This window comes from Cyprinodon tularosa, unplaced genomic scaffold, assembly GCF_016077235.1.
Source record: "Cyprinodon tularosa strain WSP-4 unplaced genomic scaffold, ASM1607723v1 ctg19, whole genome shotgun sequence".
In the NCBI taxonomy this organism is placed as follows: Eukaryota; Metazoa; Chordata; class Actinopteri; order Cyprinodontiformes; family Cyprinodontidae; genus Cyprinodon; species Cyprinodon tularosa.
The window spans coordinates 3,346,965-3,401,348 of NW_024038678.1; the positions used below are offsets into that span (position 1 = coordinate 3,346,965).

General features: G+C 39.5%; 3 protein-coding genes across 7 annotated transcripts; 2 read left to right on the top strand and 1 right to left on the bottom strand.

The window, feature by feature from the left end:
- Positions 1-975: 975 nt before the first annotated feature.
- On the top strand, positions 976-15,357 carry tac3a (tachykinin precursor 3a). 3 transcript variants are annotated; one of them, XM_038283156.1, is made up of 7 exons: positions 976-1,171; positions 14,190-14,305; positions 14,387-14,483; positions 14,614-14,643; positions 14,724-14,777; positions 14,923-14,986; positions 15,102-15,357. In XM_038283156.1, the coding sequence occupies exons 2-7, from the start codon at positions 14,204-14,206 to the stop codon at positions 15,118-15,120; spliced, it is 366 nt and encodes a 121-aa protein (XP_038139084.1). In that variant the 5' UTR covers positions 976-1,171; positions 14,190-14,203; the 3' UTR covers positions 15,121-15,357. The 3 variants fall into 3 exon arrangements, with proteins under 3 accessions (XP_038139084.1, XP_038139083.1, XP_038139085.1); XM_038283155.1 differs by lacking the exon at positions 976-1,171 and adding an exon at positions 13,740-13,900; XM_038283157.1 differs by lacking the exon at positions 976-1,171 and adding an exon at positions 13,740-13,900 and having other exon boundaries at positions 14,617-14,643.
- On the bottom strand, positions 15,291-23,982 carry LOC119782263 (glycoprotein-N-acetylgalactosamine 3-beta-galactosyltransferase 1-B-like). Its single transcript, XM_038283154.1, has 4 exons — positions 23,764-23,982; positions 19,864-20,118; positions 16,950-17,614; positions 15,291-16,517 (listed from the first exon to the last, which is right to left on the bottom strand). The coding sequence occupies exons 2-4, from the start codon at positions 20,072-20,074 to the stop codon at positions 16,170-16,172; spliced, it is 1,224 nt and encodes a 407-aa protein (XP_038139082.1). The 5' UTR covers positions 20,075-20,118; positions 23,764-23,982; the 3' UTR covers positions 15,291-16,169.
- A 5,811-nt stretch (positions 23,983-29,793) lies between these two features.
- LOC119782168 (beta-1,4 N-acetylgalactosaminyltransferase 1-like) lies at positions 29,794-51,479 on the top strand. Of its 3 annotated transcripts, none has more exons than XM_038282991.1 (9): positions 29,794-29,922; positions 47,743-47,887; positions 48,044-48,226; positions 49,834-49,940; positions 50,088-50,125; positions 50,195-50,375; positions 50,864-50,956; positions 51,043-51,230; positions 51,315-51,479. In XM_038282991.1, exons 2-9 carry the CDS (start codon positions 47,772-47,774, stop codon positions 51,462-51,464), a joined length of 1,056 nt encoding a protein of 351 aa, XP_038138919.1. In that variant the 5' UTR covers positions 29,794-29,922; positions 47,743-47,771; the 3' UTR covers positions 51,465-51,479. The 3 variants fall into 3 exon arrangements, with proteins under 3 accessions (XP_038138919.1, XP_038138920.1, XP_038138918.1); XM_038282990.1 differs by having other exon boundaries at positions 29,795-29,922; positions 47,743-47,957; XM_038282992.1 differs by lacking the exon at positions 50,195-50,375 and having other exon boundaries at positions 47,743-47,957; positions 50,869-50,956.
- The last annotated feature ends 2,905 nt before the right edge of the window (positions 51,480-54,384 follow it).

Below are 54,384 nucleotides of genomic sequence, written 5' to 3' on the forward strand. Positions count from 1 at the left end.
AAGCAGGATGGCTTAGAAGAGAGTGACAAACTGTTTTTCTGTGATGGGGTTCACACTTTCCGGATACCCTTCGGAGTTATTGGCCAGAGATGCCGCACATTGTACAAAGCACCATATTGGATATGAACATAGCTAAACCTGCACTCTGTGATTTCTCACCTCTTCATTGTGTCTTCTCACCTTTACACATGCTTCTTGCTGCGTAGGTTTGCACAATGTCTTTGCATCTCCCCCATATAGGGGCTGGTGCGTCATCCTCCCCTTCAAAGTCTAGAGTGAAAGTTACTTCATCTTTTTACTCTTATGCCATTAAAGTCTGCACAAATGGATGACTGGCAGCTCAATCAGAAAGGCAGGAGAGGAATCACACTGTGGTGGTACTGCAGGCTCTATCTGCTGCTCTCAAACATCAAATCAGTTACACAAAGGCTTGAATGTTTGTTTCAGTGGTTGTGTTTGCAGTAAAGTACAATTAGTAACATAGTATTTTCTTTCAAAATATCTAAAACTGGCTGAGTACAAATGTGCACTGCATAAATCACCTTTGGATTTTTTTTTGAGACATTTTAAAAAGTTTTCTTTCCACCTACCCAGCAATTTTTTTATTATAGAATCCCATGAAACATAGTAATGTCAGGATCTTCACTGATAGCTCACCTTAATTACTCATGCCTTTCACCTGCTTAACTCTGTCCAGCTCCTAATCATCACTCATCTCATCCACCTGCCCATTTCCTTTATATTGGGCTCAGTTCTAGCTATCAGGGCCGTTCATTGTTTGATTATCATTGTTTGATTTCTGTTTGTTCCCTGTTTGCCTTCTGTTAGTGTCCTGTCTATCACTTTTAATATTTACCAGGTTCATGTCCTCATTTCCAGTAGGAGATCATTTTCCAGCCCATGTCTTCAGGCTAGTTTTAATCCTTAACCAGTGGTGAGAGCGTTTCAACTTTTCCTGAGTGGTTCTGTTTTCCTGATTCCATTCCCTCTCACCAACTGTCCCTGTGTGATCTGCTTGCCTGAACCTCTGTTGGACTCCTGCTGGATTTTGACTGTACTCCCCAGTGTGTTTCTGTCTGAGCCGAATGCTTGACGCACTGGACTCTGAACCTGCCTTCGCGCTCTGGATTCCTGGAAACTGGACCTGCTGTTCCTGAGTGGACTGTACCAGGTAAGCGACCCACTCTAATTATGATCTTCTGTTCAGATGATCGTGGTCACTTGCCTGTGTTTCTCTCTACAGAATCAGTGATGGGTTGCGCCCTGCACCTGCAATCACTGTGGTCGTAGTTCCAATAGCAGCGTGCTTCTGTTTCTGTTTTATTTTAATGCTTTGACATTTCCTGCTGGCTGTCTCACCTTGAATACTGGGTCCATCTGTCCCCTTTTATGACAAAGTTTATGTGACCTGGAAAAAAAAAAAAGAAAGCTTTAGGTGTGAGAAAAGATTTGCAAGCCAATACAAATCTAAACTGGTACAGAGCTTTAATCTTTCAGTGGTGTTCCGCTCAAGGTTTCTCACCGATTGTCCACTGACATTGACAAATTGTTGTCTACATGAAAAGTTATCAAGGTCATGCACACAGTAACTTTATAGGTATTGATACTAGAATAAAAAATTGTAGAAAGGTTTTTTCAAAATATTATTTTCAGAAAGCTCAATTAAGCTTTTTTTTAAGGGGTCTGTGCAATTTACAGACAGACGGAGGAGGTAATTAATTCATTTAAATCAGCTGGCATATGTCACCAGCATCACATAGGGCTATAAATTCACACAAGCTAAATAAACTGTAACAAAGTTACAATAACATTCTGCAAAAAGTGAATTACAAATAAACAATAAAAATCAAAGTGTGTTTCGCTTTAAAATCTAATTCCACTTGCATATCATTTTACATATCTATTGAAATCAAATGCAATCACATGATTAAAATTGTTCTTTGTTTTAGTAAACTTTTTGCAGTGTAAACACTCTTCAGGAACACTGAAAATTAATCGTTCAGTGCATTTTCTCTTTGTGGGATTTAAGGGACATTCAAAAGTCACAACTTTTTACGTATCAAGTACAGAGCATGCAATCTTAATATGTATTACAGAGACTTGAACCATGAAAAATTTTCACAACATTTAAGATCTTATCTAGTTAGCTGTATTTTTTTTAAAAAACAGGTCAATTTGTTTTTAATTTTCGTAAGTATTCTGCAAAGAAAAAACATCAAACCTTTAAAAATTCTTAGTAACTTCAATCCATAGATACCACAAATGTGTACTGATACTGGTTAGCATGGTATATCACAGGCTGACCAGATTTCTACCATAATTATGGGGACATTTTCAGCTTGCAGAAAAAGCAAATTGACTTAAACGTGATCAGGGTGAAATAAAGTTAATTGGACAGGTAACTTTCATTCATCTTTGTAAATGTATACATTAAAGTCCAAAGCCAGATTTATTCTCTACACAACGTTAGAATTTCTTAAAAGTGGTCAAACCAATAAACTAATATTTGTTGGGAACAAAAATTTGTTGGCAAATGATTTATTTTAATGTATGTGAGCATGCAAAGTTGTGTTTGAATGTATACACACCTATATTGCTGTTTATATATCAGATAAGCAAGCAAGTCTATGTGTGAGATTACCAAGGAATTCCACCTATAGGAGCTTATCTCTTGTACTACAAGGTCTCTCTCTCCCTCGCATTCTTGCATTGTCTTGCCTTTTTCTCATTCTGTGTCATGAAAAGAGGACAGATGGACCCAGTATTTAAGGAGAGACAGTCAGTAGGCAAGTTCAAAACGTTTATTAAATGAAGAGCAAAACTAAAAGGGGAGCTGCTAGGATCTGTTATTACAACTGCAGGTGGGGGGTGGGGCACTGCCCAAACTTGGACACTCTGTTTGTGGGAGAAACACAGGTAAGTGACCACAATCATCTGACAGAAGATGATTATCAGAATTGGTCACTTACCTGGTTTAACAGTCCAGTCCAAGAGTGTCCCCATTGCTGCAGTCCTAGAGGTTTTGCAGGAAGCCGATCCTGGTCAGGGATTCAAAACAGACAGAAACAGGCAGGATCCAGGCTTCCAGGGATCGTAGAGCACCCAGGCAGGTTCAGAGTCCAACAGGGTCCGGAAGCGTGAACAGGTAGTCACACACAGGAGCAGACAGGATCAGGTGCAGACGGGGAGGCTCAGCGGAAGAGGGTAGCAGAGACAGGACGTGGAACCAGAACTTGATGCAGGACCTTTGAACTGGTCTCTACCTTGGAGCCAGGCTTACTTGGATAAAAACTGATCCTCCCTGCGTACAGAGCCAAAAACCCAGAGGGCTCAGCAGGGGAGGAACAGTGGACGATTAGGAGACAAGACAGACACAAAAAACCCTTTCCACTGGCCACCAGGATCCAAAGCATGAACCATGAAATAAACAGAACAGACTAACAGAAAAACAAATAATGATCTGGCCCCGAATGCTCAGGCTGAACAGAATATAAACCAAAGGAAATAGGTGAGAGGAATAAATGATAATTGAGGCAGAGAGGGAAAATGACAGGTGAAAGAAATTACCAATTAAGGGAGAGCAAACAGGCCAGATCATGACATTCTGTTTGACTTGCTTTATTTTACTTCTCAGTCTTCATCTTTAGTTAATCAAAATACATACTAGCCCTGTTCTTTTTTATCAGGGATAATGTTGACAACACTATTGATATATACTGTGTGAACCTAACTTTAATCATGGCAAGGATCAGTCAAGTCCATTGTAAATGAATACATTCACACATACCATATCACAGGATAGGCTTCTGTAGGCGCAGACAAGCTCAGGCTTTGCTTTTCCATTTCAATTTATTTTCAAAGGCAGCCCATGAATTTCTTCTCCTACTGTCTGTGATATAAACTGTAGCAAAGCTTTTACCTGACTACTAAAATAAAGGTCCACACACATTTTGTTCTTATTCTCAAAACACTATTATTACGATACATATTTTTTAACATTAAAACTAGTCAGTGGCAGAACTTTAGATTCAATTCAATTAAATTCAGTTTCAGTTTATTTATATAGCGCCAATTCACAACACATGTCAATTTAAGACTTAGACTTCTTTATTTGTCATTTTGTATGCACAGGGTGCATACAGAACGAAATTGCGTTACATACAGCTTATGAACGTTGCATTGATATTTCACAATGGCACGAGTTATAGAAAAATACAAAAAGTGCAGCAGTGGTCAAAGTGTGAACAGTGCAGAGGATAAGAGACAGTGTGCAAGTTGCAGGGTTCAGTGCAAAATGGCATTTGTGCAAAAAATGCGTTATTGAAAAATACAATGAGATGAACAATTTAAAGGGCTAAAAGTTAAAAGTTCAGCAGCATTTGATGCCCGATAATGTGCAATAGGTGCAGAGTTCGGATTGTGGATCAAAGGTTCAACAGTCTGATGGCAGTGGGGAAGAAGCTGTTGCACAACCTGGTGGATCTGCAGCGGATGCTGCGGAACCTCTTTCCAGAGGGCAGCAGGGAGAACAGTCCATGGTGGGGGTGTGAGGGGTCTTTGATGATATTACGGGCTCGGGACACACAGCGCTGTGATGAAATGTCCTTAATGGAGGGAAGAGGAGCCCCAATGATTCCTTCCGCTGTCCTCACCACCCTCCTCACATTCTTCCAGTCAGAAGCTCTGCAGCCTCCACACCACAGAGAGAGACAGCTGGTCAGAACGCTCTCTATGGTGCTTCTGTAGAAGGTTGTGAGGATGGGCGGGGGCAGGCGGGCTCTCCTCATCCTCCGCAGAAAGTACAAGCGCTTCTGTGCCCTCTTCACTAGAGATGAAGTGTTTACAGTCCAGGTGAGGTTGTCCGTGATGTGCACCCCCAGGAACTTTGTGCTGCTGACCACCTCCACAGCTGAGCTGTTGATGAGCAGTGGAGCATGGTGGGGGCGGTTTTTCCTGAAGTCGACGATGATCTCCTTCGTCTTCTCCACGTTCAGGATCAGACTGTTTTCACTGCACCAGTCCACCAGCTGCTCCACCTCCTCTCTGTAGTCCCGGTCGTTGTCGTCCCTGATGAGGCCCACCACCGTGGTGTCGTCCGCAAACTTCACGATGTGATTGGTGGTGAACCTGGGGACGCAGTCATATGTCATCAGGGTGAACAGCAGGGGGCTCAGGACGCAGCCCTGAGGGGAGCCCGTGCTGAGGGTGATGACATCAGAGGTGTTCTGACCGACCCGGACTGACTGAGGTCTGTTGGTGAGGAAGTCCAGCAGCCAGTTTCGAAGGGGTGTGTTGAAGCCCAGATGTTCCAGCTTTCCCACCAGGTGCTGTGGGATGATGGTGTTAAACGCTGAACTGAAGTCCAGGAACAGCATCCGCACGTGGGTGTTCTTCTCCTCCAGGTGGGCCAGGCTCAGGTGAAGAGCAGAGGAGATGGCGTCCTCAGTGGAGCGGTTTCGCCGGTAGGCAAACTGGAACGGGTCGAGTGTTGGGGGGAGACTGGAGACGATGTGTTCCTTTACCAGCCTTTCAAAGCACTTCATCATGATGGGAGTCAGTGCGACGGGCCGGTAGTCGTTGTAGCAGGTGACTTGAGGTTTCTTTGGCACTGGGATGATGGAGGCAGACTTGAAGCATGCTGGCACTGTGGCTTGCTCCAGCGAGGTGTTAAAAATGTCCGTGAGGACACCAGCTAGCTGACCTGCACACTCCTTGAGCACCCGCCCAGGTATGTTGTCGGGACCTGGGGCCTTCCGCGGGTTGACCCTCCTCAGAGTCTTCCACACGTCGGCTGTGTCAAGGCAGAGAACCTCCTCTTCCTGATGTGGGACAGCCTTCACTGCTGGAGTGCGATTTAGTGCCTCAAACCTCCCAAAGAAGTTATTTAGTCCGTTTAGGAAGTCAGCATCAACTTCATCCACCGGGGCAGGGGGCGTGTTGTAGTCTGTGATCGCCCGTATGCCTTGCCACATGCTCCTGGTGTTGTTGGCGTCGTGGAACAGATGCTGGATTTTCTGGTTATGGTTCCGCTTTGCTAACCTGATGGCACGGTTCAGGGTGGCTCTAGCTGTCCTCAGTGCCTCCTTGTCACCAGACTTGAAGGCTGAGTTCCGTGCTTTTAGCGCGTGGCGGACCTCCTCAGTCATCCAGGGCCGTTGGTTGGCTCGGGTGGTGATGGTCTTTGTTGTGCTGACGTCCTCGATGCAGTGGTTGATGTAGGCTGAAACAGTCATGGCGTACTCATCAACATTGATCTTGTTGTCATATGTTGCTGCTGATTTGAACATGTCCCATTCAGAGCATTCAAAGCAGTCCTGGAGTGCATCCATGGCCCCCTCCGTCCAGACCCTCACCTGCTTCACTGTAGGTTTTGCTCTGATCAGCAGGGGTCTGTATGCAGGAATTAGCATCACAGAAAGGTGGTCTGAGGAGCCGATGTGGGGGCGGGGGGCTGCTCTGAATGCGTCTTTTATGTTTGTATAAACTAAGTCCAGAGTGTTCTCTCCACGAGTAGCAAAATCCACGTGTTGATAAAAATGAGGGAGAACAGTTTTCATATTCGCCTGATTAAAATCTCCAGCAATGATGAAAACGCCCTCTGTGTGTGTAGATTGCAGCTCAGAGACAGTCCGATAGAGAACACTCATGGCCTCCTTTGTATCAGCGCTGGGGGGGACATACACCGCTGTGATGGTAACAACAGTGAACTCTCTGGGCAGGTAAAAGGGTCTGCAGCTAACAGTCAGAAGCTCTATGTCCGGAGAGCAAAAACTTGAGACTATTCTAGCATTTTTACACCAGTTGTTATTGATGTAAACACAGAGTCCGCCTCCTCGGCTCTTACCGCTGAGTTCTTTGTTTCTGTCGGCGCGGAAAGTAGCTAGCCCCTCCAGGCTAATGGCGTTGTCCGGGGTTGATGATGTGAGCCACGTCTCTGTCAGAATGAGAGCGCAACAGTCCCTAAACTCCCTCTTTGCTGAGAGCTCGAGTTGAAGATGGTCAGTTTTGTTATCCAGTGAACGTACGTTGGAGAGCAGGATGGATGGAAGCGATGGTCTGTGGGGGTTAGCCTTTAGCTTGGCTGCTAAACCTCCGCGACAGCCGCGTTTCCTCGGCCGGCTGCACCGCTTTCGCTTGGCTCTCCTCCAGCGTGAGCCGCTCGACGGGTCCGCTGCATCGCAGGCCTCCGGGGCTTGATCCCGGAGCACTCCGGAGTCACGTAAACAGTCGAGCGTAGTGGTGGTTACAAGTCCAAATACACTGCATGATCGTAACTCCAGCAGGCGCTGGCGGTCCAGTGATGATCTGCTAGGTAGATAAGCAGTTTGCAGCGGGTTTGGCGGTATATTTTTATGAAAATCTCCGCAAGTTGGTCGGAGCTGTATGCCAGCCGCTGCCGCCAGGGGCGCCGCCATTTTGCGTCTTAAGGCACTTTACAGTTCACCAGATCGTTCAGTCAAATTGATTCAAAGTTTTCTTTCTAAGGAAAATCAGTTGATTGCATCGACTCATTGACACGAATGCAATCTCTCACACTAAGCATGCTTGTAGCGACAGTGGAGAGGAAAAACTCCATTATAACAGGAAGAAACCTCCAGCAGAACCAGGCTCAGTGTGAGCGGCCATGTGCCAAGACCGACTGGGGTTCAAGAAGAGACAAGCAGAGATACAAAAAGCAGCTGTATATTCCCTGTCCAGGAAACACAGCCAGGCAGACGAGCTTCGAGCCAGCCCCCATGTCAGAGGATGAAGAGAGCACATCCAGCAGGTCATAGTCAGAGAAACAGGGCTACACTGAAAAACAGGCCGATCTCCACCATCTATAAACAAGGGTGTTGATGGCAGCAGCACAGCTGATATTTCTCCCCAGGATGGTGTCACAGCCAAACAGGAACAGACAAGGCAAAGCTACTATGAGAAAAAGCAGAGAGAGCAGAACGTTAGAGATTGAACTACAGTAACAGATTCTGCAGAGTAGGAGAATATAGATAGAAAGAAGCAGAATTATTAAATAGGGGTCCCTATGTCCTCCAGAAGTCTAAGCCTATAGCAGCATAACTATAGAGATAGCTTTGAACATAATGTGCCCTAGTGACTTATCCTGTTTTGCATTTTTGAAATTTATTTCAACCACATTTCACTTGCAGTAAGACAAATCATCCAAATATAGACCACAGAACCCTTGGCCAAAAAAAAAGAAAAATCAGTACAATCTTTAAAGCCAATCAACAGGGTTACTTCCTATTATTCTTTCCTACTGATATATCATGACTGCTTTGAAAGTAGTAAAAATGACCTCCTGTTTCAAAAGAGTGCCTGTTGACTATCCTGCTGACCTGTCAAGGTGAGAGATTGCCCCACAACGTTAAAAGCTGTCTGGAACTCCGAAGGGAGTCCATGTGAGTGCAACAGATGTGAGTCAGGTACAAAGGAAAGACGATATCCAGGTAACATACGAGGAGATAATTCACGTCATAATGTTCAGACGTCCAGAGGCCAGGTGACAATATCTGTGATGTATTGCAGCACCTCTAGCCCTGTAGGAAATATAGTCAATTGTCTTTTGGTTAAATGAAAGGCTTCTTCTGCCTCAGTATGTTATGGATAAACAGCCGTTGGCACTCTTTCCCTTTGCGCTGTGTTCCAAGACTAGGGTTGCTTTGATTAGCAGGGGAGATAAGAAAAAGAAACATTCATCAATAATGTAAATATGCCATTAATGACTTCCCTATTTCCGTTAGATCTCCCCTTCCACACCCCTGCACGGCTTCAACCCTCAATCCCCACCCTTTGCAACATTACATGCAGAATAAAGATAAATATAGTAAAAGGAAGTGATTGATACAAAAGGTGGTAAAAGAAAAAAATAAAATGAATCATCTCATGCTAAATCTACAAATGTAGCAGCATCTATTATCTGCAGCATAATTCCAGCAGCCTGTTGACAAACTTTGCTTTATTCAAATATTTATGCTCATTTGCATTCCCAATGAGTGCGCACACATACACAAATACACACAATCATAGCTGTAATTGCAAGCATCATTGCAAAAAAGATGATTGGTGTGGTTTGATCTCTACATTTTTTGGGGGGGTTTTTAAGTGTATATTATGTCTGTTTTTATTTGTTTCTTTTTTGAAAACATGAAATGCCTTTTTGATATTTAAATGAGTACTAACTGTCCAAGCAATGCCAATTAAAACGAAAATGATGCCTTTACTGCAACGATGGAGCCAATCAGTTTCAAGTTGATGTGCAGAGAGACACACAATGGATGGTTTTACAAGTTACATGACGCACTTTTCCTTTCACACCAGTTGAAGGGGTTTTACTGGGACATAAACGGCTATGACATAAAATCATTATAACTGGACATTAAGCAGATCCCTCCGTCAAAATCCCTTTAAGGAATGATCATTTAAAATTGTCCAAATATTTTGCAGCAATAGTGACACAGATCAACATGAATGGATTATTTTAGAGGCCGTCCACAGAACAGCTTATAACCCCACACGAAGAGGCCTTTTTGTAACACAAGTCTGGTTAAGAAAATGTTGAACTCTGGAAATCAGTGTTAATTGTAAAACCTTATTTATCCCCTTTACTCAAATGGTAATTATTAAACAGGGCAATCAAACATTTTGTTAATGAACATAAGAATGTTTTATAAGTAGTCTTATGCTCCACGTTTCTGCATTTAGACCTTTGACAGCTTTCGTTTTTGACAACTATCTATCACTGTCAGTATTCAACATAGAATTAGTCTTATTCAAGCAATACATCAAATCGGTCAATATATTATAGTGTCAGGCTGATAGCTTTCCTGTTTTTAAGTCATATAATTGTTATGTTTTGCATAGATGATTTAACATGGAAATTAATATTAGTTTGGGTTTGGGGGTCCATGATAGCTGGAAGACCTCCAAGGCAACTCTCTATTGGCCCAAGACAGCCGTTTTTAGATTTGTATAAGCAGGTAAAGCTGAGTATTTTTGGAAAGTGGCTTCACTGTAATGTTTCTGTTCAAAGGATTTTTTTTTAATCATATATTCCACACTAAACTGTTCTTGATGCAGCAGAAACATAAACTCACTTTGATAATAAATGTTCCATGACCACATGTAAGTGGCGTAATATCAAAAATAGCAAATGGCCTATACAATACATAATCCACCAGTAACTCAGTGCAGATTCTCAGTCATTCACTAAATTAGAAGGCAACCTTTGTTTCTTAAAGTCACCTCTTGTCCAAAGGGGTTCTTCAGTTCTGAGCATCAGTTAGTAGAATTACAAGTAATAAGCCTGATGCATCCAAGCCTATAGACCGAAAAAGGAGAAACCCTTGGGATGGGAGGTTAAACTTAAAACCCAAAACAGTCTGCCTCTCTTTCAGGAGGGTGACCAGACTCCATTCTTACTTATTAGGGGTTTCACAATACATTACATTACATTACATTACAATACAATACAATACAATACAATACAATACAATACAATACAATACAATACAATACACCAAGAGGCTATTTCTTAAAGTTATCAGAGGCTATTTCTTAACGTTATCTAAAAAAAAATTCAGAGTCTCCATGTTCTGCATTCAAAACCTAAATTTCATGCTTCATTAATGCAGACCAATGTATCACATCCCGAATAGGTTGCCTGTTGATCAAATTTCACACTGCAGTGAAAGGTCCCGACAGAGATTAAAGGAATAGTACACCCAAAACATGATTAGCCTTCATTTTCTACTCTCCCCCATGCTGAACAACACTCTGGAGTACTTTTTTGATATCTCAAATGCATCTGGAGATCTGGGAGGCTTCTTGTTGTCTGCTGACATTCAAATAATGGAGGTCTATGGTGACCGAGGCAGAAAGGTCCATAAAAGTCCACAAAAAACGTGTCAATATTCCTCCATACTGCTCATCCAATGTATTCCAAGTGTCCTGAGTGGGTAGCATCCAGAATTGACTCGAAACGAAGTCATTTAGAATGTTTTTAGAGCATAAACAGTAGTGTATAGGATTTCCTGAAAGCGCGCGCGTGCGTGTTCATGACGCTACAGAAGCCGGCAGACCAAACCAGATGAAAGTGCGCATTCAGCGTCTGCTCTGCCGATAATGCAAGCGTAGAAGAAGAAATGTGCTGTTTACCTGTGCAAAGAAAGAAACAACGAAAGAAAAATGTCTGAGGGCTTCAGTGTTGAGGAAGAGCACGAGTTCTTTGCCGAGCTGAATGCGCACTTTCATCTGGTTTGGTCTGCCACGGTTTCCGTAGCGTCGTGAGCTCACTGGCGCGCGCTTTCAGGAAATCATATACACTACTGTTTATGCTCTAAAAACATTCTAAATGACTTTGTTTCGAGTAAATTCTGGATGCTACCCACTCAGGACACTTGGAATACATTGGACGAGCAGTATGGAGGAATATTGACACGTTTTTTGTGGACTTTTATGGACCTTTCTGTCTCGGTCACCATAGACCTCCATTATTTGAATATAAGCAGACAGCAAGAAGCCTCCCAGATCTCCAGATGCATTTGAGATATCAAAAAAGTACTCCAGAGTGTTGTTCAGCATGGGGGTGAGTAGAAAATGAAGGCTAATCATGTTTTGGGTGTACTATTCCTTTAAAACTATAAATGTATATTTGCAAAGCAAAAAGTCTTAATAAATTGTGCATTCAAACAGCCTTCATCTATTTATGAGGAATATGTCATAGAGTTGCTCATGCATTACAGGTGGCATCATCTGTTTAAATTTGAATACCACTTCCTGCATTTTCTGTGAGAACAGGCTTGAATAAATCAGACTGCATGCTGCATTTAGCAGGTAGGAGTTTAGACTGTAGCAAAGCTGAAATGAAAAGATATTTAGTTTAATTTCTTGGGACAGCAAATCATTATATGGAAGATAAGAGTCTGTTTGATTCTGTTCTATTTTTGTAACTGTTATGTTTTTATTGATGTTTTCAAAGATAGGTGGAAAGATATTTTAATCAATCCTGAAAAATCAAAGGCATTTTTCTCAGGAAACTCAAAATGTTTGTTCTGTCTCTGGTTAAAAAAAAAAGTAGATCCCCGTGGTCTTTACATGTTTTAGAAAGTCTTATAGTAGGCTAATCCTCTTCTACCTTTTTTTTTTTATGGAAATGTACTGTAACCATTGTTTCCAGCACAAACACCATATTAAAAAAAAATCTGTGGAAAGACCCTAAAATGAAAATCTCTCATAAAGTTAATAATAGATGATAGGATTCCATATCCAGAAACCCTAAAAGTCAATACAACATAGAATTAAAGATATACCAATCTGGTTTATTTCAAGGGTAGTTTTATTATTCTCTCATTTGTACATCATATGTCTTACTCAGTTACAAATCCAACATTGGCCCTATTTAGGCCAAGCCAAAATGTTAGGGCATGGGCTCTAATTGGGCTTCTTGTAAAGGATCCACTTTTATAACCCATGTTAGCAGAACCAGGTGATCACCCAGTGCAGGTGGGCATTGACTGGCTTTGATAATGCCTGGCTCATCTTATGGCTCATCTTCAAGTGTGACATGTCTTAAGGGGAGGAATGATCTTCCAAAAGAAAAAACACAACGTATTGCCTGACTTAGATTTCTATTTCCTACTTACTGATATATTCAATGGACATCAGTTGTGCATCCGGCCAACCCTCTTACTCTGCAACCCAATCTGTATAGAATGGACACACAATTAACCAACAGAAATCCTTAATGGTTAAAGAGGCATAACAGACTTACCTAATGATATTGGCAACTGTGGCCAAAACACAGAATTGCATCACTCTTCTGCTTGTTCTCATAGCTCAAGCTTGTACATGACAACTTATTTTTTATATATGTACTTCTTTCACCTTAAGTGGAGCTCCCATTGGTGTCTCAGTGGAGCTGGATGCCGGTCTTCTAAGTTTCCACAAAATCCATCTAGTACTGTATATAAAGCTTAGCTTGTTTGTTAGGTGGGGCCGATTTAACATGAAGGTGCTTGACGTCACATCCACAGAGCAGCGCAGGACATTCACACCTGAAGTAGATTCAGGGAAAATGTGCTACAGGCTTATAGATGCATCAGCACTGAACTACTGAGGTGTCAGTCTGCTCATGAAATAATATTTCAGTACTGAAAAAAATGAACTTTCTCTTTTTTCCCTAATGGCACCCGTAGGTCATGGCTTTCTGGGCAGAGGGTCACTGCCTCTCTGGAAAACAACTGGTGCACATATACCTTTTTTTGTAACCCAATGCAGGGTTTTTTTTTCAGTTTAAATACTCTGTTGTCATGGCATGTGCAATAGGGTAAATAATTATTACACTAAACCGATTACAGGTCATATTTTTGATGCACGGAACAAGAGGAGTAGAAAATAAATGTCAGACCTGACAAGTGGAAGTCTTGTTTTAAAACCTAATTCATCCCTAATTAGCTCTGAGGGCAAAGAAGAGATTAAAGAATAATCAAAACAGACAATTTTGCCTGATATTAGAAATGAGAACATTAGTCCTTAGTTGAAATGAGTCAAAATCATGTAGATAAATAAAAAGCATCTATTTTATCCATGTATAGTCTTTCCTTCCCCAGCATAAGGAGGTTCCCAAACCTGTGCTCCCGTTACGTTACCTTGGCTTTTTTTTTTATCATTATTTGACGTCCGGGGGTGTGGAAGGGTGGGGGTGCACTCAGCGGCATGACATAAGACCTGCTGCCCATCCTACGCTCCAGCTGCTGATTGGCTTTACGCAGGTTTCTGCCTAATATTTAACACCGCAAAGCTTGGAGGTCTCATTTATCTAGACCGGATCTTAGCGCAGCATCCATCAACAAGGCGCAAGCAGCTGACGCGCAATTCCAGTTATCTGCAAGGGATTAAACAGGTAAAAATAAATATATCAATGAATATCTGAAAGTTTTATGCTCACTTTAACCTTTCATTGATGATTTAGGTTTAAAACTCAAATTGTTGTTTATGCCGAATGTTTTAATATGCACGGAAAAAATACAACTTTAATTGAATCGCATCTATGATGGTTAAACCTTAAACGGCGCATCTTTGCGCGCAGTTTGCGCGCAGCGGATGCATGCATTTATTTCCTCCAAAAACCTATGTCATTTCTCTGTATTAATAAATAATGAATGACTGGAACTGTAAATGTTTACGGACAGGATCTGCTGAGAAAATGAGACGAAGCCTTCTCCTGGTGACTTTGTTCCTCATTATGAAACTTCGCTCCAGCCATTCCAGGTGCGAGGAAACCGGAGCGCGCAGATCCTCCTCAGACGTAGGTTTTTGCTGTATCGCTTAGATCAAGTAGTTTTTTATTTTAGGGCAACTGACTTTTATATTCATCCATCTTCCACAGACTACAAGACTGGAAGATATAAAGCGGAACATTCTGAGAAGATACACAGATTTGGATTATGACAGCTTTGTTGGATTGATGGGCAAAAGAAACGCGGGTTGGTCTAATTTTATATGTGCTTTATGTTCAACTATATTACCTAATGATAAAATGTCTAATTGCCTTTTTTTTCCTTTTGGGGATAATCGTTTGATTTTCCTGTTTCCGACAAAATATTACTCTTCCAGAAGAAGAGGACGTGGAATCCCAACAAAAAAGTGAGATATAATTATAATGTTTACAACTGTATCTGTTAAATTTGTTATAGGAAATATTAATTTGATTTTTTTATTATTAGGGGAAATGGATGACTTATTTGTTGGTCTTATGGGAAGAAGAAGCTCTGACTCTGGTGAGTGTTATAGATGAATGGGGGAAATAACTAGAGCACTGCTTGCTGTATCAGCTGTTCATGTTCCTCCCTTCAGTTCAGAAAGAAACAATATGGGACTTATAATTTCTGTTCCTGTAATGAGACTTTTTCTCTGCTCCCTTAGATAGTCCCTGGAGGAGAGAATATCCAGAGCGCAGAGGAATCCTTCTCAACAAATCCAGGCTGAGGTGAGTCCTCAGAAATAGATGGAGCTAGAAAGATTTTTTCCTCATACTATAATATCTTTAAAATATCTTTTGTTAAACAGAATTATATTATATATATATATAACTTATTTTTTAGGTTACTTCAGGGGCTGTAAACATTCAGCCAGACCTTTTTCCGTATGGCTTCATCAACAGAAATTCACAAAGGAGTAGGAACAGCCAACAAGTCTGAAGGAAAAGAAGTCGAGCAGCTGGTTCATGAAAGCCACCATAAACCAAGCAGATTGTAACTATTTTATCTGCAAGAAAGAATAATTAGAAATCATAATTTCAGTTTCTTTATTTTCTCTGTCCTCTGTTCAAAGTTGAAAATAAAAGTAACTTTTTGTATACATTGTCTTACTTTTATTCAATGTTGATGTATTCTTGCAAGCTTTTGGGATTACAAAACGACTCAACAAGTTGTACATCATTAGAAATGTGTGTTTATACCACTTATTAAATTGGTATAATATATTATATGTTTATTACCACTCTGAAACAGGTTGCATTTAAATGAGCTTTGCATCAGAGTTAAAAAACAAATTTCAGCACAGTTGTGGCTGTAACAACAACTGTGCTTTTAAAAACACATTAAATCATGAGCAGCAGATGAAAACAAATTAGTATCCTGACTAGAAAGATAAAGGTCTCCAAGTAATCAAAAATAATTTATGCAAAAAAAGCTTTAAAAAAAAGTGGAATTATAATTTAAAATCAAATGTAACACAAATGTCAAACGAAAGACTGAAACCAGCTTCATAATGGGATGTGTGTTGCATTTAATAGGAAAAATCGATGTTTTAAGTAAAAATGTTTCTGCATCACTAGAAAATAATAGTGGCAGGGTCTAAAATCAAGACACATTAAAACAAAACAAAAACAATCAGGTACGCTAGGTGAAGAAGAAAAAAATAAATAAAAACAGGCTACACACAGCTGCCTCTGAGCCATAATTAATTTGTCTCAACTCCCACTGGGAGCACTGTCTGTGAAACACTGACATATTCTCATATCCAAGAGGCATCGCTTGAGGACTTCAGCCAGTATGATACACAGGCAGCAACCCTCTGAGAGGCAAACGTTTCCTTCTTTGATCACCCTGTCATGATATGGAAGTCGCTGCAGTTAAAGCTCACTTAGCAGCCTGAAGAACTGCAGGGAATCAATGATGGCTGCCTTGTCTGCTTGCAGTCCTATTTATAGGTAAATTAAAACTGGCATTATCTTCTGTGCCCCTCTCTGCACGCTTCTCTTCTGCCGCTTGGTTTTCCCTGACGAGAGCAGATGCTGTGTGATTGGCTTTGTCCTTCACCCCTTTAGCCAGTTTTAAGTTCAAAATTTTGGCTGCTTTCAACGGCGGGGCCAGCCTCTGTCTGCGGCGAGCAGAAGGCAGATAACGCGGTACGTAGCCATAAGCTCTCAGATGGTAGGTGTAATACTCCAGAATGTACATCAGCTCTGCCTCCACATAATGGAATGACACGGTGAGGTCTGAGCAGCACTGTGGCCCCTTTAAAAAAAGGCAAAAAAACATCAAAAATTTAAATTGCAGCGAAAAAAAAAGTTTAACATTTTGTATCAGATATTCTGACATAGCAATTAAATTTATGTGCAGAATACAGAGAGATGCAGTTATATAAACATAAAAAAGATTTGTTTTTTCAATATGTTCTGTGGCATCTCAATTATATTGCTGGATCTTAGGTTAAAAAGCTTCTCTTTTAGAGCAAACCAAAGGGATGAAATGTAGAAGAATTAAACAACACAGTCTCTCTCTCTCCATGCAGTCTCTCATCCGGATAGCTTCCAAATTGCCTCTTTCTAATAAGGTTAATCCCATCAGAGGATGTCTGCCTCATCAGAACATTTAAAGATTTACTGCCACAGCTCCATTTCCCAGCACTAAACCTTAGAATCAGATATAACATGTAAAAGAACTTGCCTCAACAATTGGGTAAAAACAATAACTCCAGTACCAGAAGCTCTTAGGGAACTTTGTGGTGAGAAGGTGCTCTGGCACAAACGGGTGAAAAGTTTCTCTGTGCAACGTGTCTCTGGAGTCCCCAGCCAGAACACCCATCTTCTCCAAACACTGCCCCAGCGCCAGGTCTTCGACAGGAGTCGTGTGTGTGCAAGCCTTGGTTCGGAAACCTTTGACAAACCGTCTGAGGGCCTCCTTACTGAGCACATAACCTGCACCTCCACTCATGTAACCCTGTTTGGTGTACGGCTTAAAGCGTTTACCAAAATAGATGGGCTCTTCAGGGGTGTGGTTGGACAGAAGCCAACGTAGGTTATCAACCACCACAAAGGTGTCATCGTCCGCTTTAAGGAACCAGTCAGCTTGGTTCATGTGGTGCTCGTAGACGTAGTGAAAGGCCTGAATGGTTTTCCAGTAGAGTTGATCGCGGCCCTCTTTAGTGCCCAGCCCCACAGTGGGAAAGGAGGGGTCTTCCACGGAGCTCATAAACAACACAACATCACAATGTCGACTCCAAGTGGCTCGGACATGACGGGCCCTGCTCTGGAGGTTATATGGCCCCGTCATCACCCAACAGAGAATACGAACCCTCTGGGACAGCATATCTGCTACCTGGCTGTCTTCATCTAGAAACAGAGGAGAAGTTTACAATGTTACAATTTTTCCTTTAATTCAAAGCATGTTTGGTTCTTTAATTACAGTTTGTGACTTTACAGTTGACTTTGCTGCTTTTGTTGGATTTGTTCCACCTGGATGAGCGGTTAGCAACAGGAGACATTTGCTTGCATTGTTTAGTGATTATATGGTTTTAAACAATTAATTATAAAAATCTGCATTTGTGGTTTGCACTTGTATATAAAAAAAAAACCCTGCACAAACAAATACCAAAAGACATCAAATCTAAAATGCATTATGATCTTACGCTATTTTTAAAGAAGAAATCAAACATCATTCTGTGGATGTCCAAAGCTAGTAGGAACACCATGTATCCTTTTCATTCTGCTTCAGTTATATGCACTACTTTCTGTATGTCACACAAAATCCCCCAAAATAACATGAACGTCTATGGCTGTGAAAAATTGTCTTTCTTTTTGAAGATAAGTTACAACAGCACACCATGGTGTGCCTTTGAAAGCAACGCTATGGCTACGTTCACACTGCAGGCCTTGATGCTCAATTCCAAATGTTTTGTGAAAGCCGATTTTTTTTGCGTTGCTGTTCACATTTCCAAATATATGCGACTTGTATGTTATCTCCTGTGCAGTCATATAATGCAAGTGTCCCGCATGCGCAGTAGAGGACGCAATGACGTCACAGGGCAGCGTGCTCTGTGTTTATGGAAGTAAAAATGGATGGCAGTGCTGGAGTGCATCCAGCGGTCTTTCCCAACCATAAAAACACAATCTTTTCAAGACGGTTAAACATAAATACTGCTCTCCGCATCATTGTCTGCCATTTTTGTTGTTTTTCTTGTTGCTTCTTTATGAAAAGACCCCAAAATAGTGACCTTTGTCGAGCATTAATGGCGTTCAGGTCAGATGAATGTGACCTGGCCATTCAGACACAGGTCACATTTGAGAAGATCAGATTCGTATCTGATTCAGGACCACATAGCCAAGCGGCCTGGGTCGCATTGGAAACAATCAGATCTGTGTTGTTCAGACTGCCATGGAAAGATCAGATCCAGGTCGCATATGGTCCGAAAAATTGGATTTATGTCACTTCAGGCTGCAGTGTGAACGTAGCCTATGTCATTTTTGACAAATGTATAAGCTTAATTTAAGTTACTGTATATTAAATGATTTTTCAGGTCAACACCCGACACTTAGAGTCAATATTTATCATATGTAACCTGAACCCCTCTTCACTGCAGTCTGAGCTCCCCTTAAAGATAAACTTTAAAAAAAAAAAAAGAGAGAGCTGTAATCCTTTCCTGATCAAACATATTTTTCACTCTCTAATTTAGGATTTAATCTATAAGTAACCCCATGACTTCTTAACTCTACTAGTCCATAGTGGTCTACTAAACATCTAAAACACTGAGGTAGATGGTTTAATTTTGTGACAGGGCAGAAGTTATAGGTCTAGCACCCCTAGCTACACAGTGCTGCTTAAAGGCATACTAATTAGCATCTACTCTAGAAATATCTAGTTGTTGCTATTTAACCCTGGCAAGATTTAAAAGGACAGGTTAGGTTGTTGGCAATATAAATTATAATGAGAACCAGCACATCATAGGGTAGCTCTAACCTGTTTAAAAATAAACAAAATTATAAAAAGATAAGTGTGCTTTAATTTTTTTTCCTTTTTTTCCCCTTTAATTTAAAACAATACTTGTTTAAAATCTAATCTGGACATGGCTTAACTTCGAAAGAGTTATTTATTAAACTGAATTTATTCCAAAACACTATAAAACCAATTGGTTATTCTAAATTACCTTTAGAAAACCATATCTGTTTAGTTTCCCCTGCAGGTCGTTTTAAAATGATAGGATCCTGCTGTCATGTCCCGTTCATGGGACGTATGTGGCGAAATTTGCAGCCTCATACTTCCACGAGTACGGTCTGTCCACCATTACAGCATTTTAAAGGGCAAGTTAGACCCTACCTGGGGTTAAAGAACAACAGCCGATTTATACCATGATTTTACAGATGTTTCAATACTGTTTTTGGTTATTTTTGTGCAACAGGTTAACAGGATACATTGCTAAATGAAAACTAAAGAGGTTGAGGATTATCCTGGGACTCTTCAATAAATATTACAGATCTGAACTGACTTAGCGGTTTGATACTTCAAATCTCACAGGTAAGATTTGCTTTCACATTGTAACTGAAGGATTTTTGCTGTTAATTGATTGCATACATATGCACAGCACCTGGATGGTGAGGAAGCAGCAGGTTGAGGAGTGCACCTCCTTCCTTTCTCCAGCTGGTCGGTCTCTCTCCTGCTACTGTGGCCGTTTCCTGAGCTTCTGAATGTACATGGTAATTTTGTTCAAACCACACCTGCTGCAAGGAGAAGTACATGCAGCACATCCCCACCAGGAAACCCAGTAAGAACGCCCATCTGGTGCTGGGAACCTTCATGGTGAAAACCTCTCCTGTGCTGCAAGGTCAAACTTGAAGCATGTCTAAATGAAAAGAAAAAGACTTCAATTACCTTGATAAGCATCATATACACGAGTATCATCGTTATTATTAAACTCTTATGTAAAAGAATAAGCATCTTCTACAGGAGTGAGTGAAACAGACAATCAAATCGGATGTTTCTTTAGTGCAATCTTTAGTTTGGCATTACAGCATTCTGCCTTCTAATACTATTACCTGAATGCCTCGGAGTACAGCTGGGGGGAAATCTGAAACAGGATTAGTGCTTTTCAAGGTCAATTTAGGATTTTCAGTATTGCAAAGCAAGTTCACCTTTTGTCCGAGTCCGTCACCATTGTAACTTAAATTACAATGTTGGACATCTAACCTTTAGAGGCCAGTGAAAAAAGAAAAAAAAGAAAAAAAAAACAGTCCTCTAAACAAAATGCATCAATTAAAAGTGAAAGATGTCTATTTGTTTCCTCGTCTCTGATATGCACATTTGATTTTTACTTTAAACAGAAAACTGTGAACATGTTATCCGGAAAGAAGCTTATTTTATTTGTATTTTATAATCTGAAAAGGTTACATTACTCCTGATTAAAAAAATACTCTTCATTCATCCAGAGAGTATCACAAACCAAATCATTTGTGGGATCTGAGGGTGTTTCCAAGGATATCACAATGATTAATTATGGTATCTTTAGAAACTTTTGTGTTAGTGACAAGGTTTCCTCCAGACCCTGAAAACTGAATAGGACAATAATCATCCAACAATCATTTCATCCGTACAAGTAAGGGTTTACTTTGTGGCTCAACTTTTTCTTCTCATAACAACCTGGATAAACAAACATTACAGCCAAGACTCAAGAACAAGACATTTAATGCAGCTGAAATTTGGATCCCCCCCCCCCCCCCCCTTTCTTATGCCTATGTGTCGTATTCCACTTTTTGGCTCTGTTTCACAAAAATTCATGTGACAATTAAACTGCTTTTCACCTTTGACTTTGCCTAATCCTGTTGGTCAGACTTGTGTAAAGTTGCTCATAGGGACTCTTTCAACGGTGTCAGAAAAGATGCATTCCTCTCTTGTCAAGGGAAATTTTAACTAGGAAACACTCCACACTTTCTTCTTTCTACCACAGCAGCATGTAAACTAACAGGTTTCAGATGAAGATAAGACAGAGTTATGAACAATAACTTGCAAAACCAGGCTTGCATTTTCACATTGTCACACTCTGAAAAGATTTGATAGATGGATAGCAGTTTTTTTAAGGCTAGAGAAACAAGCAGAATGAATGTGTTTGTTTGCACACAGTTGAACCGGATATCACAGATAATCTCTTCAGGACACCTGATAGTGGGCGGGATATACTGGAGAGCAAGTATACATTTTGTGATCAAAGTGAGAGTAAAAAGAGCAGGAAAAGGAGGTCAAATGTGTGGATTGCAGACCACCAAGCTAAGTTTGAAGAAAAATCTGCAATGGTCAGTAGCTACAGGTGCTGGTCATAAAATTAGAATATCATGAAAAAGTAGATTGATTTCAGTAATTCCATTTAAAAAGTGAAACTTGTATATTATATTCATACATTACATACAAACTCATATATTTCAGATGTTTATTTTGTTTAATTTTGATGATTACAAATGACAACAAATGAAAATCTCAAATTCATCATATCAGAAAATTAGAATATTGTGAAAAGGTTCAAAATTGATGGCCCCTGGTGCAACCCTCTAATCAGCTAATTAACTCAAACCACCTGCAAAAGCCTTTAAATGGTCTTTCAGTCTAGTTCTATAGGCTACACAATCATGGGGAAGACTGCTGACTTGACGGTTGTCCAAAAGACGACCATCGACACCTTGCACAAGGAGGGCAAGACACAAAAGGTCATCGCTAAAGAGGCTGGCTGTTCACAGAGCTCAGTGTCCAAGCACATTAATAGAGAGGCGAAGGGAAGGAAAAGATGTGGTCGAAAAAAGTGTACAAGCAAGAGAGATAACCGCACCCTGGAGAGGATTGTGAAACAAAACCCATTCAAAAATGTGGGGGAGATTCACAAAGAGTGGACTGCAGCTGGAGTGAGTGCTTCAAGAACCACCACACACAGACGTATGAAAGACATGGGTTTCTGCTGTCGCATTCCTTGTGTCAAGCCACTCTTGAACCACAGACAGCGTCAGAAGCGTCTTGCCTGGGCTAAAGAGAAACAGGACTGGACTGCTGGTGAGTGGTCCAAAGTCATGTTCTCTGATGAAAGTAAATTTTGCATTTCCTTTGGAAATCAAGGTCCCAGAGTCTGGAGGAAAAGAAGAGAGGCACTTCATCCACGTTGCTTGAAGTCCAGTGTAAAGTTTCCACAGTCAGTGATGGTTTGGGGTGCCATGTCATCTGCTGGTGTTGGTCCATTGTGTTTTCTGAGGTCCAGGGTCAACGCAGCCACATACCAGGAAGTTTTAGAGCACTTCATGCTTCCTGCAGCTGACCAACTTTTTGGAGATGCAGATTTCATTTTCCAACAGGACTTGGCACCTGCACACAGTGCCAAAGCTACCAGTACCTGGTTGAAGGACCATGGTATCCCTGTTCTTAATTGGCCAGCAAACTCTCCTGACCTTAACCCCATAGAAAATCTATGGGGTATTGTGAAGAAGAAGATGCAATACACCAGACCCAACAATTCAGAAGAGCTAAAAGCCACTATTAGAGCAACCTGGGCTATCATAACACCTGAGCAGTGCCACAGACTGATCGACTCCATGCCACGCCGCATTGCTGCAGTAATACAGGCCAAAGGAGGCCCAACTAAATACTGAGTGCTGTACATGCTCATACTTTTCATGTTCATACTTTTCAGTTGGCCAACATTTCTATAAATCCTTTGTTTATATTGGTCTTCAGTAATATTCTAATTTTCTGATATGATGAATTTGAGATTTTCATTTGTTGTCATTTGTAATCATCAAAATTAAACAAAATAAACATCTGAAATATATGAGTTTGTATGTAATGTATGAATATAATATACAAGTTTCACTTTTTAAATGGAATTACTGAAATCAATCTACTTTTTCATGATATTCTAATTTTATGACCAGCACCTGTATTCAAAAAATCTAAGAAAGAAGAAGTGACAAACTCACAACAGAGCAAAGTCAACAATCAGGACAGCCTTCCAGCTGTCCTACAGACAAGCTACTTTGGATCAAACTGCAAAAGAAGTTATGGTTGATTCATAAAAATAAAAAAATAAAAAAGGTGCCAGGATACAGTTTGCAGGGTTTTTTTTTTTTTTTTTTTTTTTTTTTGAAGAGCTGCAAACCTTAATGTCTCATTTCTCACTGATCTTTGAAGCAGGAGAGACAAAAAAGGCTTAGGATTGATTTCAGAAACAGGAAGTTCAAGGTTTTTCTCCAGATACTAAAACAATAAGCTCCAAGATGTGAATGAAAAATATTAATAGGCCTAAATATGTTTTTAATAGTGTGTATTGATCACAATATAGCTAGAAAGGGCTTAGTTTTTGTTATTGTGTCAATGCCGAGAAAAGCACAAAAAAATAGATACACAAGAGACACGATCTAATTCTATTTTCTGTTTCGATAGTTAACCATTTACGAATGTGTGTTTTTATTTGGTCAAACGGTGAAATACTCATTTTAATCCGGCGCCTGTTTATTACCTTAGCAGCCGGATCAGTCAGTTCTGGACGCGGACAGCTTGACATCCCCTAAAGATTTTGAACGTTTCCTGCAATCTTCTGGAGAAGCTGCTAACATTCAGCGAACCAGTAGCTCTTTATGCGCGGTTGAAGACAATGATTGCATAGAGAAAACCCGTGCATTTTCCAGCTTAACACCATTCAAGTCAACATACGGCTCAGCTCAGGATATGCTGCCTCCCATTGGTCAGCGGGTAGTGACGTATGAGGAAGCAGACTTTAACCTTTAAAAAAAACACTTTTCTAAATGAAAATCTTAACATTACTTTAACAGATAAGTGTTTTTTGTTTGGGATGGAGAAATGTGAACTTGTCAAAACAGAATTTGTATATGTTAAAATAATTTTTTATTATTTATGATAAATATCATATTCACACCTCAAAATATTTACAACAAAAACTTAATTTCAAGATTTTATTTATCTTCTATTAATATCTATATAGAATCCTTAAAATTAAGTGCAAATGATAAAGCCAGGAAAATTATAACTGCCCTTAAAGAATTATAACCCTAGGGCATAGATTTGATTTCGAAATTTTAAAATAATGGTTCTGTTCTGTAAAGCCCTTTGTTGTTATATAAGTTTGTAATTATTAATGTTCTATATTGTTCAAGTATGTTCTTTTTTTGTAATTAAAAAAAAAATCTAAATGAACAGTTTACCCTTATTTCCCACTGGATGTCGCCATAATCCTTTTTACTTTACAAACGTCTAAATGTAATAACTGTGTGGTTGATTCAGTCATTATTTATTGTTACAATATAATTATGTTTTTAATTTTTTAAATGAAAACTGTTCAAATATATGCCACTCATGTTGCACTATGTCCACTTTTCAATTAATCAGTTGACAGATAATATCACTCAACTTTAAAATAACTCAATAATCAATAAATTGCATCTACACATCAGTTCCCAATAATAAACATATATATCTAACTCCTATATACCAAGTGCCTAGATCAAACATCAGTGTTAGGGTACATTTAGTTGTACCACCCTAACTAAGAAGAACATAATATTTACATAACATGGTGTATGATATCTGTGTATTTATACTCTATCCATTACAGAGGTAATGCTTTTTTGGGAAAATAATATGATTTGTACAAACCACATAAAATAAAAAGTACCTTGCATGCCTTGAGTTTGACATCTGTGCTTAAAACAAACACATTACTGCATCCGCTTTAATTTTTGATTTAATTTGTTATTTTTTAACAAATTAGTCCATGGCATAAAAGAAAGCACAACCACCATAACAAGTCAGTGGATTTACCGCATGGCTTTAGGTGTAACTCATTTGAAGAACTAAAACAGATGGCTCACTTGAATAAGCCTAACATACCTTATTGTCTGAACAGTTGTGAAAATACTACATACACTTTTACATTGCTTTATAAAAATTATGTGTCATTTGGCTGCCATAGTTTCAGCACAGCAGCAGACATGCCTACACAGCAATGGATGAATCATCAAATAATGGCATTTTGGGAGAGGCAATGGCAGGAAGGCCTCATTGCATCATGAAGCTTCATCCGGTAATCACAATCAAAGCTGTCTTTCAGACATTAAGATGGTGAGAAAACATTGCCTATATATATATATATATATATATATATATATATATATATATATATATATATATATATATATATATATATATATATATATATATATATATTCTTTTTCTGTAAATTTATTATTTCAAAGTTATTGATTAGTTGTATGAATTGATCAAAAACATCCCTTACATTGCTGAGGCCTCTTCTGCTGTTTTGGTTTAGCCAAGCAGGTAGGAAAACACCCCCAAGATGGTGGACATAAAGGTCCTTCTCAAAATATTAGCATATTGTGATAAAGTTCATTATTTTCCATAATGTAATGATAAAACTTGAGCATTCATATATTTTGGATTCATTGCACACTGACTGAAATATTTCTGGTCTTTTATTGTCTTAATACGAATGACTGGCATACAGCTCATAAAAACCCAAAATTCCTATCTCAAGAATTTAGCATATCATGAAAAAGGTCTCTAAACGAGCTATGCACCTAATCATCTGAATCATCAAATTAACTCTAAACACCTGCAAAAGATTCCTGAGGCCTTTAAAACTCGCAGCCTGATTCATCACTCAAAATCATGGGTAAGACTGGCGACCTGACTGCTGTCCAGAAGGTCATCATTGACACCCTCAAGCAAGACGGTATGACACGGAAAGATATTTCTGAACGAATAGGCTGTTCCTAGAGTGCTGTATCAAGGCAACTCAAAGGGAAGTCTGTGGGAAGGAAAAAGTGTGGCAGAAAATGCTGAAAACGCAGAAAACATCCAGAACCACTGTGCAAAGGTGTATGCAGGAAATGGGCTACAGTTGCCGCAATGCCCAGGTCAGCCACTTTTGAACCAGAAACAGTGGCAGAGGCACCTGACCTGGGCTACAGAGAAGCAGCACTGGACTGTTGCTCAGTGGTCCAAAGTACTTTTTTTGGATGAAAGCAAATTTTGCATGTCATTTGGAAATCAAAGTGCCAGAGTCTGGAGGACGACTGAGGGGAAGGAAATGCCAGAATGCCAGAAGTCCAGAGTCAAGTACCCACAGTCAGTTATGGTCTGGGGTGCCATGTCAGCTGCTGGTGTTTGTCCACTGTGTTTTATCAAGGGTAGGGTCAATGCAGCTAGCTATCAGGAGATTTTGGAGCACTTCATGCTTCCATCTGCTGAAAAGCTTTATGGAGATGAAGATTTCATTTTTCAACACAACCTGGCACCTGCCAAAACCACTGGTAAATAGTTTAATGACCATGGTATGACTGTGCTCAATTGGCCCGCCAACTCTCCTGACCTGAAACCCATAGAGAATCTGTGCTATATTGTGAAGAGAAAGTTGAGAGACGCAATACCCAACACTGTGGATGAGCTAAAGGCCACTATCGAAGCATCCTGGGCCTCCATAACACCTCAGCAGTTTCAGCAGTTTTGCGGTGCAACATGGAGGCAATCAGCAGGCTGATTGCCTCCATGTTGCACCGCATTGAAGCAGTAATTTCTGCAAAAGGATTCCCAACAAGTATTGAGTGCATAAATGTACATAATTATTTGAAGGCTGACTTTTTTTGTATTAAGAACACTTTTCTTTTATTGGTCGGATGAAATATGCTAATTTTGTGAGATAGGAATTTTGGGTTTTCATGAGCCGTATGCCAAAATCATCTGTTTTAAGACAATAAAAGACCTGAAATATTTCAGTTAGTGTGCAATGAATCTAAAATATATGAATGTTCAAGATTTATCATAACATTATGGAAAATAACAAACTTTATCACAATATGGTAATGTTTTGAAAGGACCTGTATTTCATGCACTGCAGCAGCCAGCAGCAAATGGTAGGTCTTTTCTTGCTTTTCTTCTCTAACACACCTAAATCTACCATCATTTAGCAGAAAAAAATATGTACTGGCACAGAAACCGTAAATAATAGGCCACATGGTCTATTTATTTTACAGTTTTAACGATTGTGGAAAAATTAAGTTGTTGCACTTAAGTTAAGTCATTTAAAGATAGTATCACTTAGACAAATTTTATTGTCATTTTGTACAAAACGAAATTTCATTCAGTACAGCTCTCAAGGCATTTCCATTTCTTAAAGTGCAGCAGTGATAAAATGTAAACATGATGGTCAAATGTAAACATAGGATTGAGATAATCTTTACAGTTTTCCAACAATCAGCGACCCCCCCAATTTTATTCAACATTCAGCAGTCTGATGGCAGTGGGGAAGAAGCTGTGTAAGAATCTTCATGACTGTCATTGAATGCTGCGAAGTCTCTTCCCAGAGGGCAGCAGGGAGGGCAATCCATGTTAGGGGTGTGAGTGGGTCATTTATAATGTTATGGAATGAAATGTCTTTTATGGAGGGAAGATGAGCCCCGATGATCTTCTCTGCAGTTCTCACTACTCTCCACACCTTCTTCCAGTCTGCAGCTTTGCAGCCTCCATACCACACGGTGAGACAGCTGGTCTGAACGCTCTGGTGCTTCTGTAGAAGGTGGTGAGAATAGGTGGGGGCAGTTGGGCTCTCCTTATCCTCCACAGGAAAACCATGTGCGTTTGTGTCCTTTTGATCAGTGAGGATGTGTTTACAGTTCAGGGGAGGGTGTCTGTGATGCGCACCCCCAGGAATTTGGTGCTGCTGAACACTTCTACAGCCGAGCTGTTAATGAGCAGCGGAGCGTGGTTCTCCTTCGTTTTCTCCAAATTCAGGATCAGGCTGTTATCTTTGCACCAGTCCACCAGCTGCTCCACCTCCTCTCTGCAGTCTTGGTCGTTGTCATCTCTGGTGAGGCCCACCACCATGGTGTCATCTGCAAACTTCACGATGTGATTGGTGGTGAACCTGGGGATGCAGTCCTGTGTCATCAGGGTGAACATCAGGGTGAACAGCAGGGGGCTCTGGACGCAGCTCTGAGGGTAGCCTCTGCTTAGGGTGGAGACATCAGAGGTACTCTGCCCGATCCGGACTGACTGAGGTCTGTTCGTGAGGAAGTCTAGCAGCCAATTGCAGAGGGGTGTATTGAAGCCCAGTTGTTCCAGTTTTCTTATCAGATGCTGTGGGATGATGGTGTTAAGCTGAACTGAAGTCCATGTGGGTGTTCTTTTCCTCCAGGTGTGCCAGGCTCAGTGGAGCAGTTTCATTGGAAGGCAAACTGGAACAGGTCGAATGTTGGGGGGAGACTGGAGACGATGTGTTCTTTAACCAGCCTTTCGAAGCACTTCATCATAATGTGAGTCAGTGCGACAAGCCTGTAGTCATTGAGTGAGTTGACCTGAGGCTTCTTTGGGACCAGAATGATGGTGGCAGACTTAAAGCATGCTGGTACTATGGATTGGTTCAGCAAGGTGTTGAAAATTTATGTGAGGACACCAGCCAGCTGATCTGCAGACTCTTTGTACACCTGCCCAGGTATGTTATCAGGGCCTGGGGACCTTCTTGGGTTGACTCTCCTCAGGGTTTTCCTTACTTTTGCTATGTCAAGGTTGAGTGCCTCCTCCCCCTGGTGCGGAACAGCCTTCACTGCTGCTATCACAGTTTTTTTTTTTTTGTATCTATTATATCTTAGGTTTCTATGGCTGCAAATGGATTTTTGGTTCATTTAATATTACAACAATGAACAAATGCCTTTCCTTTAGTTTCATTCCTTAGTTTGGTTCCCCTATTAAACACCAAACACTTCCTCTACCCTGTTCCCCCTGAGAAATGTGATCTAGAAATGCCACTGCACCCAACACATGTACTCATGTAAACACCCTGTGCAATCACCCTGTATAATAATCCTATTATAAAAAATATAAAAAAGCTGTCATGTGTGGACACACTGTATATACTGTATAAATTCCATGCACCTTTTTCTTCCTTTGGCACATTCTTCTTCTACTTTGACTGATGTAACGAGTAAACTTCTCTACTGTGAGAACAGTAAAGTCAATTAATCAATCAACACAGAAGTAGGTCACCAGCTGCAGCCCCCATGACAGAGGACCAGGGCGACATAGATTAAGATTTAGGGATTGGACGTGGGATGGAGCTTAAAAGTGTGACCTAAGGAAATCATACCAGATCTTGGATATACAGACAAACAGATATATATATATATTTTTCTAATTTGCATCACAACAGAGTACAAATTAACATAACAACACGAGATATAAGATTTATGCTCAGATAAAATTAAGTTTCAAAATTAAATCTGAGTTTTAGATGTAATAGTTAAGTGTATGTAGAATGTAAAAATTGATTTAGTGTATAAATATAGATATACATGCATTTAATGTTACGTTTAACATTTGCAAATAAATATAAAAAATGTACTGAATGAAAAAAAAAACCTTTCCTCTTGTCCTACATAATATAAATTTGAAAAGTGATTTCTTTACCCTCATCGCCCACTAGCGTCGAGCAATATTTGCATAGATAATTCAGCTGTGAGGAGTGGCTCTGAGGAGAGGCGCTTTGGAAAGGGGCGCATCAGGACGCAGACCGTCACTGGTTTGTCAGATTTAACAAGCTGCCTATGAGGAAGTTTCAACGAACTTCAACTTGAAAAAAGCAGCTGCGGTAAGACAAAGCTTTTTTCCCTCTATGTGCCTTCACATTTAATTCGCTAATGAGAATTATGCAAGAATTACGCACATACATTTTTTTTTTCCGGGGATCCTTCATTCATTTGACAGACGGAAATTGTACCTACGACGAAGCTGCTCAAAGTATGACATTAACTTCCTCGTGGGAGGTTATTTTCTTCCAGAGGTTAAACATATACTAATTGTTTAAATATTGTAAAGGTATTTGCCCAATAAACAAAACCCTGAAGGAATTTACCATCTCTTCATAGGACAGGGCTGTTAAATGCTTTATCCTTCAAACTTTATCTGTATACCTATTTCAGCACACCTGCACCAAGTTGCCTAATCAGATGGTAAGGTGGATTCAGTAGAAATGAGCTGCATACTGTGAGGTAAACGAGCCATTTGATTCAGCTGTGCTGGAGCAAACAAAATTTAAAATGGGACAGGATAGGGCCAGCGTTTCTTTATGGTGGCACAGAACAAAGGGTAAAACAAACACAGTAAACAAACAGGGCAAGAGTCCTTCATTTAGTATAATAAGTGAGCCTGAAAGGTTGCAGACTACTAATCTAAAAAAAAAAAAAAAAAAAAAAAGTGTTCCTATGTTGATGAAATAAAAACTAACTGCTTTTTCGAAATAATTGTTAAAATAAATTGAAAAGACGAATCAGTTACAATTTTTTCTGTTAGAAAATATCATTATGCATCTGTTTAGTATTACAAAAGAAGTAAAAAAAAAATAATAAATAAGTTTGTTCTTAATTCGAGCTGGTATGATGATCTGTCTAAGGAATATATTTATCCACTTGAAATAAGTTAATGGGGTTTCCTTTTCATATTTTAAAATAAACAAAAATATTATTCCATTGATACATTTTCTAAATTACTTGCTCAAATCAAGGGAATATACTTTTAATTCAAGAAAAAATTATTACATTTACATTTTTGTAGTGTATTTTTCAGTCCGGGGGCCAAGATAAGTTATTCAGGGGGACTGGTGCCTGTGGAGCCTTGCGTAGAATATCCCATTCGCATCTCCCCATCAGATATGGCTTCCACTGCGTCTCCTTGCCGCTTGCGCAATAGAAAACGTGCGTGCTTGTCCAGTGCTCTATCTAGGGCACTGTGCATATGCTACAAGAGAACTACAGTGAAACTTCCAACAATTTGTGTATGCAAAGTTGAGCAACTTTCTTTTGCAACTAGACTCTCGTCCAAAACATATTTCTTTTTCTTCTTTTTCTTTTCTTCATCATCAGTGATACAATACATTGCTTCAAATACCAGAGACACAATACTCAGATTTATATTTTAACGCCCCCATCCCAAGAACATGTTGGACACCAATCCACTAAGAGTAAATAATTGAAGGTCAGGGCTCGATATTAACCATTTCCAGATCGTCCGGGGCAAGTAGTTTTTAATGTCGGGAAAATAAAAATTTCATTGCATTTGCCCGTCAGTCAAGTGCAATGATCGCAAAAAAAATTATTTATCACTCAAAATTTCTTTAAAATCATTGACATGCGCTGAAAACAACCCACAAGCGTTGCCGGCGCCATCTTTGTTGTTTTGTACACATTCTCGCGTGATTTAAAAAAGCTGCGTGATTTTCTGCTAGATGGCGTAATTCAGCTCTTGGGGAGAGAATTCTGCAGAGCAGCAGCTGGATGATGAATTTAATCTATACTATAATACACACTAGATTAAAAATGATCTGTCAGGGATTGCTGCTGAGCCATCCTTCACTACTCCTGTTTCAAACCTCAACCTACTCCTGCTGAGCCATCCTTCAAACCTCAACCTACTCCTGCTGTGCCATCCTTCAACCCTCAACCTACTGCTGCTGAGCCATCCTTCAACCCTCAACCTACTGCTGCTGAGCCATTTCATAAATCAATGTTTTTATAAATCAACATTCAAATCCAAGTGATATTCTACTACTTCAAGGAGATAGCACCATTCATATCTTCCTGTTTAACACAGAGGAAACAGTATCTGATGTTTATTTGGGAATAAGGATAAGTTCCCTTCTGTTTAACACTGGGTTAACCGTCTGTCTGTATAACCATATATCCTTATGTAAAAACATAAATATATCATGGATGGCAGTGCAGTTACAAAAGGAAGTTGCTCAACTTTGATTACACATGTTTGAGTTTTAAGTGTGACTGCAGTTCTCTTGCAATCAGAGATGGCAAAAGTACTCACTTTCCGTACTTAAGTAAAAGTACAGATACTTGTGTTAAAAAATACTTTGGTAAAAGTGGAAGTACTGATTAAACTTCTTTACTTAAGTAAAAGTAACAAAGTACAGGCTTGTAAATTTACTTAAAGTATAAAAGTAAAAGAAGAAACCACTTTTTTCATGCCGTTGCCTACATTTTAAATGGATGTCTGCCAATAGGACTAGATCTCCGTTGTGTTCATTTTCAATCATCTCGTCGTCCATACTGCTATGCTAACGCCACCGCCACCAAGCTGCAACGATTTGCCGCGAATGAATACCGCCGAATCTGTCGATTCATCTTGTAGTGGTGCGTCAAATGCAACGTAGATTCCCATCCAATTAGATTGAATTTGGTATTGATGACATGAAAAATAATAACGGTAACTCCATTGAAATGATTCAAAACTAAAGTAACGAGCCAATTTTTTTAAATGTAAGGAGTAGAAAGTACAGATATTTGTGTAAAAATGTAAGGAGTAGAAGTAAAAAGTCGCCATAAAAATAAGTAGTAAAGTAAAGTAAAAATATCAGAAAAATCTACTTGAGTACAGTAACGAAGTATTTGTACTTCATTACTTCCCATCTCTGCTTGCAATGCATGCATGGTGCATAGATCACTCGACAAGTAAACACATTTTCTGACTTGTACGCTACAAGGAGCAGCAAGGAGGGAAATGCCAAGTGGAGAAATGCCAATTTACGTAACATCGGTCTGGTGAGAAACTCTGGTCCCTTGTGAAGATCTCTCCCCCCTGTGTAAAAATAACTTGTAAATAAATAAAAGATCAAAGATACATAGGGTAGCCAAATATGTGCAATGTATTTTACTGGGTTAAAATATTTGGTTCCCCCCATTTAGCTTTGGAGAATAACAAATATCTTCAAAGTTAAAAGGATGTTAATGAATAGATGAAGGGTTAATAAATAAAGAGTTGGTTAATCCCTGCTCTATTGGGTGACAAAACGAGTTTGGAACCAAAATATGTCCTTTTTAAAGAGAGTAAATATGTTCTCTAATGTTACAGTATGTTTGTGGTAGGGCTGAAACAATTAATCGGATTAAACGATTTTTGTAATAATCGTCTACTAATTGAGTAATCAATTAATTGTTAACTAGAGTATAGAGACTGTAAAACATGACTATCTGATAGAGCAACCATTTAAGAGCAGTAATTATATCAAAATTGTAAAAAAAAAAAAAATATATATATATATATATATATATATATATATATACCAATTCCGAAGCGGAACAATCATCAGTCACCTCCTCTACATGGATGGATGACATCAAGCTGTATGCCAGGAGTGAGCGAGACATCGACTCACTGATCCACACTACCAGGATCTACTGCAACGACATTGGGATGTCATTCGGACTGGACAAGTGCGGTCGCATGGTCTCAAAGAGAGGGAAGATTATCAGAACCGAGGGGGTTGAACTACCAGAAGGCCAAATAACAGATGTTCAGGACAGCTACAAATACCTTGCGGTGCCACAGGCTAACGGAAACCACGAGGAGATGGCAAGAAAGACTGCCACAGCTAAATACCTACAAAGAGTAAGGCAGGTCCTGAAAAGTCAGCTGAATGGGAAAAACAAGATCCAAGCCATCAACACATATGCCCTACCAGTCATCAGATACCCTGCTGGTATAATAAACTGGCCAAAGGAGGAGATAGAGGCTACTGACATCAAGACGAGAAAGCTCCTCACAATGCATGGAGGGTTCCACCCCAAATCCAGCACTCTGAGACTGTATACCAAGCATAGCGAGGGAGGCCGAGGGCTAGTGAGTGTCAAGACCACTGTCCAGGATGAAACAACTAAGATCCAGGAGTACATCAGAAAGATGGCCCCCAAGACAAATGGCTTGGTGAGTACCTCAGGCAGGAGAAAACCGAAAGTGAGGACAAGAAAGAGGAAGGAGAACCATCATGGAGGGACAAGTCACTGCACGGCGTATACCACAGACAAATAGAAGAAGTGGCTGATATAAAAAAATCCTACCAGTGGCTGGAAAAGGCTGGACGAAGGACAGCACAGAGGCACTAATCATGGCAGCACAAGAACAGGCACTTAGTACAAGATCAATAGAGGCCAGGGTCTACCACACCAGGCATTACCCCCGATGCAGACTGTGCAAAGATGCCTCTGAAACAATACAGCACATAAAAGCAGGGTGTAAAATGCAGGCAGGAAGTGCATACATGGAACGCCACAACCAGGTAGCTGTCATAGTGTACAGGAACATCTGCCATGAGTATGGGCTGGAAGTCCCAAGGTCAAAATGGAAGACACCTCCTAAGGTAGTTGAGAATGACCGAGCTAAGATCCTATGGGACTTCAAGATCCAGACTGACAAACAGGTGATGGCTAACCAACCAGACATCGTGTTGATCGACAAACAGCAGAAGAAGGCAGTAGTGATAGATGTGGCAATCCCAAGCGACAGCAACATCAAGAAGAAAGAACACGAGAAGCTTGAGAAATACCAAGGGCTGAAGGAGGAGCTAGAAAAGATGTGGAAAGTAAGAGCAGCAGTGGTGCCAGTGGTAATTGGAGCACTGGGGGCTGTGACCCCCAAACTGGGAGAGTGGCTACAGCAGATTCCAGGTAAAACATCAGAGGTCTCTGTCCAGAAGAGCGCAGTCCTAGGAACAGCTAAGATACTGCGCAGAACCCTCAAACTCCCAGGCCTCTGGTAGAGGACCCGAGCTTGAGGATGACACATACCACCCCATGAGGGGTGAGAAAACAGTTTTTTTTTTATATATATATATATAAATTTTGCATTTAAGTCAAAAATGCGTTTGTCTGTCAATATGCTCTATCCAGAATTCCTCAAGTACAAAAGTTTTACTTTCACCTGGCTTAATTTTGTAAAAAAGCTTTCCTTTAGGAACCTTTGGCTATCTGATTATTAATCAGTTAATTGAAAAAATAATCAATGGATTAATCGATAAGCAAAATAATCCTTAGTTGCAGATCTATTTTGTAGGGAGAATACAGTACTTAAGTAATACCTCTGTTATTGTTGATTATTGTAGACAAAAAACAACATTAATTACCGGTACCTTATCTACTGGTAATACCATTCAATAATGCAGCAATGTGTCATGAGTTACATCATAACATGATCTGTCAGCATACCAGGTGAACAAGCCTAACTTTTCATGTCCAGCGATCCGTAGAGCTTTCATCCTTTAACTTAGACAGAAACACTGTGTTGGAAACCTGTTTGGTAGCTGACGGATATTTGTCAGGTCGTATTTTTTTTTTTTTAGTTATTGGAAAAGCAAGCTTTAAAGGTAAAGCCCTAGTCACACCTTATCAGTGCTCCCCTCAGGTGGCCTAGAATTGGCCTGCATCCCTTTTTTAAGTCTGCCATTGCAGCGACGGCACGCCTGTCAAAGAGACAGACCACTTAGGCCAGTTGCATGTGAGGAGGGAAAGACTGTTGGTTTATTTCAATAAACACCGCCCCAACAGTCCGTATCAACCACACAGACAGCAGCATGTGGAGGGAGGGGTGTGTGACCTATGTCTGGTGCCGGCTGTGATGTAAGTAGCTAGCGAGTGGTGCAACTGAGGATAAGAAGCAATGGACTAGGTCTACCAATGTTGTTTAAAGAAGAGGAATGGTGGCGTGGAGAGGGAGAGAAACAAAAAAAGAAAGGCGTTGGAATGCATGCAAGTAACAGATTTATTCAGGCCTCCCAACCCATTGTGCCATTAAAAAAAAAGATGCAAATTACAAAGAAAACACTTTGCATTTTGTGTTTGTGTATAAAGTTAAAACACAGTATGATGTCCAAAGACCCCAAAGGTCTCTCTCTGTTCAGTTAACGGAAGAGAGTGTTACCATATGTTTGCTATTCAAAGGTGGTGATGGCACCACTCCTGCTGGTGCTTCAGGAGAAGTTAAGCATTTGGGAAAAGGTACAGAAATATTTCTACAGTAGAGCAACAACATGCACTAAGTGACATGAACACCACCAAACTACCCTTAGACATAAATGTCCCTCAGCTGTGATGCTGGCTTTCTTGGCACTAGAGCATTATTCTATTGTGGGAGTTTATTGTACCCTAATTTCTATCAAAAGCTGTTGTCGTGAAGTGTTATTTAAAGAGTTTGTCCTGAGTGATCTCTTCTCATAAAAAAGAACCGGAGAGAGAAGACTTCAAGGTGTAAACACAGAGCTTTCCTTAACACTATTAAGTGATTGTTTTGTTGAATTTTTCTGTTTGTTGCTGACTTGCAGTTATGTATCCCAGCTCAAACATGAAAGTTTGTATATTCCAACCTTGAATTTAGTATAGGTTGGGGATCATTACTATTCCCCAGTGTGATGATTTGCCATTGAGGCATGATATGACATGATATCACTATGTATAGCTCTAACCTTGGCACTATTATGTAAATCTATGTAAAATCTTTATTGTCTTAGTACTATCGCAATTACAATGGTAAAGTGTCTATATGTATTTTTTGACTTGTGTACCCCTTTGGGCCTTTTTTTCTTACCGTGAGTACCCCTCATAGTCAAAAGTATTTATGATTGTCCAAAAGTGAAACGTACAATAACAGATTATAAAATAAAAACTTATTTTTGATTTAAGCATTTAAATCTTAGGCCTTTTATGCTCTCCATCTCAAATAAAAAGAAACAAATATTTTTGCCTTGAAGTCAGTAAGAAATCAAAATAAATACAAAATAAAATCAGACTATGAACCTGTATTTATAAAACTGGAGCTCCTCTGAGTATTTCCCTTATAATCACATTTAAACTTGATGAATTGGAAACAAATTCAGAGCAAAAATTATAGGCAGACTGACTTAATTAGTTTTAGTTTGTTTTCATCAAGACACCTGAGCTGCTTTGATGAGCTCCGTGTGGAAAAACAGCTACCAATAGATATCAGGCTGTTTACTTCCAGTCTGTTCCTCTGCTTGGTTTGGATGTGAGTCATAGCTGAAGGTGAACCCAAACATGAGAAAAACTGACTTTTTGGTTGATATAAGCTTGTTTAATTTTTCATTTGGGTCCTCAGAATGTAAAACATCCCAGCCCCCTTTTATTTTTTCTACCTAAGAAATCAGTCATGTCAGTCAGTCATGTAAGCAGGCCAGGATGGCCTGCTTACATGACTGACTGACTGACTGACTTCTGGCCTGAAAAAATCTCTCAGTCCAGCCCAGCTACAGGGAGTACCAATTTAACCTAATTTATCCATTTTGACCAGATCTTGAAAAATGATTCCTTTTGATCTTTAAAAGAGAATATTTTCTCCAGAATATAAATCTCCTGTACAATTTTGAGCTAATGGTCCACTTTAGGCAATTTTTTTAACCATTTCCTGGTGATTATTTTTTTGCTTGCTGCAAGAAGCCTTCACAATATTTATATATATTTTTTATACTTCAGAGTCGATATTTGTCAGGTTTTGAGTGAACAAGTGAAAAAGACACATTAAGCTGGAAAATATGATGTTTTTCCAAAAACAAAGAACAAAACATGAAACTATATACTTAAAAAAAAGTCTATGTTTTTTATTTATTTTTTAGGTTTCTTATTTATTAATTTTTTTTTAACCATGAGCTGTAAAGTACCGGTACAACTAAAGGGACAACCTTGACATGATGGTCTTTTATTGCTTAGCTGTCAAATTCACCAAAAGTAATGTATGATTCGGCTGCAGTGCACGCTCCCGACAGAGCTCCCAGGGGGAACAGAATTTCGTGCAAGACTGGAGTTGCCCATCCCTGTCGAAGGAGTAAGGCTCCACTGCTCAGTAAAGTTGTAAAATTAGGCTATTTCATTTCATCTCTTAATTTATTGCATTCACCTGAAAATGGTCTGTTTTTCTGAGTTAACAAGATAATGTAAAATAAGCAAAATATTCTGTTTTTATATGCAGTAAGGAAAATAAGTATTTGAACACCCTGCTATTTTGCAAGTTTTCCTACTTGGATATCATGGAGTGGTCTGAAATTATTAACATAGGTGCATGTTTATTGTGAGAAACTGCACTGTATTATGGAGAGGATGACTGTGGCCATGTATTGCGGGTTATTGTGGAACAACCTCCTTCCCTCAGTTAGAGCATTGAAGATGGGTCGAGACTAGGTTTCCCAATATGATAATGACCCGAAGCATGCAGCCAGTCGCCAGACCTAAACCCAATAGAGAATCTTTAGAGGGAGCTCAAACTCTGTGTTTCTCAGCAACAGCCCAGAAACCTGAGTGATCTAGAGAAGATCTGATCGGACTCTGTCCTCTGTGTTGAGGTCCACTAAAAGATTAGCTTTATGATCCTAAATTATATATCAAATCTGTTGTCTTTACTTTGACTTATCAACATTACGCTTTTTACTGTTGTGCAACAGATGCTTTTAAATATGACTTTTAAGTCCAGCTTTTAATTCTTTTTAACTCTTGTTTTTTTTTTTTATATAAGTCCACTTTTAAGAGTGATCTGAAGACTGACTCTAAAAAATTTCATGACCAAAAAGCTTGTAGTCAACCCACTTCCTTAGTTCACCTTACACATTAAGAATGAGACAACACTTTCTCATGCTTTAAATGTGAAACCATGATCATCTTTTTTCCTTACCTTACCTTGTCAAGTTGGATCAAGTTCCTTATTGCTTGCCACTAAATTGTTGCATAGTCCAACTCAATTTATTTATGTAATGGCAAAGTACTTTCTCTCAAAATGTTTTCTTCAGTCTCAAAATCAATTTTCCTATCAGTGTGAAAATCTGTTCTCTCCAATACATTTGTTTTACTTACAAAATGATCTAACCCCTTTTAGATCACTTTCTTAAATTGAAATTAAGAAAAACGCAAAAATAACACTATTGGCTTTTCTGAACTTTTCTTGTAAAGATGGTATACTTCAAGGTCCCTGCGATTTAGTCCACTGCAACTTAGGTATGTTTTAATAAATAGGCTGGATAATCTGTGGATAAACCATGTTCCTCTTCTGTACCTCAACAAAATCAGTTTAACACAATGTACTGGTAATTTTCACATTCAAATTGGAAACGTTTATCTTTACTATCAGGGACGTGCAGAGACCATTGGAGGGGCAGGTGCTCAAAGTTAAAAGGGGGCACATGGAGCACAGATTTAAAACACATACAGAAACATATACAGTACAACCTTGTACCAACCTAATCAAAGTACCATAACGCACATACTCAAATGTCTGTTAGTGGTTGGTACTAGGCGAACTTGGCGTGTGTTTTACCTCATGTGTAGATCGAAAAGCTTCTGTTGAGGGGGTTGGTGCTGCTGTGTGGCTGGAGGTGGACTGTATTGATCTGATAGTGTAGACAATAAAAAGAGCTCATGCAAAATGCAAGGATAACTAACAGCCACGCTGCTGATAGTTTGGAAGAGACTACTTGTTGAGATCTGTGGGTCTGTAATTCTGCCTGTGTCTGTTTCTCTCAGTGTCTGTCTGTACCTGAGTTGTTTGTACACATCACAGTGGCAGTTTCTTTTTTGCAGTTATAACAGCAACTTCCTGTTGCGGTGACTTGTGTCTTCCCTAGCTCTTTGTCATCCAGCTGGTGAGTGATCCACCACCTTCGCAGCCTCACACAGCTCCTTTTGTTTTGGTCTTAACCTCCTCTCCTTACGAGGCATCTCTGCAAAATGAAACATGATCCTTAAACTACAATTTGACGCACATAAAACACAAACACAAATTTACATTTAATAGCTTTTCAAAAAATGCACTGTATAGCCACAAATTTAATCCATTAATAATTAATAACTTTATTATTCCTTTATTCCTAGTGCTTTAAAGTAAAAATCTGTGAAATTATGTAGAGTAATATATCATTGAAAAAATATTCATTGAATAAACATTCGCTTATTCAAATATTTGTTTTGCTTTTATTTAGTTTAACTATTGACTTTGAGCATTACATCTGTTGTGTTCGGCTGAACGTATTTAGCCCACATGCAGACCACACACAACAGGGATCAGTTAACAGTTTATTGAGTTTGAGATAGGGACAGTAAATGGTAGCAACGGAGTCAACGGGAAAGCAACAGCACCGGGACCCGTTCGACTTTTGAAAGGAGGAGTGAGTGATTAGCCGGGAAGGGCGATCAGGCGAAAATAAATAGATGAACATGAGCTTACCACCGGACGCAGCAACCAATCTGGGGGAGGACGGAGCGGACTCAGGCTCTGGCCGAAGGAGCTGGTGGCGGGTGTCTCAGTGACAGGTGGGGCTCGGGCTTGAGGGTGACAGAGCTGCGCTTACTTTACAATGATCTGGGGCAGCAGGAGAAACCAGAGTGGCTCGAAGCACCTTGCTTGGAACCGGGAGAAAGGGAGGACCCTGTGGGAACCTGGAGTCAGCACGATTGGGACCGTCTGGGAAGGCGATCTTGAGGAAACCTAAGGAACACAGAGGTTGGGATTAACGAGGGAAGTCGGTACTCAGTTAAGAGACTGTGGCCTTAGGCGTACCACTACGGTTAACACTCAGGCGTCGTCCTGCTGTCTGGATGCTGCTCTTATACTGCGATCAGACGCAGCTCAACCAGCCGCAGGTGCGTGCGCCCTGCCCACCTGTCAACAGCAGACACCTGCGGCTGAGTCTTGACAACATCAAGGGTCTGAAGTTAAAGGATTTGTGTGCATATTAGCCTCTATGGGTATATTTATTTGTTTGTGTAAATAAATGAGAGGTTTCAGAAAACTCAGATTCTACCATTATTGTTGTTTATTCTGCAACGATCAGAAATTATGTGAATGATGGAAGGAGAAACAGACAGTGCAGTGTGGTTGTGTGGTCAACCAGCTAATGGCAGGGATGCGACAACTGTAATATAGATTATTTTACCGCGATTGCATCTGCCCCCCCCTCCAGTTCGGTCGGGCTGGTGTACTAATGTTCATACCCACTTTTGTAAGTGATAGCGCTTTGACAAGTGGCTATAACTTCAGAGAGGTCGTTGTGTGACAATTTGGACAGCACAGTTGATGCTCATTGCTCACTTTACTTGGTCAGTCTACTCATCTTGCAACAATACACCATGCACAAAATTATTATTATTTTGAGCATGCACACACACACAAACATACCCATGCACATAGATACAAGCACACAATTTAAAAGAAAAAATAATGGCAAAAGGGCACTTTGGGCATCAAGGGGCAAAGGGGCAGGTGCATAAGCACCCTCAGCCCCCCCTGCACGTCCCAGTTTACTATGCCACATGAAGGCAGCCTTGTAGTCTGGAAAATACAGTACCAGCCTACAAATTACATTCTTATATTTAGTATAGAACTGTTACAAGGTCCCTTTTAGTCCAGCCATGTTATTGGTATATCATGACTGATAAGATGTTTAGCAGAACAAAACTATCTTTTTAAACTGCTTTGAGGAATTTTAGACCAGATACCCTTCCTAATGCGACAATGATTTGAACTCTGGTCCTCCATTTAAAGTCAGACTTGCAGTATAAAAAAAAATTTGAAAGTATTTAGCTGTTAGAATCACATGTTACAATATTGACTTCCACTATCAGTTTTTAAATTTAAGGCTGCACTTTTTAAAAGATGAAATTGTCCAGAGAGCTGTTCCAAACGGATGTACTTTCGACTTTCAGTAGCACTCTGCATGTTTTAAATTACAAAGGTCTGCACAGAACCGAATAGACATTACAACTGAGATGTTTTAATTAGACAAAACCAAGAACTTTAGATTTTTCAACGATTTCATAAACATCCGCTTCATATTAGGGGGAGTAAGAAAAAATAAAAAATGAAGTGCACTGTGGTCAGGTGGGCTGCCAGGAATTTGGGGCCTAATGAAAAACATTAGTATTGCAGTTCATATAAATGGTCAATATTTATAGATGTCTTTTAATGGTTGAAATTTCATCTAAATAAAAAAAATCTATCTTAACTGTTTTAATATTGATACAGATTTTAATACAGGCTACTGGAGGATACCCAATGCACTGCAGCTGTGCAGGATAGAGTATAAACAACTATATTTATTATTTAGAAAAATAATGTTTTTCAATTTGTATATATATACACATTTATATAAAATGGTAAAAAAAAGAGGGATATTTAAACAGACTGTAATGATGCAAACTGGCCTGTCTCTGAACACAATGATGCTCATCTGTTACTGGGGGAGGGAGGGGGTGGCGGGATTGAAGAAGGGGATGCTGGTGATCTTATGTTTACATGATGGAGGGACAGAGAAAATTATTTAATGTTAATATCCTGTTTAACATCTCCTAGCGTTTAGCTGATGTTAACCTTCTGATAACAAGTCCTTTTCCTGCTGCCTGATCTGGTTGATAAAGGTAAATTCTCAACCCTGTTTGGCCTCTGTGTTATCTACAGACACACAATAGGCTCAATAAATGCTGGATTAATCCTGGTTTAACCCTCATACATTGAGGAAGAATAATTAAGTAGTTGTATCCTGCAGATCTTATTTTTCTCAACAGGTTAGTAATCTATCGTTCATTTGAACTATTCAGTTAAGAAACCTTTCTGAAAAAAACAAGGGGGGAAAAAACTAGGCCACAGTATTAAAACAAAGTTTCTCCCTATCTGCCTGTTTCTCATTCCTTTCTCTTCCTTTTTCAAACCCAGACTTTGAGGTGCTGTATTTTTCAGTTGCTGACGTTTTTACCCGACTGCTGCTTATTTACACATTTTCTTGTTAATTTGTTTTTTTCGTTATCACTACGTCAAATGACGTGCGCATGGCATTTAAGCCCCGGAGCAAGCGAGCTGGCTGTGACAGACGAGGAGACCTGATGCGATGCAGGAGCTGCGCATCAAAGAATCGATTAGAATCGTTCTAACTTTCCCCCCATACGGCGCCCCTGACTGTGGTTGGAAGTGTCTGCAGGAAGGTTTACTGAAAAACAAATGTCCTTTGTATTGTGGTGCTTTCCAGTAGCAGAGCACACAAAGGTTTGCATATTTGTGACCTCTGTTGCTACTGCTGCTGATGTGAGAGGCCAGTATAATTTGGTTATTTATACAAATTTGTCATTTCAGTGCTGCTTCCTAATCCCTGCAATGCAGCCTTTCAGATGTCTCTTGTGATAAGAAATACATTTTTGATAGGAATATTAAAAGTAGACCGTGCACCATTGCAGCCATGCAAAATTCTGCAGGCAACTGTTCAGCTTAGTGACAGCACTATGGGGATATTTCATAATTGGGATATTAAAACAACATAGTTTTGACTATTTCAAAGTAACTGAAAAATCTTGATTATAATTCCGGATGTGTGACACTTAAAAAGACAAATCAGATGATGTCATTTGAGACATCTAGAAATGCATTGTGATTAAAGATATCTTGAAATGTTTTTTTCCCTAGACATAATATTCAAATTATAAAACATCATTAAGGGCAGTCAAAATTTATTAAATAATGTTTTGTCTATTCTATAAAAATGTATGTTTATCTGTAATGGGTCTGTATTGTTGTCTTTTCAATTCAGAGGGCCCCATGTCTGTCTTTGCCTAGGGCCCCAAATTTCCTAAATTGCCCCCTGCTTCCACTGTCTCCTCCAGGTTGTCCTCTGTTTTGCTGAGAATTACCTCCCTTATCGTGGGAGCGAGCATCGCCCTAAACTCACACCCATTGCTGAGAAAACGGATTGAAATATAAATGAAAAAGGGACATTTTAAACATATTCTTAATGTTTTCATATTTGTTATACATGGATGCCTTAAAATTGATAGATTTGATGGACAGATACTTTCGAATTAATAGGATTTTACTTGTATGTAGACACGTTTCAGTCGATGTGCTACAATCAGTGTACGATGAATAAATTCTCTGCTCAGTGGATGCCTATTCTCGATTTTGATATCAACATCATTCTACAGTAGATCAGGGGTCTTCAAAGGACCCACAAACTGATGGGTGTATATCAAACTGGTCTTATAGTCACTCTATTACATATGGAGTCATGTAACGAAAGAAATTTCTCCCCTGGATTATTAAGTATTTTTGATTCCTGGTTGCTGGGACAGGTGTTGAGAATGAAACGGTGTCCAGCTTGAAACAGCTTCTGTGTGTCGCTGAATGTGTGCATTGATGACTGAAAGACATCTTGTGCCTCCATTTATCTGTTTACTACAGTGTGTTGAATTTATGTAAATGTGTATTTAAAGTAGGGATGCACGATATAATCGGCCCCCTATCAGTATCGGCCTTAAAACTGAATATCGGACATCGGCCACCCCACCGATATTTAACCCGATATTTGATCAGCTTCTGAGTTTCTAAAGTCTAAAAAAAAAAAATAATAATACTACTTCTTCTTCCTCTAAAACTTCTTTTTACAGACTTAAAAACTTCTAAAGACGAGGGAAAAAATATTGATACATTAAAATATCACAATATCTTCATATGCTGATATATTGCCATTTAAAAACACCATATCAATCTCTTTTACTAATGAAATATTGCTATATGTCATCGTTATGCTACGAAATCCCCCGAAAATTCACGAAATTTTGCCATATTTTTTATATGTTGATATATTGACGCGGTATGCATCTATTTCACTAACAAAATCTCACAAGAATTTGCAAAATATCACGAGACTTTGTTACAGAATGATGAGATTTTGAAAGTAAAATAGATCGATACCGCGTTTTTAAAAATCAATTTGATATCAGCATATGAAAATATATTTGAGTATCTTATTTTTCAAAGTGTCAGAAATGGGTAACAAAACTGCTATTTTCAATGACTACTTATTTTTGTCCAGCTTTAACATCGGTATCTATCGGTTATCGGCTACATGAGTTTTAAAATATCGGCATATCGAATATCGGCCAAAATCCCAATATCGTGCATCCCTAATTTAAAGACATTTCAATTGGTGGAAAAAATTTCAGGGCGGGATATAAAAAAAGTCTAATCCTCCAAAACTTTCGCAAACCCCCATGCAGTACCTTTGTGGACCCCCTATTGAAGACCTATGTTCTAGATCATTTCTGACACTTTATTTGTTAAACTTTGAATCTGGAACCTGCTGAAGATTCCCTCCCGTCCTTATTTTCACATTTATCATCCCAGACTTATGAAATTCATACCACAATCACAGAGAACAGGTATGATTATGTGGAGAATATTGCATAATTTTAAACATATTGTTTCTCAAACTAAGCAGGGGAGGGAGATTTCAGCAACTTAGAACCTGGAACCTGCGAAAGATTACATCCCCTCCTTATTTTCACATTCCCCTTAAATCGTGTAGTCTTTGCCGCTTCGCCATGATGCTGTTCAGGACATCGCAGGATGTCCTGAACAGCATCCAATTCAGAAGATTGAGAAGATTTTTAAATGACAACAGACTGTCTTCAATCTCGTTTTTTGAAAAGGTTTTTTGAAGTGTGACATAAGTTAAAGTTGTTGTTCCAGGCAGCATGATAAAGACGTTCTGAAGAGGCTTGCCTATCTTGCAGATATGTTCTCTGCTCTGAATAAAATTAATCCAAGTCTGTAGGGAGTCAGTATTATTGTTTTCAATAGAAGACAGAAGCCATGATGAAGCAATGATTCTGGACAAGTTGTGTGAGAGAGAACATACCCCTGTGTTTCCCTACATTTCACAAGTTCTTGAGGGGAAAATGACATGCACCTCGATGAGCATGTGAAACATTTCATAACTGAACACCTGAATCAACTTCCCAAGCAGCTACGAAGATAATTACCTTATACTACCAATAGACTCAGCTCAAGCATATATTATCAACCCATTTTAATTTTCCATTCACAGTCCCACACCTGTCATTTCAAGAGCAGGAACAGCTAACAGAGCTGTCATCTCATGGGGCACTGCAGTTACACTTCAATTGAAAGACACATTTCGATTTTTGGTCTGAGTCAATGCCATCATGCACAACCCTGCCAAAACAGGAAGTGAGAGTTTTAATGACGTTCCCTAAAATGTATCTATGCAAGAATGTTTCTCTGCTCTGGCAGCAGATAAGACTGACCATGAGCAAAGACTGAATGCTGTTGGAAAAAGACAGCAGGGCTACTCATTGCATTAATATTGGCAAGTATTTGGCCAAGTTGTATTGCTATTGTTCTTACATTAACATTTTTGCTACAAACATAGCTCAAGGACAACTCTCTCTTATCACCAGACACAAATCAAATTAAGCTTCTTGTTTCTATTTAGCAGTGTGCATTGTAAGTCAGATTTAGAGAATGGTACATGCAAAAAACCATACACAGGTAGATTATCAGAGTTCAGTCATGAATACAACTTCAGAGACATTACAAATTATCTGTGGAGGTTTGACCAATCCGAGCATCTCTTTCTTTCTCTCATTGCATCTGAAAGCCCTCGGTATCCTGTTGTGGATTCTATGTGTAACTTTATTTTAATGTAATTAGAAATCAGTTCTAATTTCATTATTACAATCTGTTATGATGACGGAACTGTGTTATTGTAGCTTTATTTTTTATTATTTAGTTATTATCAATGATCTGGTTATTCGAACCGATTAAACATGCGGCCTTTAATACGACTATAACAAAGCTTGTGGTATTTTGTTGTTCTTTGGGTGGATTGGAGCAGCCAATGTCAAAAGTACACACATTTGTTACTTATGTAGAAGTATAGATACTGCAGTTTAAAAAACAATCTGGTATAAGTTGAAGTATCAACATGACCTCTTTACTCAAGTAAAAGTGAAAAAGTATGTGCTCCAAAAACTATTTAAAGTATAAAAGTATAAAGTAACCTTTCAAAAAAACAGCCAGATGCCACTATATGAATTGAAAGCAAAATTTTTCAACTATTTCTAAAAATTCTTTGAGATAGGGCCAAGGATGAGGAGGTCTTGTAGGTCTCCATCTCCTGATACGCTCTTGCCTGTGTCCAACCTTTCAGACATTTCTTTTTCTGAATCCGACATTGTAGCACGGCATAAACAATTCAAGTCTGCAGTTTGAAGAACACCTGCTTGCTTCTGATGATTTCCTTTAGCTAACCAATGAGGGTGTGCATTATGACTCATCCAATTATAATAGTTTTCACTAGATGTGGATGGTGCCAATGATCTGCATTGGATGATGCACATGACATGAAATAAATATTTATAAATATTTAACCGAAGCCAAGAGTAACAAGTAACATTTGTTTTAAAAATGTAAGGAATAGAAAGTACAGATACTTGTGTAAAAATGTAATGAGTAGAAGTCAGAAGTAGGAGGAAAATAAGTAATGGAGTAAAGTATAGATACCTAAAAAGTGTACTTAAGTACAGTAACAAAGTGTAGGTACTTCGTGACTTAACACCACTCGGGGCACCTTATGTGGTCCATTTATTAATCAGAAAAAAGATTAGATTTTCTTCAGCAGATCATCAACAGATGGTGAAATCATCCTATTCTGGTCACTAGATGATTGAACTAAGCCAGAACCCATGTCACTAAAACTTGCAACTTCAAAGATCGTTAAAGGGAGGTTTAAAATTTGTGTATTCTACCTCACACATGTATCTTTATTTAATTTTTTTTAACTTTTTTTTTCTAGATGCATGTTAGCTACAAACGGTGCTGCAAATGGGTTTTGGTCCTTGGTCTGCTGCTGGGTACCCTGTTTCATTTTTGGGGCCCTTCAAGCGACTTAGAAGAGGACCTCCGACCGAGACGAGGCAGTGCAATCCAAGCACTTCTCAGTGGGAAAATTTACCATATTATGAGTGATTATTCTGAAATCCCTTATAAGGTCAAAGAGAATGTGGCACGGTGTGTTGTGTGTCAGTGTTTTCATTTTGTTCTATATTTATAACTTACTCTACTCACCAACTCAATCTGTTGACTTTTTCCAACAGTGAGTTGGCTCAGAATACATGCATATGCCTGGCTGGAGAGGAAACCTTTCACCTACCATTCTCTGATCTGCTCTTTCATCGTGTTTGGGCTCACAACCTCCAGCATGCATTCTTAGAAACACGACCTGATCCTGACAACGTAAAGAATCACAGAGCAGAGGAGTACCACCACTTTCAGAAAAGGTGAAAATCAGTAAAAGTTTATTTACAAACCAGACCAAGTTTGTTGCAAGACAGCCTCTTCTAACACAGTTTGTTATAATCTGGCTGTTTCATTACCATTGTATTCAAAACATTTGAATTAGTGTAGAGTTTTATAATTTATACAAATGGCTGTTATTTTTATTTATATGACAAGTCATCTTAAAATCTTAACATCCTGTTAAGAAATCTGTGCACCCTAACATTAAAATAACTTTTTTCCTTCACCTGACTGAAAAAGCATATTGTATTTAATGTCAAAATTTTAAATAAAAGGAAAGGTGATTATTAATGAACAGATAAACAGCATTAGTTTAGCTGTATAATGTACTTATTTAATTATATTTTGCGCTTAATTATGAAAGTATGCATACTGCAGTCAGTGTGATTAAATGCCTGCACTGGTGAAGTGCAATTGTATATGTGGACCTAATGAAATAATGAAAAGAGGACCATAATTCAGCTTAAATTCTAAATTATGATGTATGCAATATTTACACGTGTCCTTACCTCCATATTCCTATTCCCCAAGGTCAACAAGGTAAGTCCCACCACAAATAAACACCTAAATATGACAAGGTGTGAGGGATTCACAATGATTGCTGTAATAATTTAAACTGCATTTAAATAATGTTGTGATACCTGTACATAATGGTGATGGATGAATGCACAGGACAATGTTAAAAATTAAACAATTAAGTTTTCAGGGATCACCAAGGTTTCCTGACCCATGGTACTGGCTTATGAGTGGATTGGACTCTTTGGAGCAGAGTTCTTAAATTTTGGCCCCTGAGGTCCGGTGTTTCGCAATCCTTAAATGTGTCTCAAATGTCAACATATGTGGCCTTCTTTTTGCCTCTTGTGGAGGACACTGTCCGATGTATCTTCCTTAACCTTGGGTATCACATGATTCATTGTGAGTCTATGCAAGCTGGCTGCTCCCTGCTAGAATAATTTTGTCTTAAATTAATAAAAATATCTTATCTTAATTGTTATTGAGTCAGCTATGTTGCGGGCAATGGTAATTGATAGCTTTTATCTTCCCCTGTGCAAATGGGTTTGCCTGACAGTCAAGCACAGATACCAATATCTCTGACTTGTGGGGACTATAAATCAAACACCTACAGTGACGGTACTGCTGCTAAAGCTCCTCAAAGACGTAATTAGCACACAGAACAGTATTGAGAAGTGCTTTGTAAGTCAACTGTTACGGTTGCTAGGTGACAGAGCATGTGCTGAATGAGGGACAGTGTCAGCCGGATAAGCCTTGACTTGTTTGAATTTACAGCCCAACTTTTCTGGCCTCTTTATTGTTATAGGAACCTTGCCTTAGAGCATGTTGTGTGCTGAACAGGATCGTGTGTGTGTGTGCGTGCGTGCGTGCGTGCGTGTGTGTGTGTGTGTGTGTGTGTGTGTGGGGGTGCGTGTGTGGGTGTGTGTGTGTGTGTGTGTGTGTGTGCGTGCGTGCGTGCATGCGTGCTCAGTCATTGCAGAAGCATCAGGTGGCTTACTAGTTCTCGGAAATAGAAGTCAAGTTGGTTAACTCTATAGCTTTAGTCAAAGAGACCTGATTGTGTCCTCCTGTGCAGGTCCTACTCTCCAGTGGATATGCTCATCATCGCTGAGGCGAACAATCCTCTTCAGTATCCCACCCAAGGTTTGGAGGTGCAACCCCTCAAAACAGTTATCATCCCAGGTAATATACATGATAGCCTGTTTAAAAAGGTGTTTGCCTTAGTTTTCAATCTTTAATTTACAGGTTTATAAACATTTATAGTCAGTCTTTCTTCTTCTTACATTCGGGTCATCTACATGTTCCATTAATAATTCACTCTCTCCACAGGTCTTGGTCTTAGACAAGAAGACAGAGGCAACTATATGGTAACTTTTGTAATGTTGTCTTATTGATTGGCCTGTACTTGCTATTCATATTGTTCTATCTGAAAACAGGTAAATTTGACAGCAACACTTGGGGTGTTTGACATTGCTGCCACAGTGGATGGGGTTTCTGTGAAAGGAGTGGGTGAAAAGCACATCTCACTGTCAAGCCTGGTTCAGGCTGCCCTGAATAGGCAACTCCAGTTTGTCACATACACCAACACAGTGTTTCATCCAAAGACAGCAGACTCAAGTAAAGCTCCCATTCTGACTTCATTATATCAGGGTGTTATGTGTGACTTTTCACACAAATGCATACATGGATAAGAAGTAGTATATAAATGTCCTCCTTATATTGGTTAAGTAAGGGCAGTGATTTCACAAGGTCAAAAAAAGGTTTTCATCCACTTGGATGTTTTAATGTTTGTTGTTTTATAAGATAAATAAATTATTAATATAATTGGATTTTGTGTTTCAAAGTAAAAATAGATATTGCATTATGATAATACATAGTATAAAATAATTGATTGCATATTCTTAAAATTAATAAAATCAACATAATCAGATTCTATTTTGTCAGCAGGGATTTCCATTGACCTTTAACTTTTGACCATCAGGATGACTAGGCAAAAAATAAGAGTTAAACAGTTGTTCTTATTTCTCATAGATTTTTTTTGTCAAATCAAAAAGGTATTTATTCCCTCTCATGTATTTTAAATCAGTTTCTGCTTCATTCGGCAGTTCAGTTTGAAACTGAAGGGCACCAGTCATTTTTCACCATCAAAGTTGGACATAGAGTTGTTCCAAAACTTTACAATTCTGGACAAAGTGAAGGTTTGTAAGCACATACTTCATCTTATTAACAGTTTGAAAAAAATTTCTTGTTTGGTTTTACCTTTTTTTTCTGTATTCTCTCTAAGGATACAACATCACCTCTCTGGTTACCATTGCTACCAAGACCTTTTTGCGCTATGACAAACTCAAAGATCTCATTGACAGCATAAGGCAGTTTTACCCCACCGTCACCATAGTTATTGCAGATGATAATGAACATCCCCAGCCAGTAACCGGTCCTCATATTGAGCAATACATCATGCCATTTGGAAAGGTGAAGAGGCTCGCAGATCCTATGTGATTCCTGCATGACGAAATTATAGTCATTAAGTCATAGTTTTTTCTTTTCTCTGGAAAGGGCTGGTTTGCAGGAAGAAACCTAGCAGTCTCTCAAGTTTCCACAAAGTATGTGCTTTGGGTGGATGATGATTTCATCTTTACTGCAAATACCCAGTTGGAAAAAATGGTCGACATCTTGGAGAAAACTACTCTTGATCTGGTAAGCTAAATATATTTAATGGTGGGGGGGGGGCTAACTGTAGTTCTGATTAGAAGCACTGGCTGTTATAATTTCTTGCTCCTTCAACAAACGAGTCAAAACCAACATACACAACAACATAAATGATTAATGGTGAGAGAACCACAACTGAATGCATCCACCTCAGTGAAACCCGCTACATTTAGAATGCAACCTGTTTCCTTCTTCCCTCTACAAGTGGACAAGCTTGTACTTGCAGCCGTTCAGGTACCGGTATTTGCCCTCAAGAAAGCAAAACTGTTGAAAAATGTGTATTAAACAACAGCAGTTTGCTTGTCTCCTGTAAACAATGAGCTTTAGGCATTCCTGTCTATTTGAAAAACAGAACTTAGATCTCTCAGGGAAGTTCTGCAGTACTTGAATACTCATAGTCCATTAGTGACACTAACAAAGACAAAACAGACTGCTTATGGTTTAAGCAAAACCCACAGAACCTGAAAAAGGATTAGATGCTTAGTTGTACGCAACACCTACAGATTTCTTTGCAGAATGTATGCTGCTACCCAGGCTAAAAAAACTCTTTGCTATTCACAACACTTCACTCCCTATGTGCTCAAGTGCCCTCTGGAGATCTTTTAGTATTGGTAGCCAGGTATTCAGGCAGGAGAAAAAGGCTTGGCAATATAAATATTGACACTTCTCTTGAACACAAACAAAAAGCTAAAACCAGTATACTGTAAGCAAAAGTTATCTTAGTTTAATACACACACACATATATATATATATATATATATATATATATATATATATATATATATATATATATATATATATATATATATATATATATATATATATGCATGCATGCATCCTGCCTTGTATCAACAGTTCAGGCTGGTGGTGGTGGTGTCATGGTGTGGGGAATATTTTCTTGGCACTCTTTGGGCCCCTTGATACCAATTGAGCATTGTTGCAAAGCCACAGCCTACCTGAGTATTGTTGCTGACCATGTCCATCCCTTTATGACCACAATGTACCCATTTTCTGATGGCTACTTTCAGCAGGATAATGCGCCATGTCATAAAGCTGGAATCATCTCAGACTGGTTTCTTGAACATGACAATGAGTTCACTGTACTCAAATGGCCTCCACAGTCACCAGATCTCAATCCAATAGAGCATCTTTGGGATGTGGTGGAACGGGAGATTTGCATCATGGATGTGCAGCCGACAAATCTGCAGCAACTGTGTGATGCCAACATGTCAATATGGACCAAATTGGTTCCAGCACCTTGTTGAATCTATGCCACGAAGAATTGAGGCAGTTCTGAAGGCAAAAGGGGGTCCAACCCGTTACTAGCATTGGGTTCCTAATAAAGTGGCTGGTGAGTGTATGTGTATAAATATATATATATATATATATATATATATATATATATATATATATATATATATATATATATATATATATATATTAAACTATTTCTATGTGCATCATGATCTTCGTTTTTTCATTTAACGACAAGAGCACTAAAGGAAAATCACTGAGATAATTTTCATAGTTTACCGTATGTTTGTTTTAAGGATGGTAAAATGTTTGCTCAGTATTACACACTTATCAGGGACATTTATTTTAAGCTAGGTTGTTCAGATGCTACCTGCTAACTTTCTTTTTAAACAAATAAAAAGCTAAGATGTCTCCGTTGACTTGCTGTTGACTTCCTTTTGAGGATTTAGATTTAATTAGGGGGGCCACATGCCGAAGGCATGGCCCACCTACTACTATTGCACATATTTATTCCGCGTATTATTAGGGGGGCCACATGCCGAAGGCATGGCCCACCTACTACTATCTCACATATTTATTCCGCGTATTATTAGGGGGGCCACATGCCGAAGGCATGGCCCACCTACTACTATTGCACATATTTATTCCGCGTATTATTAGGGGGGCCACATGCCGAAGGCATGGCCCACCTACTACTATTGCACATATTTATTCTGCGTATTATTATTATTAGGGGGGCCACATGCCGAAGGCATGGCCCACCTATTACTATTGCACATATTTATTAGGGGGGCCACATGCCGAAGGCATGGCCCACCTACTACTATCTCACATATTTATTCCGCGTATTATTATAGCTTATTATTAGGGGGGCCACATGCCGAAGGCATGGCCCACCTACTACTATTGCACATATTTATTCCGCGTATTATTAGGGGGGCCACATGCCGAAGGCATGGCCCACCTACTACTATTGCACATATTTATTCCGCGTATTATTTTTATTAGGGGGGCCACATGCCGAAGGCATGGCCCACCTACTACTATCTCACATATTTATTCCGCGTATTATTAGGGGGGCCACATGCCGAAGGCATGGCCCACCTATTACTATTGCACATATTTATTCCGCGTATTATTATTAGGGGGGCCACATGCCGAAGGCATGGCCCACCTATTACTATTGCACATATTTATTAGGGGGGCCACATGCCGAAGGCATGGCCCACCTATTACTATTGCACATATTTATTCCGCGTATTATTAGGGGGGCCACATGCCGAAGGCATGGCCCACCTATTACTATTGCACATATTTATTAGGGGGGCCACATGCCGAAGGCATGGCCCACCTACTACTATTGCACATATTTATTCCGCGTATTATTAGGGGGGCCACATGCCGAAGGCATGGCCCACCTATTACTATTGCACATATTTATTCCGCGTATTATTATTATTAGGGGGGCCACATGCCGAAGGCATGGCCCACCTATTACTATTGCACATATTTATTCCGCGTATTATTATTAGGGGGGCCACATGCCGAAGGCATGGCCCACCTACTACTATCTCACATATTTATTCCGCGTATTATTAGGGGGGCCACATGCCGAAGGCATGGCCCACCTACTACTATCTCACATATTTATTCCGCGTATTAT

Bases quoted from the DNA above. Each gene is read 5' to 3' on its own strand.
- tac3a (XM_038283156.1), top strand. From the start codon at position 14,204: ATGAGACGAAGCCTTCTCCTGGTGACTTTGTTCCTCATTATGAAACTT. The intron at 14,484-14,613 runs GTTGGTCTAATT...TTACTCTTCCAG, and splicing joins GATGGGCAAAAGAAACGCGG to AAGAAGAGGACGTGGAATCC. The intron at 14,778-14,922 runs GTGAGTGTTATA...CTGCTCCCTTAG, and splicing joins AAGAAGAAGCTCTGACTCTG to ATAGTCCCTGGAGGAGAGAA.
- LOC119782263 (XM_038283154.1), bottom strand. From the start codon at position 20,074: ATGAAGGTTCCCAGCACCAGATGGGCGTTCTTACTGGGTTTCCTGGTG. The intron at 17,615-19,863 runs GTGCTGTGCATA...CTCTGTTTCTAG, and splicing joins GCTGCTTCCTCACCATCCAG to ATGAAGACAGCCAGGTAGCA. The intron at 16,518-16,949 runs GCAAGTTCTTTT...CTTTTTTTAAAG, and splicing joins GTTTTTACCCAATTGTTGAG to GGGCCACAGTGCTGCTCAGA.
- LOC119782168 (XM_038282990.1), top strand. From the start codon at position 47,743: ATGCATGTTAGCTACAAACGGTGCTGCAAATGGGTTTTGGTCCTTGGT. The intron at 48,227-49,833 runs GTGAAAATCAGT...CCTCCTGTGCAG, and splicing joins TACCACCACTTTCAGAAAAG to GTCCTACTCTCCAGTGGATA. The intron at 50,376-50,863 runs GTAAAGCTCCCA...TTCATTCGGCAG, and splicing joins TCCAAAGACAGCAGACTCAA to TTCAGTTTGAAACTGAAGGG.